Consider the following 72,089-nt stretch of genomic DNA (forward strand, 5'->3'; position numbering starts at 1 on the left):
TGCATAAGAAGGATGGATCATGGCGAATGTGTCCAGATTATAGGGAGCTCAACAAGCTCACTATTAAAGATACGTTCCCCATTCCTGTCATTGATGAATTACTGGATGAATTGCATTGATCAATTTACTTCACCAAGTTGGATCTTCATTCAGGATATCATCAAATCAGAATGAAGATTGAAGACATTCCGAAAACAACATTTAGAACTCATGAGGGTCATTATGAATTTTTGGTCATGCCTTTTGGCCTTACCAATGCACCTTCAACATTTCAAGGTTTGATGAATTCAATTTTCAAACCATTCCTTAGAAAATTTGTGTTAGTATTTTTTGATGATATACTAATCTATAGCAAGTCTTGGAAGGATCATGTTAAACATGTTGACAGGGTGCTACAACTATTGGAGGAGAAACAATTATATGCAAAAAGATCCAAATTTTTCTTTGGAGTCCAGGAGGTGGAACATTTGGGTCATATTGTATCTCATGAAGGAGTTAAGGTAGACCCTAGCAAAATTAAAGCCATTAAGGAATGGAAAATCCCCACATCCATAAAGCATCTGCGAGGATTTTTTGGGTTGACAAGGTATTATCGCAAGTTTGTTAAGAATTATGGGAGAATAACAGCACCTCTAACAACATTATTGAAGAAAGATGCATTTTCATGGACTCCGGAAGCAACAAAGGCCTTTGAACATCTTAAAGAGGCAATGTGCCAAGCACTGGTCTTAGCTACACCGGACTCCACAAAAACCTTTATTGTGGAATGTGATGCTTCAGGAAATGGGATTGGTGCTGTTCTAATGCAAGATGAAAGACCCATTGCTTTTGAAATTCGTCCAATCAAGGGAAAGTTTTTAAGCAAAGCTATTTATTAGAAGGAAATGTTGGCAATACTCCATGCACTTAAGAAAGGCGACCCTACCTAATGGGAAGACAGTTCAAGGTAAAAACAGATCATGATAGCCTTAAATACTTTTTAGAACAAAGATTATCCTCTGAAGAGCAACAAAAGTGGGTCACAAAGATGTTGGGTTATGACTTTGAAATCATATACAAAAAAGGGAAGCAAAATGTGGTGGCAGATGCACTCTCAAGAAAGGATGAGGATGTGGAAGCATTGTTGTGCGCCATTTCTATTATCCAACCAGATTGGATAAACGAAGCAAGGGAGGAATGGAAGAATGATGAAGAAGTGTGGGCACTTATTCGAAAGCTACAACAAGATTCCAGTACGTCTGATACATTTAGCTGGAAAAATGATTCATTATGGTACAAAGATCGCTTATACCTCTGTAAGAATTGTTGGCATTATGGCTAAAGTGTTGTCCTTGATGGCAACCCATTCAGGTGATAGATCACAGCAGCAGAGATTGATGATCAGCTATCAAATATTGAAGAAAATAAGGGGTACGCAGGTACACCTTACATAAGGTGCGTACACGCAGGTCGGTGTTACATAAAGTGCGTACATACCCGCAGTTATCCCGTTCAGGAGGTGCGTACCCCCAGTGCACACATTTCAAGGCAAAGAAATTCACACGTGGGGTTTCTTATGTTTAACCTTTGGTATTTAGCCGACGGTTTTGTGTTATTATGGTGTCGGCCCGTGGTATTAATCCATGATTTAAGGAAGAGCTTTCCTATATAAAGCAAAGGAGATCATTTGGCTTGTGTATGTTTTGGGTTGAATATCTTATGAGGGCTAGATCTAAAATATTATGATCTCTTGGGAGTATGTCTAGATCTAAATAAGGCGAATCCACTGATGGATTGAGATCTTTTCGGCGCATGTTCAGATCTGTAGATCTGACTGTCTGGGTTATTTCTGAAATCTTGAAATCATCTATGCCCGAAGGTACGCAGGTACAGTGAAAGAAAAGTGCTTACATACGCAGGAACGAAGCGTTTCAGGTGCGCCGGTGTGGAGCACTTGGAAGGTATGCTTTTGACAAGCAATCTAGTGGTTTTTCAATAATAATTCTAACCTTTTATGCATTATGAGTTCAAAGAAGATAAAGGGTTTTGATAAAATGTGCAACAATAGATAAAGGAAGCTCAAGTGCTAATAATTGACGTTTTCTATGCAGGAAGACGTGGGAACAAAGGATCGGCGATTGAAAGCAAGAAGCAAAGTGAAAATAACTACTGTCCCTCCAACGGGGAACCGGATGCGGACAAGATCAAGTAAAATTAGAGCCGAATAGCCCAGAGAAAGAATGCAGGATACTGAGTCGGAGAACGCAAGAAGGGAAAGAGAAGAATCGAACGATTAGCGAATCCCTCAGGATCTTTGATCCTGAGGGATCGCTGCTTTAACTTATCTTTTGATTATCTAGATACCTCCGTCATTTCTGTTATATAAAGGCACCACGCCATTGAGCGGGGGGACGACTGTTTTTGTAATTCTAAGTTTCAGAACCAACTGTGATCATTGAGTCTCGCTGAGACCTGACTTTGTTATACTTTTGTTGATGCGATTAATATAGAAGACTTGGTGTTCATTTCGTCTCTGCATCTGGAGTAACTTAAGGCAGTGTTCCATTGGCAGCCAAGGGCCCAGCTCCGAAGGACACTTGCTTTTGTATTATTATACTGTGATTTGTTTGTGGTTTGTTTATTTCCATTATTTAAGTAATCTGATACATCTTTTACGTGATATACTATGCTTCATTATAATTGATATCTGAATGAGCTCTTTATCTCATGTCTCTGCATTGTATAAGTGGATCTATTCGAATTGCATCTCTCAGCTATTTCTGTAACGGAATGTTGGTATGAATGTTATTGTTATTAGATCCATGTGAAATAGTATTTGTAAGACTTGAAAGCAATATTACTTCGTTCAGAAACATAGTCATATCATCCATTACTCTCAGATTGCTATAGTAGTATAGAACGTGTACATACGGTTGAGGATTGCTGTTCCATTTTATTATTGCTGTTCCATTTCCAGACTGCTGTTCCATTTTACTTTCCGCTGTTTGATTTACCTGCCTTTGTTGTTCTTAGTGTGAGAGCAGGCCTAAGGCTGTAGTGAGCCTCAGCAAGACGCTGCTTAGCCCCAGACCTATAAGTCCATGCTCTGATTTCCTTTCTTTATCAGTTTCTAAAGGGATGGGTTATTGCTTCCGTACCCTTGACTGATCAACCGCCTTGTGTGATTCTATCTTTTGGGTTAGTTTAGTTACAGCTTAGCATCTATTTCCTTTCAAATCATTAGAACACTATACTACCGAGCATTACTCGGACAAATAGCCTCGGATTGAGCTACTCCTTGCAATAACAAAACGTTCCCGGATTGACTTATTAATGTGGGATAATTAGTGGTGTGAGAGACCCTAGTTACAACTCTACAGCCGGTACGCAGGCACAGAAGGGTTGCAGGTGCGCCGGTACGCAGGCACAGAAGGGTTGCAGGTGCGGAGGTCTGCAGGCAGTTCAATGGATACAGTGCGTATGTAAGCAGGCGAGCAGTTGAGCAGGGTGCGTACGTAAGCAGGTGAGCAGTTGAGCAGGGTGCGTACGTAAGCAGGCGAGCAGTTGAGCAGGGTGCTTACTGTAAGCAGGCAGTACATGGGTGAAGCTGCTTACTTCTCTTAAAATCTTTGTTTATCATTGCTGTGTTCTGGGTTTGGTCCTATTATTGTTGATCTGGTTACTACAGTTGACTGGGTGATTCTCTTATACTTGATGATCATTTGATGCTTATGGATCCAGTTTGAAAATTTATGAAAAGTGGTCCTTGTAAGAAAAGAAGTAGGGGGTTGTAGCTCCCTTCCAGGAGAGACTGGAAAACGAGAGAGAGAGTTGTAGCTCTCTGCAGGTTGCAGCCTGCGTACTGGTAAATGACTGCACCAGTACATAACCATTGTAAAAGGAGTTTCTAATTTGAAAGAAGATAGAGACATATTGCAGCAGGTGGTTTTCACCCACATTAGGTTTCCACCTTACATCTTGTGTTCTTTGGTGTGACTATCTGTTTTCTTTGTTCATGTTCATTATTTTATGGTACTGACATGCAAAAATAATTCAAGGAACAAATAAGGAAGATTTATTAAAAGAGTTAGATAATACTGATTCACCCCCCCTCTCAGTATTATTTCCAACAATTGGTATCAGAGCAGGTCCTTGAGAGAAGCTTGATCGCTTGAAGGTAGATCGTTCATCATGAGCAACTACGAGAGAGAAGCATCAATCAGGCCACCAGTTTTTGATGGGACAAACTTCAATTATTGGAAGGTAAGAGTTACTGCCTATCTTCAATCTCTTGGTACAGAAGTTTGGGACATCGTAGAGACAGGCTACGCTTTTCCTTCAGCCACTCCTACAGATGCAGCCGAGAAAAAGAAGTATGAAACAAATGCGAAAGCAGTCAGTACTCTATTAGGATGTATATCCCAATCAGAATTCATGAAGGTAATGCACTATAAATCCGCAAAAGAGATATGGGACAAAATTGTCACGAGCTATGAAGGAGATGAACAGGTAAAACGTGCTAAACTTCAAACTCTCAGAATTCAGTATGAGACTCTCAAGATGTATAATGATGAAAGTGTGGCTAACTATTTTCTTCGGGTAGATGAGGTTGTTAATTGTATGAAAAATTTGGGTGAAGAAATAAAAGAGGCTATTGTGGTTGAAAAGGTTCTAAGATCATTGTCTCCCAAGTTTGAATCTAAAGTATCTGCAATAGAAGAAAAGGAAAATCTACGAATCCTTACTATGTCTCAGCTACATGGAATTCTAACTGCTTATGAAATGAGAAAGGGAGGTCCATCAGACAGAAGAGAAGCTGCTTTCAAGGCATCAGGTAAAGGAGATTATTATGAAGCAAGCCACGTCCCAGAAGAAGAAGAAGAAGAATCAAATTTTGTCAGAAATCTTCAAAGGGCTTCTGGAAGGTTCAGAGGTAAGTTACCTTTTAAATGCTTTTCTTGTGGAAGAGTAGGTCATTATGCTGCAAAATGTCCTTATAAGGATAAAGGAAAGGAACCTGCTAGATGGAACAAGAAACAAAATGCAAATAAGAAAAGCTACTACACTCATGAAGATAGTGATGGTCTATCAAACAGTGATGAAGATGAACGAGGTAATGAATATAAGTTGTTAATGGCATTTGAAGATGATGATTATATGGATGCTATAGATGTGGATAACCTTTATGATGAAATTACTAGACTCAAGAGATGTATAGAAGAAAAGAATATGATCATTGATACTCTACAATTTCAAATTGATGAAAAAGAAAAACATCTTGAAAAATTAGAAGGTGAAATTGTTGGTCTTAGAAAAGAGATTGAGAAAACAAAAGCTATTAATCTTAAGTTTGTCAAAGGGTCTGAAACTTTGGATGAGATTATCAATGTGCAGCGGTCTCCACTAAACAAGACAGGTCTGGGCTATAATGGAGAAACTTCTCAAGCATCCACCTCAAAAAGTTATCTTGATGCAGCAAGAAGAAATGAGCAAAAGCACAATGAAGATCATCAGGTAAAGCAGGGACGAATTACAAACAGAAACTATCAGGGGCAATCCATCTTAAGGGTGAACAAAAGCTACAACCAGCCACAGGTAAAATCTTCTCAATTTGGTTCAAGAATAGATGACAATAGAAATTACAATCAATTGGCTGGTAGATTCGATAACCGCAGAAGTTTCTTCAATGGACAATGCTTTTCTTGCCATAACTTTGGTCACAAAGCAGCTCAATGTGTTGCATATAAAACGATCATGACTAGGGAAGCTCAAAAACAAAGAAGTATGACGGGGATTACAAAAAGGACCTATAACAACTTTTCGGTTCTTGAAAATGAAGTTGAATGTTCTATTTGCAATAACTTTGGTCATGAAGACTCTGAATGCAGGAGCAGGTTTCAGCAGAAAAAGGAACAAGCCTCAAGCACCAAAACATGGAGAATAAAGGAACCTCAAACAGAAAGATGTGGGATAGCATTTTATGCAGAGGGACAGGAAAATCTATGGTACATTGACAGTGGATGTTCGAAGCATATGACAGGTGATAAAGAAAAACTTGAGTCTTATTCTGCTCTAGAAAAGGGAAAGAAAGTCTCTTTTGGAAATGATACTCCTGCAACTATAAAAGGAAAAGGCATTGCTCAGTTAAAAGAAAAGGTCAAGGCTGGAAATGTTTTGTATGTTGATGGATTGAAGCATAATCTTCTAAGTGTCAGCCAAATGTGTGATCAAAGAACCGAGGTTATATTCAGATCAAATGGATGTCTTGTTCGTGATCTTGATACAGGTAAAACAGTGATCAAAGGCAAAAGAACTCCAAATAATCTGTACATATTTGAAGAAGGACAACAACAATGCTATCTGAGCAAGGATGATGAGGACTGGTTATGGCATCGGAGGTTGGGACATCTAAGCTTTTCACAAATAAGGAAAGCATGCAAATATCAAGCAGTTCGTGACCTTCCAGATATCAAAATTCCTGACAACACCATATGCAAATCATGTCAGTTTGGAAAACAAACCAGAACTAACTTTCCAGAGAAAGAAGGATCAGCTAGCATGCCTCTTGAGCTAGTACATACAGATACATGCGGTCCTTTCAGGAAAAGAACACCTCGAGGAGAAGAATACTTGATATTATTCATTGACGATTTCTCCAGGTTTGTCTGGTTAGGACTTATGAAGCACAAAGATGAAGCATTCGAAAAATTCAAATCCTTCAAAGCCTTGGTTGAAAATGAATCAGGTCACAAAATTAAGTGCCTCAGATCCGACAGAGGTGGGGAATTTACTTCAAATGAATTTTTCGATTTCTGTGAAGAACATGGGATAAGAAGAGAATTCTCTACAGCAAGAACTCCTCAGCAAAATGGAGTTGTGGAAAGAATGAACAGAACAGTCCATCAAATGGCTCGTGCTATGCTTGATGAGTCAGGAACTCCCGCAACTTTCTGGGGTGAAGCTGCACATGCTGCGGTTGTTATTCTCAACAAAACAAATGTCCGGGTGAACAGCACTCAAACTCCTCATGAGCTCTGGAGTGGTAGGACTCCTTCGGTAAAGCACTTCAAAATCTTTGGGAGCAAATGCTATATCAAGAATACTGATGAGCAGCTTGGCAAACTTGAACCTAGAGCAGATGAAGGCATTCTTCTTGGTTACTCTCCACATAGCAAAGCATACAAATGCTACAATAAAAGACTTGGCAGAATTGTTGACAGCATTGATGTAGTGGTTGATGAGAAGGGATACATTCCTAGGCAAGTACATCATGAAGACATCGAAGAAGATGAAGGCTACCCCCAACAACAAAATAATGAAGAAGAAGAACCTCAAGAAGAACCAGAGGAGCAAACAAGAATAGAAGAAACGACTCCATCCAGATATGTTCAGAAGAATCATCCAGAATCTCAGATTATGGGGCAGAAAGAAGCAGGTGTACAAACAAGAAGAACAGTTGCAGAAGCTTCAAGCTATTTGGCATTACTCTCCTCTACTGAACCACAAAATGTGAAAGAGGCATGCAAAGATGAATGTTGGGTGAAAGCAATGGATGAAGAACTTGAGCAGATCGAAAAGAACAACACTTGGGAGCTGGTTCCTAGACCAAAAGATAAGAATGTTATCGGAACAAAATGGGTCTTCAAAAATAAAATGAATGAAAATGGAGAAGTAATTAGAAACAAAGCCAGACTTGTTTGTAAAGGGTATGCGCAGCAAGAAGGAATAGACTTTGAAGAAACCTTTGCTCCTGTTGCAAGACTTGAGGCCATCCGAATGTTCCTTGCTCTCTCAAGTTTTCAAAACTTCAAAGTATTTCAAATGGACGTGAAATCAGCCTTTCTGAATGGAGACTTGGAAGAAGAAGTGTACATTGAACAGCCAGATGGGTTCATTCTTGGAAATGATCCAAATCTTGTATGCAGATTGAAAAAGGCTCTCTATGGTCTCAAACAAGCTCCAAGGGCTTGGTACTACCGTTTGGACAAATATCTTCATCAACAAGGCTTTTCAAAAGGATCAACAGATAGCAATCTTTATATAAAAGTTGAAAATGACAAATTGCTAATACTTGTTGTGTATGTAGATGACATTATTTTTGGGAGCAATGAAGAAGCTATGAGTCAAAGCTTTGCCTTGGTCATGCAGAAAGAATTTGAAATGTCCTTGCTAGGAGAACTGACATATTTCCTTGGTTTGCAAATCCAACAAAAAGAAGGAGGAATCTTCTTATCTCAAACCAAGTATCTCAAACAGATTTTGAAGAAATATGGTATGGAAGATGCAAAACCAGTATGTACACCCATGGTCACAGGATGTAGCCTCAGTGCAAATCATGAATCTGCAGCAGTACATCAACCAACCTACAGATCTATGATTGGAAGTTTACTTTATTTGACAGGTACCCGACCAGACATCATGCATGCAGTTGGAATAGTTGGAAGATTTCAGGCAAATCCGAAGGAGACTCATCTTCAGGCAGTGAAGAGAATTTTCAAATATCTTCAAGGGACTCAAAATTATGGCTTATGGTATCCTAGAGATACAGATCTTACACTTCATGCTTATACAGATGCAGATTGGGCCGGAAGCGTGGATGACAGGAAAAGCACAAGTGGTGGTGCGTTCTTTATGGGTTCTAGACTGGTATCTTGGTTCAGCAAGAAATAGAGTTCGATTGCCTTGTCTACAGCTGAAGCGGAATATGTTGTTGCTGCATCTTGTTGCACCCAACTCCTTTGGATGATGCAGACTTTGCAGGATTTTCAAATCACTTGTACACCACCAATCCCCATCTTATGTGATAACACAAGTGCAATCAGCATCTCAAAGAATCCTGTTATGCATTCAAAAACCAAGCACATACCAATCAAGTATCATTTTCTCCGGGAACAAGTGCTTGAACAGAAGGTCAAGTTGGAGTATGTTCCTTCTAAGGAACAAGTTGCTGATATTCTCACCAAACCATTGCCCAGGGACACTTTTGAATACCTCAGGCAAAAGCTGGGGGTTGTTGATGCATCATCTTATTGCTGAACCTCTTCTGATTGATGGTACAGGTTCAGGGGGAGCATATAATGCATTGTTGGCATTATGGAGGATGTGCAGAAGGAGATCTTGGAAGTAGCTGCAATATGTCTCTATCTCTTTCATGGTGGATTATGGTTCTTCGTTGCAGATCTGGTTCATATTCAGGGGGAGCATGTTCTTAGGGGGAGCATAACCCTTTGCCCTTGATGTCAAAGGGGGAGAATGAAGCTGAAGTTTTGAGGTTGCCATCAAGTCCAAAGGGGGAGATTGTTGGCATTATGGCTAAAGTGTTATCCTTGATGGCAACCCATTCAGGTGATAGATCACAGCAGCAGAGATTGATGATCAGCTATCAAATATTGAAGAAAATAAGAGGTACGCAGGTACACCTTACATAAGGTGCGTACACGCAGGTCGGTGTTACATAAAGTGCGTACATACCCGCAGTTATCCCGTTCAGGAGGTGCGTACCCCCAGTGCACACATTTCAAGGCAAAGAAATTCACACGTGGGGTTTCTTATGTTTAACCTTTGGTATTTAGCCGACGGTTTTATGTTATTATGGTGTCGGCCCGTGGTATTAATCCATGATTTAAGGAAGAGCTTTCCTATATAAAGCAAAGGAGATCATTTGGCTTGTGTATGTTTTGGGTTGAATATCTTATGAGGGCTAGATCTGAAATATTATGATCTCTTGGGAGTATGTCTAGATCTAAATAAGGCGAATCTACTGATGGATTGAGATCTTTTCGGCGCATGTTCAGATCTGTAGATCTGACTGTCTGGGTTATTTATGAAATCTTGAAATCATCTATGCCCGAAGGTACGCAGGTACAGTGAAAGAAAAGTGCGTACATACACAGGAACGAAGCGTTTCAGGTGCGCCGGTACGCAGGCACAGAAGGGTTGCAGGTGCGCCGGTACGCAAGCACAGAAGGGTTGCAGGTGCGGAGGTCTGCAGGCAGTTCAATGGATACAGTGCGTATGTAAGCAGGCGAGCAGTTGAGCGGGGTGCGTACGTAAGCAGGCGAGCAGTTGAGCAGGGTGCGTACGTAAGCAGGCGAGCAGTTGAGCAGGGTGCTTACTGTAAGCAGGCAGTACATGGGTGAAGTTGCTTACTTCTCTTAAAATCTTTGTTTATCATGGCTGTGTTCTGGGTTTGGTCCTATTATTGTTGATCTGGTTACTACAGTTGACTGGGTGATTCTCTTATACTTGATGATCATTTGATGCTTATGGATCCAGTTTGAAAATTTATGAAAAGTGGTCCTTGTAAGAAAAGAAGTAGGGGGTTGTAGCTCCCTTCCAGGAGAGACTGGAAAACGAGAGAGAGAGTTGTAGCTCTCTGCAGGTTGTAGCCTGCGTACTGGTAAATGACTGCACCAGTACATAACCATTGTAAAAGGAGTTTCTAATTTGAAAGAAGATAGAGACATATTGCAGCAGGTGGTTTTCACCCACATTGGGTTTCCACCTTACATCTTGTGTTCTTTGGTGTGACTATCTGTTTTCTTTGTTCATGTTCATTATTTTATGGTACTGACATGCAAAAATAATTCAAGGAACAAATAAGGAAGATTTATTAAAAGAGTTAGATAATACTGATTCACCCCCCCTCTTAGTATTATTTCCAACAAGAATTCCCAGCCAAAAAAAATATTCTTATGGAATTGCACACTTCTCCCTTAGGAGGGCACTCAGGATTTCTAAAAACTTACCACAGGGTTAAGAAGGAATTTTTTTGGGATGGCCTTAAATCAGATATTCAAAAGTTTGTGGCGGAATGTTTGGTTTGCCAACAAAATAAAGTTGAAACAATTAAGACACTGGGTCTATTACAACCTTTATCCATTCCAAGCCAACGTTGGGAGGAGGTTTCATTGGATTTTATCACAGGTTTACCCAAGTCTGAGGGAAAGAGTGTCATAGGGTGGTAGTTGACAGACTTACCAAGTATGCACACTTTTGTGTATTATCACATCCATTTAAAGCCAGTACAGTTTCTACTGCATTTATGGAAACAATTCAAAAGCTACATGGAAACCCAAAGATTATTGTAAGTGACAGAGATCCCATTTTCACTGGAAATTTTTGGACAGAATTATTTTCTTGTCTTGGTACTCAGTTAGCTCATAGCTCATCTTATCATCCTCAATCTGATGGGCAAACTGAGATAGTAAAAAAATGTTTGGAAGGATATCTTCGTTGCTTTGTATCTGACAAACAGACACAATGGGTCAAATGGTTGCCTCTGGCTGAATGGTGGTATAACACTTCCTTCCATACAGCAACAAAAATGACCCAATTTATGGCACTTTATGGGTATCAACCACCATCCATCACATCATATTTAAGAGAAAATTCTAAGGTTCAGGCAGTGGAACATCACATCGAACATCAATAACACGTCCTACAACTCTTAAAGGATAACCTCGTGTTGGCACAAAATAGAATGAAACAACATGCAGATCAACATCGTAGTGAAATAAGTTTTGATTTAGGTGATTGGGTATTCCTATGGCTACAGCCATATAAGAAAATGTCCCTCAAGCAAGCTAAGAAGGATAATGAATTATCACCAAAGTATTATGGTCCGTACAATGTGTTGCAAAAGATTGGTACTGTGGCATACAAATTGGAGCTTCCTGCAGCTTCTCGATTGCACCCAGTTTTCCATGTCTCATGTTTAAAGAAGGTTATTGGTGACAAGCTCCCAGTTCAAACAATATTACTAGAACTTGATGAGGAAGGAAAAATTATATTGGAACCAGAAGCAGTCATAGAAACAAGAACTCGACAGCTACAAAATCGATCAATTTCAAAGTATCTTATCAAGTGGAAGAACTTATCCGCTGAAGATTCCACGTGAGAGGATGAGAATTTTATGCAGAAGTATCCAGAACTAATCAATCGTTGAGGACAACACTTTTTTGAAGGCGAGGGGCATGTTGGGTCCCTATAATACCAGTGATTACCCCATTACTATTGTAGTTATACCCCTTATTAATATTGTTGTGCCCCTATTGCCCCCATTTTGTTATTACTGTGCCCCATAGAATCCCTCTATTGTTATTTTTGTGGCTTTATATTATTATTGTTAGGTCAGCTGGACTATATTGTGACTCCTTAGACTCCTATATATAGAAAGGATGTTTTTTCATTTGAATCATCCAAGAATTGTTCATTTATGTAATGTAAAGGAGGTTGCCCCCTCGAAGAGGCTAAATTCTAAGGCGTTGATCTATCTTTTCTATCTTTTCTTGAGCTGGTTTCATCACAAACTTCTTGTTCATTATTTCTACAACTCCATTTTTCTCAGGTGTGTATGGAGTAGTCTTCTATCATGCTATACCACACTTCTTATAGAATTCTTCAAATTCCTCTGCAAAACTCTCCACTGTTATCTGTCCTCAACACCTTTATCTTCTTATCTGTTTGGTTTTCCACGAGAGCCTTAAATTCTTTAAACCTGTCAAAGTCTAGATTTCTTCTCAAGGAAATATATCCATGTATTCCTTGAGAAGTCATCTATAAATGATACATAGTACATAGACTTACCCAGTGATGGAACCTTCACAAGTCCAAACACATCACTGTGCACAATTTCTAATATCTGTTTCACCCACTTACCACCAAAGGGGAAACTCATCCAATTCTTCTTCCTATATACACATTTTCACATAAATCAAAATCCAAAGAGCTATTACTCAAAACTTCTACCACACCTCTACCATGAAGTATTCGAAGGCCCTTCTCTCCAATATGTCCAAGCCTTTGATGCCACAACATGGTCTTCTCTCTAGAGACCATTAGATTTTCTGCTCCTCTTTCAGGAACCATTGAACTGTTGCACCCATCAACAACAGTGCTACCTTGAAGCTTGTACAGAGTTCCCATCCGAACTCCCCACATCAATACCAATGCTTCCCGAAACATCTTGTAGGTATCCTTCTCGAACATTGTTTCTACACCTGCATCATCCAGCTCGCTTACAAAAATAAGATTTTTGGCCAATGCAGGACTACAAAACACCCGGAAGTGTTCTAACCCTTCCACCTTGCAACTTCAACCTTACTTTTCCGCGACCAATGATTCTAGCCTTCCTGTCATCCCCCAAGAAGACATCGCCACCATCATATTTCTCATACTCGCAAAACCACTCTCTATGGGGAGTGAAGTGAAAGGATGCATCTAAGTAAACCAACCATGCCTCATAATCTACATGTGTAATTGAAGAAGCCAAGTACACATCCCCACCTTCATTTGAGGTGGTTTTCGCTTCTACAGAAGGAGCATCATCAGATCCCTTTCCTTTGTCAGGAGCTTTAGATTTATAGTCCCTTTTGTAGTGCCCTTCCTTTCTAGATTTCCAGCACACAACCTTTACAGGTTTTCCTAGAGATTTAGATCTCCCTCTAGCTTTATATCTCCCACTCGATGAATTATTTTTGTTTCTATTCTCGGACCATCCTCGTACAGACAAGGAATCACCATTCTGGCTCTCCATATTTTTCTATATCTTCTCCTCCGTCAGCAAGGATGAGACTATTTCATCTAACTGCAAGGAAGTTGCATTGCTACCTATTGCAATAACTAGACTATCACACGAAAGTGCTAGAGAACAAAAAAAATGACGCACTTATCTTCATTTGAAATTTTAATATCAACAGATAATAACTAACTTACCATACTATTAAATGCATTCAGATGCTCTGTCACCAAGTCTCCATCTTCCATCCTCATGTTATACAAATTTTTCTATAGGAACAATTTATTTACTAGAGACTTAGTGTAATGCCCCACTTAAATCTTATCATGAAAATTTTATTAATGTTTACATTACCTAAAAATATTGAGAAATATTGGTGAATACCTTCATTTTGGAAACTATAAATTTATTTACTAATATAAAATTTATTATTTCTACTTTTATTCAAATTTCCAACCTACCTTGTAAAATGGAATCTTAGGTAGGATATGGTCTCCTTCCATTATATCAAATTATATATATTCATCTCACACTCCCAAATGTACTCTCACATTTAATTAGGAGAAGACATGGTCCTCTCCATTTAATTACATCTCACATTCCCAAATGTACTCTCGCATTTACTAAGGAGAAGACAAGGTCCTCTCCATTTAATTACATCTCACATTCACAAATGTACTCTCACATTTACTAGCGAGAAGACATTGTCCTCTCCATTTAATTACATATCGCATTCCCAAATGTACTCTCACATTTACCAGGGAGATGACATGGTCCTCTCCATTTAATTACATCTCACATTCCCAAATGTACTCTCACATTTACTTGGGAGAACACATGGTCCTCTCCATTTAATTATAAATATATATATATTCATCTCACATTTGCAAATGTACTCTCAGATTTACTAGGGAGAAGACATGGTCCTCCCCCATTAATTTCCCAATTTTATGTTCATATCCCATTTTCAAATGTACTCCGAGATTTACTTGGGAGAAGAGAAGTCAACTGTAAGAATGGAGGAGAAGTTAATGACATTAATGAGAGGTCGTTGAGATGGAGAAGAGAGGGAGGGTATAAAAGGGAAGGAGGAAGGGAGAAAAGGGTAGGTGGGGCGGGTTGGGGGGTATTGCTTTGATTTTGGGGTTGGCTATGATTTTAGGATTGCTATGATTTTGGAGACCTAAGGAACCTGTGGAGGTTTCTTGAGTTAGTTGAGAGGAGAGAAATATTGTTTATCTTGATCTTGGACACACACACTACATCTGGTTGGACTTGGGCTCAGAGGGCTAGGGAACCTGTGGAGGTTTCTTGGGTTAGGACTTATTTCCTATTTGGCTAGGAGGTAAATCTAGTTGGGTTAGTCAAGAGGAGCGTTTCAGCAGGAGCAACAGCTCAAAGGCATCTCCACCATCCACTGGTACAGGTATTCCTCTATGCATAGATTACTCAAGTAAATTATTAAAATGAAATGTTCACTATAAGTTATAGGGCTTAGAATGTAAATGGTAAAATTTTCATTGTGTAAAAGTCTTGTAAGAAAGTAAATTATTGCTCCTTATTGCATTTAAATTCCAGAGAAAATAGATTTGTTAGAAGACCCTAGGATAGGGCCTTACACATGGTATCAGAGCTTTGGTTCAAAATCTGGACCCAAAGCCCACTAAACCCAAATTCCGTTATAAGAGATTGTAGCCCTCATAAGAACTTATAATCCTAATATATATACATATAACGAATTGTTTTTAGATTAGAGAAGATACCCTCCTTATCGCCATAGAAAGCAATACTCACAATGCTGACACAATGTGCACCGGACCGTCAGTACAGAAATGGTGAGGCCGAACAGCAGAGTGCAGAGAAAAAACAATGCAAAATAAAGCTTCAACCCCATCACTAATATTCCTCACTACTATCCACTTCAATCTACTCAATCTGAACGGTCTGTTGTAAGACTTTGGTGGAGGGTGGAGCTTTATTTAAATAAGATCCAGCAGAGTGAGTGGTGTCTGTAGTTGATCTTGTAAGCTTCATCCAAGCTCTTCAACAATGGCCGGCGGGCAGATGGAGCATATCAAATCTTAAAAGTTGTTTGGAAAGTAGACTTTTTTCTTCTCTCTTCCCGTCGTTGATTTCTTTTGTGGGCTCTCAATTCCTTGTCTGCTATGTGTTCTTCAACTGCTAATTTTAAATTTAACACACTTACTTTTTTCCATAGTTTCATGATTTCACGTTGTGCCTCTTTTTCTTTCTTCTAACTGTTAGATCTCTTTATGACTCTCAGTGCCACTCCATCGTCGCAGTTCATCCCTTACTCCCCTGGTTAAGGGCACCCACCCTCTTTCTTTAGTTATGCAGTTGTGTGTTGCGCTTCTCCACAACATCCATTTGGTTCATGTACACTATTTATAATGCTTGTTGGTTGATCTTGGGTTTTTCCATGCCATACCTTTGTGCATCTGTTGAATTTATTATCCCCTCCACACTCTACACCATGTACATCCATGCGAAGGCCAATGCATAGGCTCTGTAATTTACTGCACACAATATTACATGTATACAGACTTTGAAAGCCACATAGAGAGTGGCGAATGCCACCTTCTCAGCCTTATAAAACAAGAAGGCTTCATTCCCAATACCTGGCGGGGTCCCAAAACCTTTCCAGCCCTTGGGGGTACTTGTGATTTACGATTTGCTCTGAGACTACTTGCTCTCCGTTCCCAACGCAAACATCTGAGATCCTTTAATTATACTACCCACCCTATTCATGTTAATGATGGCATCAGTAATCATCAACTACTTCTCCACAACAAGACGGTCAGTAATATCTATCGCTATGAAGATTGTGAAACAGATAAAGATATAGATATAGCGGAAATGGAGCATCAAATCTATGAAGGTGCGAGGCTTATGGATTTCATTGATATCATCAAGCTTCAGCTTTAAACCGTCCTTCATTGATACCTCATTACACACAAGCTCATTTGAAACATTACACATGGGATTTGCATCCTGTGTCCTACTTTTACTCTTACCTTCTCTCTTTGTTTTTGTCTTGTTCATCTTTTTCTCAACTCTAATGACATCATTTTTAATGTGACTATCTCTTGATGAAAAGGGGATATTTTTTGCAGAAGAAGATGAAATGGGTTTCTAGAAATGTAAAAGACCAAATTCTGTCACATTCTCTTCTTCAACATGCACTGTCTCATATGTCCCTTTTGCATGCTTTATCTAATGGCGGACTTGTAGGAGTAATTTCTTGATGCAACTCCTCACAGTGAATCATAATTTTAACATCATATATTTTTTTTTTTCTACCATCCATCACAATAGCTTCATCACATAATATGTCCCTTGAGGCTTCAAAATATGCATTCCTACTATTTATGCTTCTTATTGTATTGGATTTACTTGGTCTCCCCCTTCTCTTTTTGGAAACAGTGACAACAAATTCTGAAATAAGACTTTCAATTTCTTGGGTCCATTCTACTGGAGTAGAATTATTAATCAATTGCTCCAAATGAACCTTGTCTTGGAATGATTACTCAATTTCCTTCTTATCTGCTCTAAGATCAGCATCACCCTCTCAATTAGGGAACCTACTAATGGTTAGGTTTGCATTGCAGTCTCCTATGTTCACAGTTCCTGTAGACTCTATCAATTTGGCTTCATCAAGAGAACCCACATAGTCAATCTTTTCTTTGGATTATTCGGTCCTCTTATATCTTTGTGGAATATTCTCCTCAGTTTTAATAGATCCTTGCCTCTTCTCCTTTTAGGGGTAATTTCCTAACGCAACTCACAGTCAGTCATATCCTTCAATTCTTTATCATCAGAATTATTACTTATCCCATCCATCACTATACCTTTATCACATAATATGTCACCTGGTGCTTGAGAATACACATTCCTGCTATTAGTACCTGACTTACTTGGCATCCTTCTTCTTTTGCAACCAACGTCAACAAATTCTAAAATATGACTTTGCAACCCTTGTTCTACAGGAGTACAATTATCAATTAATTGCTCCAAATGGACACCATTCCAAAAGGATTTTTCAACTTTCTGGTTATCAGTTTTTTATCAATGTCACCCTTGGAATTAGGTAAGTTTTCAATGGTTTGGTTTGCATTGTTTTCTTATATCTTCACAGTTCATGTAAACTCTTTCTCTTTTCCCAGCATCATCAAATACTGTTTATTCTACCAACAAAATTATTCTGTCACTACTGCAAATATGGCTTGGGTTCTTCTTTTCAGGTTCATCACTACCATAATTTTGCAGTGTTCGATAATTTAGACAAATGGAAGAATTAGCTTTTGTATCCAGTACGAAGGAAGTTGCTTTATATCTTGTGCCATTACAATCTTCCTAAAGTTTTCATCAACATCTTTATTCATAGTAGATGCATGTTCTAAAAAAGCCGGAGACACATCCAAAGAGTCCACAGCTATGTGAATTGACCTCTTGTCAAAAGAAGTATTGGATTGATTGAATGGAGAAGACCTAGATATATCGTTTTGTGAGCTCTCTGCAATTTTTATCAGCATCTTCATACGCTTGACCAAGATCATCCTCACCATCAGCATGGGATTCAATACGAAACAACAAGCATTGTCCTTCAGATGTCCTAGTTGCATCACCTAAACCCATTACTCTGTGTGCATCTTTTCTAGCCAAGTCTTCCAGATAAGTATCCTTCACTACAGGTGTAGTATCTTCCTCCATTAGTTCAATCCATTTTGATCCAATTTTAGAAGGTGAATGGTAATTCTTCTTAGCATCTATTGAGGTAACAATATCACCCATTTCATTCTCATCTTTTATTTGAGATGGGGCAGATTGACTTCCTTCATCCTCAGATAAGGTTCTAGAGTTCACTGAACCAAACCCACTGTGGTGGTCAACCTTAGGGAGTGAACTAAGAGCATCTGCAATGTAAGAATTTGTTTTATTGCAGGTATTCCATGTTTCTTGCACAAGTTCTGAAGCTCTCTCTTGGAGAGACTATGATAATCTACAACTTCCATTTGTGCTACCATGATGAACAGTCCTTTGCTAATGGTTGTTTGCACGGTTTAGTTGGTATCAAAGAGGCTTCATTTAGTTGCACCTTGGTTTCCCATTGACTTTGATTGCAAAACTTTTGCTTTATTTGACTCAGTAACTGTTTAATTTTGAAAGCCAATGAAAAGCATTATCAATCACTCCTTTCAGTAATATTTTGAGAAATAACTAAATGAAGGAATCATGAAACCTTTTTATTATTCTTTAGTGTACCTAACTAGTATTGTAAGGTTCACATCTTGCACCTGATCCCCTTGCGAGGAATTTTGCAGATACATATAGAAAATATTGCATCTTAGGCATCCTTTGTCGAATGAATATATAGTACATATTTTCTAGTAAGATTACTTAAACATTTTGATGAGTGATCCAAGTTAGCTTGTGGATTGTTTTTTTTACAACCATGTAGAAAATATCCCTTCTTCAGAAATATTGTCAAATCAAGCCTGAAATTATTTATGAATGTATATTAGTTCCAATTCTAATATCCAAATTCCCTATGCAATATTTGCTTACATGTACCGGTAGATGGTTTATTGCATTAACATCATATGATCTGAATTTTTTTTATGTACTTACCTTGGCAAACTATAAAGGTAGAAATGCATTTGAATGAAGCTTGTAAAGAAGACTAAATGATTTGAATACCATATATCTTATTATTTCTCTTGTTAATTGTTTCTTACAGTCATACACCCCCCCCCGCCCCCCACAAATATGACTAGAAGTAGTGAAGAGTACAGTTCAAGACTGGCATGTGGAAATAGTTTATTGAGGTGTGCTTTGAGCACTATCAACTTAAATTTGTTGATGGTACATATAGTGAAAATTATACAAAGACTAAAGTAAATTGTAATGGGAAGAAGGCTTTTGAAATTTACAATATTGAATATACGATTAGCAGTTCTGTAGATATGCATAATATCTAAGATAGAATAGTTTCCTATAATAGCTGTAGGAAATTGTTGTCGGATAAGAAAAAAAAACCAAAAGCCTTCTTCCTAAGATTAGTGTGAGGAAAGGCAAGTCAATGTGGTTGCATGCAAATAGGAAGAAGAGTTTCATGTGTTTTGCAAGTAGCAATAAAAGTATAATTGGGAACAAAATAGATTGGCACATTGATTGAGGTGTACCACAACATTCTATTATTAAGGAAGGTTCTTGGTTCTTGGGTGGTATAAATTCATTGCTATAGGTCATGCTCAATCTTTAATGTATGATGACTATGTCTTGAATGGATCTCTTATATTCTTAAATATTTCTTCTTATTTTAAAGCAAAGAATGTGGCAATTCCCCTTATATTATAAGTGTACAATATAATGTGTTAACACTATGTTTGTTGAGAAAATGTGGTGGAATTATCTTTTCATGTATGAATATTCTTTTATGGGGTAGAATGTTCTAGCACATTCTTCTCTATCTGGTGACTTGCATTACAAGTTCAATGTATGAGAGTGCCAACTTTTTTTCTATTATGTTCAAAACTTCATTAGTAGCAGTAACTTTTTTTTCTTTATATCTTACATAATGTAGGATGACTGCAAGCTTTTTGGGGTTACACTGGCTTTGGAAACTATTTGATTATAAGTGACAAACCTATTTTAATTTCACTAGCTTCACTAAGCTTAAACTTGAGGTTTGCTATCACCGACATTAATTGGCCTACCATTTTGGCAATGTCTAACGATCTATCAATTATGTAAATATTGTTAGTTCCTAGTCTTTAAATTCAGTACATAATTGGGGATATGTTTCTCCGCACCAAGTTATATATTTTACCTTAATGATTATCTTGAATGTATTAATAGATATCCTCAAGGTTTTCATTGGTATTTGCAATGTGTTTGATTTAGGGCCTAGCTCCTTAGGTTCACTCTTATTTTCTTATTATCGATTCTTTCTCTAAACTAGGTTTTAGTAGTTTCTTTGTTGTTTTTGAAGGTGTTTTATGCACTCCTTATTTTTGTTCTTCGGAGTGCCACCAACCTATATTGGTCATTTGGGTATATTAATCTAATTTCATTCCATTTCATTTCTGGTGCATGTTATTGTTTCTCTTCTTACTACAAAGGATCAATACCTGCTTCTTTGTCTAGCGTTTACCTCTTGGATTCTCCCATTCGTACTCTTTTAATTTTATTATTACTTATTTTTTTTCTAGGAGATGCCTTTTAGGACTCCTGTATTGCCAACATGGCATGCTACACTTTCTAATTTCATTTGCTTATTTTGATCATTTGTAGACATTATTACAATTAATTCTTTGCTTCTCTTAAATGATGCAATGAAGCTTGCTTTCTTTTATACATACTTCAGATATCTGTCAAATTTCAGGACAAATTTTACAGGGATGGACTGTCCTTGATGACAAAGAGTGCTCTTAAGAAGTAATGTCTTCCAGTTCATATTCAACTTTAAATTTAGATGTATGAAAATGAACCTAATATAATCTTTGATTCTAATTTTGTTGAATTGAAGTATTTGTAGAGTTTCCAAGCAATAATGTGGTTAAAGATTCTAGTTGTAATAACATAGGCAACATTTGATTTATTAAGTGAAGACATTGACTAGAAATTTCATCATGGTATTTAGGCGTGCAAGTTGCAGTGGTAAGGGAGAAATGATGATGTACAATGTGTGGACTAATGAATCAATTAAAGTCAAAAGAAAATAATTCATGAACTAGTTTTGGATCTCAAGAGGTATATTTAGTTGAATGGACAACAAACAATACGAAGAAGATTTAGACGAAGTTGTCTCTAAATCTATATAAAGGGTGATAAATCTCTATGTTGTTTTAAGGATTAAGTTCAGAATTAAGCAATGATGGCTAAATAGTTGAATCCGTAATGTCCTGACTTTCCAAAGACAATGTCATGCAGTTGATGAATTGCAAATTCACGTGTGGAATGACACTCCCGATAATGGGTGCATGTGGAGGCCATCAGCTTAACTAACAATGCCAGCCTAGGTCTTGCAAATCCTTTTTCATACCTTCCACTACTCAAGATAGAAGATTCACTCCTTGGAGCACTGAGAATTTGATAATTTTGCAAATTTGGCATCAATATTGAGGAGTTGATACCTTTACTGTGGACCAAAGGTAGATCAAGATGAGAAAAAAGAAACTGAATAGATTTTCTAGCTGAGCTAAAGAAACCCAAAACTTGATCTTGGAACATGAAGATTATTAACTTCTCAATCAATTTTAGTTAATTGTGCAATGGAAGAAAAGTTACCTTGAGTAGAAAAGGTAGCTTCTGAATTCAACTGCATCTTAGAAATTTAAATGAATATAGGTTCTCCTTATATAGAATAATATTTTTACACACTCAGTTAAACATTAGAATTCATCATCGACTCTATTCATTCCCTAATTATAGGCATGATGTGTATATGCATACGCATTTGACATGATACAAACACATATAAAGAAGATGTAAATTTTTATAGTTAATTGTATTTAGTAATATGTATTACCTACTTATCATAAGGTCCAATTTCAGCCATTGTTTCCATTCTTGCATTGTAAAGGCATTTCCCTTGAACCATGGATCATTTGGAATAACCTACCTATTTTGTTTAATGACCTTCACTATCTTTACTGAAGCCAATTGAAGACTCTGTTAACATTTTTAGGCTTTTGGGATGAATCTTAAAAGCTTACGTTGTCAGTTTGGAGAACATGCATTTTCTTCTTGTTGAACTTTGTTTAGGTCTATGGCAATGCCATGCAATAATTTTAACTACCCTATATGGAAAGCTTTGCTTTTTAACGTGGTTGGCAACAAAATGTGAAGTCAGGTAAGAGTTCCATTAGGAAATCTCAAGCCTTATCCAGAGGATACAACATCATGAAAATACAATGAAGAACATACTTGTTTACCAGAGAGAGTCTTCGTGTAGGTTTCATACCTACCCTAGTGGTGTGATTCCTATATGATGGATTATACAATCCTACCTTACGTTCCACATGTCAAGTGAAATATGTGACCACATTCTTCGTAGGATTATTTTTTGAAATTGTTTCAAGAAGCATGCCCCAAGGTCAGTGCTGCAATGCATAACATAGACTTCCTTTAGCTTAGGTGATAGGTTGCTGAGATATCTATCAGAATTTTCCAAAACTTTCACCTAATCTTACCCCTTTTTCCTCAACATGCATAGCAAGAACCATTAGCATCCATATATAGCTTTACAATGGAGCCAGTAATTTATACCCAAAATGTGTTCCAATCTAAAGAATGTAGTCAGTTCTATTTTACATACGAGGGTGGCTTTTAATTCTATTGATAGTAGATTATCATTATTCTTCTTTAAGATATAGCAGATTTTCCATTTCGGATAGTAGGATTATCTTTCAGATAGTATATTGTCATTCTTCATGGAGGAAGTCATAATAACAAATCTCGAGTTTGAGAAGTAAATGACTATGAAGCATGGGAATTCAGATTAGGATGTGTTGAAATATCCCATATGTCACGTTAATGATTATTTTATGGGTGGTGGAATTTTCTAGTGACAACATATATTGAATACCATGGACTTGTGTAAGGCTTACTATGATAGTTTTTTTAATGATCTTAAATTAAATGAGAAGATCAAATTGTAGAGAATTTGGGATTTTAGAATGGAAGCTTATTTAGTCAATAAAAGACCAGTGAAAATATTAGAATACACTCTTACCCTTATTCTAGTGTTGAATAAAAACGCCATGAAAAATAATTTGTCTCTAGTTTTGGATAAAAGGACGCTCAACTTTCTTCGCAACTTATGTGGTCACTAGCCACTTGTGAAAGGAGTAGGCATCCTTAGAAATGTGGTGCCATTTAGAAGGGAAATACTAATAGCAACATGGCAAAGGCAATTATTCTGTTCGTTTAATTATTTCTCATTTGTCTAGTGATATTGTGAGCTGCAATATATATCATGATATTGTTTTAGTACTAGTAAACAATGATTAAAAATATAATAAATTTGAACCCTTAACATTTAGAGGAAATTTCTCTCAATTTACAAAAAAAAAATAAAGTATGAAAATCATGCTGGAAACAGTTTCTGAAGTTTTGAGTCTTTTATTTTCAAGATAACTAATTGGTTTGGAAGATGAAAAACCAACAAATTTGAAGAGTGGGACTTTTATATTCACTAAGGTATTAAAGAAATTATATACACGAAACTTATACTAGCACCTTCCAGTGGAATTGATAGCGCACTAATTCGTTGCTTACCACCTTATAGCATATCCGGGTTCAAATGCTATTTTACATGACAGATAGTTGAATCTATTTCAACTCTAATTTTTATCGAGGGGTTCGACAAGGATGTCACATGAGTGTTTATGATGCCCATTTTGACGTAGATAGCTACCTATGTTAAGGTTCTATTTTGCAGTTCCATGTTGTTATTTATGAACATTATATACATTTCGTTGGACACGTGAAAATCAATTGATGGATTTGGTATTGATGATGGAAATGTTGGATGTATGACCAAATGTATGACTTACTTGGTTACAATTTATCTAGTGCATGATTTGTCAGAATTATTGTTGCATTGTATAGGGCTTAAGTAGATATGATTTATCTAATCAATGACTTAGTGAAATTATGATTTATCTAATGTAAGATTTATTTCCAGTATGAACAACAAAAATTGACACGTGGATACTGGACTTAATAAACATTATGTTTAAGATGATGTATATATATATATCTATTTTGTGGTTATATATATGCATGGATGAGAACTAAACTACAAATTGGAAAGAACCGTATTATAACAAAGATCTATTATTCCATTGGGGAAGTTCGAGAAGACCAATGAGGAAAGGTACGATGTACATTGTTCTATTACATTTGGTATCTACTTGATATGCACTCTTGTGACATGTGTAAAATGAAAATGTTAGGTGGCATGACTACCTAACTAGATTATTCGATGACAAGTCCAAACAGCTCTATAGTGTGGTCTATGTTAGGGCATTGACCCTAGTTGTGAAGGAAGGGTGGAGGTATTTCCCACCGTGTATCCTCCAAAACCTAGAATTGTGGCAGGGCAATGGTGGACACGCTCCCCTACACGTGTGATGACAATTGCTAGTTTCTTGCTGGGGAAGTTAGGTCGATGTAGTCGACGCTTCCACCATGTCGGTCTTATCAGTGGCTAGTATGGTCGTTGCAACTAATAAAGCAGCAGAGGACGGATAGGGTGCGAATGGAAGTAGGTCAGGATGGATAGGAGGATATAGATCATTTGGAGACTCTTGATGTGTTGTAGGGAAAAGTATCCGATTCGGATGACCCTATCCCACTCTAAGGGTGATAGTACCTCAACAACAACTGTAAACAAAACTACTTAAGGTTTACTTCTTTATGAAAGCAAGAGAGAATGAAGAAATGCACTAACCGTTGCCTTGCGCTTAATATTTGCTCCAATCTCTTCTCTTTGCTGCTTGCTCCTAGCTCTTTGCTCTTTTGCTGGCCCAGCTACAATGAGATCCTGCAAAATAACAAAGAAGGAAACTACAAGAGGCATGCATTCATAACTGATTCAAGGATTATCATAAATCAAATATACAATCATCACAATACATCATTGAAACAAATGCATATAGAAGAACCTCAATAGCTTTTATTAATGGAAGAAGTAAAGTTCTGAGAAGGTTACAACCATTGAAGGCTCCAATCCAGCAACACCTCCCAGCAGAAATAATTTCTCCTCTTCACCTCCTTCAAGCAATCACCCAATAGTTCTATAGTGAAACCAACAGCATGTCATTACTTTGCACAAAATTCCAGCCTCCTGAGCTCATAGGAGAGAGCTCAATATATAGATGAATTGAGAAAGGATGAGTCAGCTTGCAACTGATGTGTAGCTGCCTTGTGTCCTCTCTCTCTTCAGTTGATCTTCAGTTCTTGAGTCCACTTGGAGAACCTTGCTTCCACTTGGAGAAATAGAGCCTCTGACTCATCACAAGGCGAAATCCCTGATCCAAGTGTCATTTTTGGAAGATTCCAGAGCAATGACTCAGTGTGCCACTTGTCCCATCTCGCTCAGCACAGGTGGCCTTTGTTCTACCTGCTTTGCAACGCAGGTACACCATGGAGGAGTTGAGTTTCAGCGCAGAAGCCTAGTGGAGCACCTGCTTTGATTTCAGGATTGCTTGTTTTTGAGTGTTTTCAGGTGGAGAACTGATCTGAGAGCTGTTTGTTTGCTGACCTTGTTCCTCTAGGGGTAGGAACATCATGTTTAGGGACTTTGGATCCCTTGGATTATTGACAATTCATGCCTGATGCTGCAAGGCACAAAATTGTCTATAACAGATGCCCCCTAAAGTATGAGGTCGTTTATCGGGTGAAATGCTTTATTAGGAGGATCCGAAGTTCATTCAATCTGCTGAGAAGTGTCCTGTAATAAGATACAATACAATACAATATTTTTCATACTTTTTCATGATCTAGCTGAGGCGGGCATTCCCATGCTTAGCTTTATAAATTCATTTTGGTACATAGAACAGACGATCGTCTGATGGTAGACTGATAATTCTCTGCTGAAATTATCATCCTTTGAGAAGGATGATCATCTGCTGCAATGATGTACACATCAAATGTCTTTATATCCTGAATATATATCGCAGCCCGGATGGATGAAACTAGATCCGGGGTCTTCAATCTCTTCCGATCTTCACTCGATGTACAAGTCGATCCATGTGAGAATTTCTTGAAGTCGAACATGGAAAGACATCGCTTGATTACCGGCCAATGATGTAAACCGTTAACAAGCGCGAGAGGAATCACCGATAAGGATGATGACCCTCAAGTTACAGCAGTACAATTCACATGGTGGGAATAAGGGACTTGGCGTCGACCACCATGTAAAATCTTCTGGTCGAAGGTCATTGATGTATACCTGTTGCCGGAAGTGAGAAACTTGCCATTAAGGCATGCAAGCTTCAAAGTACTGAAGGGGTTGTTCCTAGATCAACTCCTTGGATAATGAGCTGATGTCGACAAGGAGCGATCCGTCAAAGGAGGGCCTTAATGAATCCCACATCATTGACACGGAACGGAGCTAGTGATTGTGATGAGGTGAAAACAAACTGTGATGTATGATTCGGGGTGGCGGTCATGAAATGGATGAAGGACAATGTATGGCAGTGGATGGGACACGGTTGACTCTTTGCAGAACAACATCTCTTGAACATATAACGACACTGATGTGATGGATCGGTAGCATTACCCCAAATGTGGATGGTGTGGCGAGGACCATGGTGATGAGACCGGTGAATGAAACAACCCAACCCGATGTGATACGGAGGACAAAGTGTCATGTTCAAGAGCGACTTGCTACCATTAAAGCTGTGAGGTTCTTCCAATTTTTCCCCAGTCATTGCTGACCAGTACCTCTTTATTTTTGTCAAGCTTGAGGAGGATAACATATGCTTGTTCTATAACCTGCCCTTCGAGCAAGCCCATCGCTATGTTTTAACGAGCCTAGCGATAGGGAAACTCGTTCTCGTCTAAAGACAAGTTTGTCGCTATTTAATGAATTTAACGAGTCTAACGACAAGGATAACTCGGTCCTTTTCATTTTTAGAGAGTCTGAAAAGGTACGTAAAGTCAACTCCAGAATTCCTTTTTCGTCATCTAATCCCTTCAGTCCGAAAAAATATAAAACAATACAGAAGGGATGAATTTTTGATTGCTTTAACGAGCCGAACAAAACAAGCGCTCGATCTTTTTGTGCAATAATCCCTCAGGTCCAAAAAGATTAAAATCTAGAGGAGGGATAGCTTTCCGGTCGCTTTAACGAGCTGGAAGGCCAAAACTCGGCAATCTTTTCATATTTTACGAGTTAGTGAAAAGAGCTTAAAGACGACTCGTCTTTCGAGGAACGAGTGATGAACAGGGCAGCAGCAGATTCCAGGTACAGGTTGGAATATTCCAATCACGGTAGTGTCACAAGGATGGCTTAGTGAAATCACTCTTCGCAACTGTTCCTCAAAATGGGTAAACAAACATATGGAGATGAACGATTGGCCAAATGAACGGATGGAGGTGAGACTGCAAGAACACGACCAAGGGCTTTAATATGGCTGTCAAAGGTTACATTTACCAATGTTATTTACCGGTTCATTTTTTCTGGGTGAGCTTGAACTCTAGGGGAAGATTGCTCACAACTTATGTTTATTTTTTAACGAGCATGAACTATGTGCTAAAACTGCTCGGATCTTGCGTTTATTTTTTAACGAGCATGAACTGTGTGCTAAAACTGCTCGATTATATGGTTTACTTTTGATTTTTTACCATAACTAGCTTCTCTTTTTCACTGATAGCACTGTATTTTCAAATTGCTGCAACAAACTAGTTAGAAATGAGTAATATTTACTTGAAAATGAGATTAACACATTAATATTTACCTTGAACTACGTAAAAAAGCAAATAAAAAGGGTTTTTACCTCTCATTTTACCATTTCATTTGCATTTTGCTTGTTGGAGCTTTGGAGGAGCCTCTTTCCCCTTGATTTTCACCAGCTGATTCCGGGAGATTCTGCAGACGATTTTCGGCGCCGTTTGGACCAGGTAGGAGCTAAACCTTAGCTCTTCATTTTCATGGTTTCATTTTCCTGTTTTATGCCCGTTTTGCTGTTCTATTGAGCCTCTGGGGTTTTGCCAGGGCGCCCTCTGATCAGCGTAGGTTCCCCATTTGAAAACTGCGTTGGGATTCAAGCTGTTTGAAGGCAGCTTGTCCCCCAACGCAGGTAGTACACTAGGCACCTGCGTTGGGGCATAAAAACAACAATTTTTCACAGATTTTGATGAAATTTTCGCCAGTTTTTCATCAATTTCAGGAGCTGACTCATTCTCTTGTTTGTTTTGCAGGGATTCTTGATCAAGATGGCCCTCACATGGCGAGAATGAGAACATGAAGAAGAAGATATGATTGCCCTTCATGATCCTGTTACGGTGGGCGCGCTACGAGACTGTGGTATGCTGATTTTTTCCGTATCTCAAGCATGAGAGCACAGATTTCACTACTGCAGTATATGCTTGATGCTTGGGATCCTGTTAACCAAGTATTCCAGATCAAGAACAAACCTATTCCATTGACCGTGACAGATATTTACTTCTTGACTGGCTTGTCAAGGCGGGGTGCCCCCATTTCTTTATCTGGTACAGTTCGGGGGAATGATTCCGTGAGAGACTATGTCCGCCAGTATTGCAGGGAGGGGTCCCAGCCGAGCAGAGACGGCAAGGTAGTCATCCGTGATGTTACTAGCAGGCCTCTCAGGTCTATTCTGTATACCCTTGGTAGGATGGCCGGCAGCGCATCTTTACATGTTGCCAACAGGTCTCATATGCAGCACGCCTTGGAGTGTCTCCAACCGAAGATCTTCAACTGGAGTGATGCAGTGCTTACTCAGATGAAAAGTCAACTGAACAAGGTGAAGGACGGGAAGCTGAAGAACTTTGGTTTTGGTTCGATTCTGACTGCCTTCGGCTTGGAGAAGATCCCTCTGATGCAACCTCAGTACATTGATCTCGGAGTGCCTTCTCCTACTAAGCCACGTATGCAGCGATGGGTCGATCACATGTCCAGACATGCAGGTCAATCCCAGATTTCTTTCAATGCCGCTTTCTTCAGGTGGTTCGATCGCCAGGAGATGGCTTTTTCCGAGTACCCATATCCGGATATGGTACTGCCAGACGGTGCTCAGTGGGATGCTACTGGTAAGAACTTCAACCATATTACTGTTCATTGTTTTCATTTATAATGTTCTTGTGCTTTATTCTATCAAGACTTTAATTGAACTCATGTGTGCTTGCAGATGTCGGTCCTGTTCATCCGGCAGTTCGTCTGAGACCACCTGTTGCTGCTCCGGCAGAGGAACCTGCTCGGAGAGTTATTATCCGTGATCTTAGCGATACTGAGACCCTTACAGCTGTGCAGGGGCAGGTTGAGAACCTTACCCGTGGTCTTCCGGATGTACAGATTGACGAGTTACCTTTACCGATGCAGCAGCATACTATCGGTGTACCTAGACGATGGACCCGTCTTCTGCGCATGATAGCACAGACTGTGGCTTACTATCAGGAGCATCACTAGGCTAGGGTGCCCCCTAGCACTTTTGGAGTTTTTAGGTCACATGACCACTTTTGTCTCGGTTACAGAACATTATGTATGAACTTTATGAACAGCTTATATATATTTTGATTTTCGATTTTCATTTTGGTTGATTTGGATGATTCATATGTACACTTTTTATGATGTGTCCTTTTTATAAATGTTGCAAACGTCTATTTAACACATAGTTTGCCAATGAGTCGGTTAATGTGTTTAGATTTCTTGAAATATGTTGATATTGAATTGAATCAAATCGTCTTTCCAAGATCTTTACTCTTAGGAACATGCGATAAATAGCTGGATTGCGAACAGAATATATACCATTGAGTTGTCGTATTACGAGCTGTGAGTCTAGCCTGACAATTAGTCGGCATATGCCACGTCTGATGGCATCAGAGAGTAGTTCTATCAATGCGCTATACTCAGCGATGTTATTCGTTGATTGCCCAATACATACACCTCTGAAACTTACTAACTCGCCGCTTGGATAAAAAATGGCCCAGGCTGCGGAGGATAGGTTCCGCGAACTACGACTCGCTCCGTCGGCATATCCAACACATGTCTCCATAAGGTTTGACATCTGCAACGAATGAAAAAGGGGAATCACTCAACCAGAACAAGAACTTTGGCGAAAACAAAATACAACAAAAGCATGCAGGTTACTATTTAAGCATAGTAACGCTTGAGGTACAGCCCGTTCCGGGGCTGCGCCAGTGGAATTCCGTCGTAATCTATTAACTCGTAGGCTCCTTTTGCTAACACTCTTTTAACAATATAGGGGCCCATCCATAAGGAATTGAATTTACCTGCTCCTAATTTATCGGATTCTTGGTCATAAAGCAAGACCAAATCACCTTCTGAGAAGACACGGGGTTTGACATTTTTGTCGAACTGAGCCTTGACTCGTTTCTTATGGGCTTCGTTAGCCAAAGCGGCATCACGACGGGTTTCATCCAAGTGGATTAATTCCAAGAAACGAGCCTCTTCTTCCGAAGTTCCGGGGAGGAGATCAATTGCGAGTTTAAGCGACGAAATTTCGCACTGGATTGGTAAGACTGCTTCCAGGCCATACACCAATTGAAAAGGTGTGAACCCGGTTGCGTTCTTTACCGATGTTCGGTAAGCCCACAAGGCTGAGTACAGGATTAGGTGCCACCTTCTTTTATGAACCCCGATCATCCTTTGCAACATACGCTTCAGGACCTTGTTGATTGCCTCAACTTGTCCGTTCGCTTGTGGATAATATGGGGTAGAGCTGTCGTGAGATAGCCCTAGCTTGGCAGCTAATTCGACCATCATGTGATTGCGAAAATGCGATCCATGATCCGTAACTATAGCCTGTGGTACGCCGAACCTGGTGACTACATGATTGAAAAAGAAAAGGGCAGCTGTTTCGCCAGTGTTATCCAATGTAGGCATCGCCTCAGCCCATTTGGTAAAATAGTCAACAGCGACTATAATATACCCATGCCCCCCGGTCAAGGTGGGGTTACATTGCATGAAGTCGATGCCCCACTTGGCGAAGGGCCCAACAGCAACTATCGGCTGTAAAGGAGCGGGTGGTCGTCTAGTTTTGCTATCAAAGATTTGACAGGCATGGCAACTTTTGACGGCGATTATGCAATCTTTGAACATGGTTGGCCAGAAGTATCCTGCTCGTAAGATTCTTTGTGCTGTTGCATATCCAGACTGATGTCCCCCACATGCACCTGAATGACAATCATTCAGGGCTTTTTCGGCCTCCTCATGGGTAAGGCACCTCCTCAGAACTGTATCGACACCACGACGGTAAAGCGTATCACCGACGATCATGTAGTCTTTTGCTTGGTATCGTATACGTTTCTGTTCGGAGCGAGAGGTGTTAGGCCTGAACCTTTGGGTCTGGAGATAAACTATGATATCTCCGTACCACTCATCGGTTGCAGATATCAGAAACAAACTTTCGTCCACGATTGACTCATTCGATGTTTCATCGTTGGACAATGATGGGAGATCACACAATAATTCTGCGAAAACTAGAGCTTTCTTCGATTTGGATTTTACAAATTCCAGATCAAACTCTTGAAGGATTGCTATCCATTTTGAATATTTGCCCCCCAGCAACTGTCGCGACAGTATATAAGTCATGGGGTTGCAATCTGACAAAATGGTAGTTTTCCGAAAGAGGACATAATGTCGAAATCTTTGAATCGCTTGAACAGCTGCAAGCGCTAGTTTTTCAACATAAGAATATTTACTTTCTGTATCGTTTAAGTTTTTACTTAAATAATAGATGGGATGTTCTATTCCATCGACTTCTTGAACTAAAACCATTGCAATGGTCGTATCTGCTGCAGCTAGATACAGGTTAAAATCTCTTTGATAGTCTGGGGCGTACATTAATGATGCTCTTACTAGACAATTTTTCAGAGCATCAAAGGAAGCTTGCGCCACCTGGTCCCAGACGAAAGGTACATCCTTTTTCAAAAGACGAGTATAACCCTTAGCAAGTTCTGCGTAATTTGGAATGAACCTCCTCAGAAAGTTTGCTTTCCCTTGGAGTTTCTGAATCTGAAGCAAATTTGAAGGTGGAGGCAAATTAATGATTGCCTGAACCTTGCATGGGTCGAGGCGAATCCCATCCTTAGAGACTACAAAGCCAAGTAAACGACCAGAACCGACGCAAAACACACATTTGTGTGGATTGAGTCTTATCTTGTAGTGTCGGCAACGTAGAAATATTGCTCTCAAATGCTGCGGATGATCAGTCCGCTTTCGCGAATGAGCCGGAAGGTCGTCGAGATATGGTTGAACGATGTTCTTGATGTCATGGAAGGCATAATTCATTGCCCTCTGAAACGTCGCCCCTGCGTTCTTTAAACCAAAGGGTAATTTCCGATAAGCGAATGTGCCCCACGGACAAATAAATGCAGTCTTTGACTGGTCCTGTGGGCGGATATTTATTTGATTATACCCGGAAAATCCATCCATAAAGGAAAAGATTTCACATCCGGCGCATTCATCAATTATCTGGTCGATGAAGGGTGTAGGGTAGTTGTCCTTCGGACAAGCTTGGTTTACATCCCTATAATCGATGCACACTCTTATCGTCCCTTGTTTTTTCATAACAGGGACAATATTCGATACCCAATCGGTTAGAGGAACCGGGTAGATGAATCCAGCATGGAGAAGTTTCTCAACCTCTGCCTTAATGGCAGCGGCTTTCTTAGGATGTACCTGTCGAAGCCGTTGTCTTACTGGTTTGACATCAGGATACATTTTAATTTCATGTTCAACGATACTCGAGTCAATGCCTGGCATTTCATCATATGACCACGCAAAGACATCTCTAAACTCGCGAAAGAGAGCACCATATATTTCCAGTTCTGAAGGGGAACAACTTTTGCCGACATGAATATTCTCTACAGCATCAGGTTTTGTCGAGATATTTATGGCTATAGTCTCTTCAATATTGGATAGGTTTCGCTCGGAATCCACCGTATTTACAGTATTTGTTAGGAATTCAAAAACTGAAGGGTGGTATAGGTCGTGTCGAGTATCTTCTTCATATTCCGGAAGAAGGGAACGATGGTGGTGATCATTCCATGGTGCTCCCTCAATCAACATTGATTGTAAGATTCCTTCGTCAGTCCCATGTACTTTCGACCAAGGATCTAATGGGGTACCATATTCTCTAGATCTATCTACCCAAACGCTCGAAGAGCGCTGATTGGGATTTGCCTCCCAGGCATGAAACATTGATTGCTACAATATTTCAATGGGGCTTGGTGGCAAAACCATTGCATGATCCATAGCGACTCTGTCTTCTGTGACATTCAAGGTGGATACCATATTGCATGTTGCTACAAACGGTACATTTCCTATGCAAATAGGAGGTGGTAGCGCGAAAGTTCCCATCATGGTGGGATCTTTCAACAGACCTACTCCAATATCCTGAATCGACCGGTCACTGCCATGGATCATAGGAACGCTTCCTGTAACTTGTGAACCATTAGGGAGGAAGTTCTGTTGATCGACGACCGTAATCCCTCCTTCAAAGGGGAATGCGATCTTCCTAAAATAAGTCGACACAACAGCTTGCATGGCATAAATCCATGGCCTTCCCAGTAGGATGTTATAGTCAAGATTGCCATCGATGACTTCAACATCTATTTCTACTGTTTTGCCCCCTAGTTCAACTTTCAGGTAACTAAGGATACCGTAAGGGGTATATATCCTTCCGTCGAATGCTTTTAATGTTGTCGATGATCGCGACAAGGTTGGAGATCCTAAAGTTTTCCAGCAACTCATCGACATAATACATGTCGATGCTCCCTCATCAATAATCGTTCGATGAACTGTTTTGTTGAGGGCTTTCACTTGGACGAGGAAAGCTAGTTGAGCTGGTAACTGAGGATCATACCTTTTGTGATCAAAGGATACCAGATTGGAATCTTTAGGATCCACCCCACCAATTGCTGATAACAATGCCTGCCTTTGGGATGTGCAATGTTGTAGTACCTCAAGAGTCGACATAGCAGATGGCGATTGCGCCAAATCTTCCACTATGTTATAATGCTGTGCCGCTCTGGCACGAGGATTAAATGTCGACTTGTGTACGACTCCCCTTGGCGGTTTTATCGTTAATTCATGCGTGATGGGGGGTACAACTTCTGCCGAAGTTGTTGTCGAACTGCTAGGTTGATCTTTACCTTTATCGTTCGACACCTGTGGATTCACGTAATCTTTGTTCCTTGTCGAAATCAAAGCATCATTTTGCTGTTTTGAAACCGACAACATAAGCACTTGAGATGGGGAAGCGTTTCTGCTATCAACCAGATTTTGACCTGGGTTAGGAAATGGATCATTTGACACAGTTGAGGTATGAGGACTCTTAAAGAACCTCTTTAGCTCAGCTTTGAATGGGCAATTCTTAGTGGTATGATCCTTCTCATCGCATATTTGACATGGATTAGGTTTCCTATTCCCAGGAGGGTTCGAAGAATTTTTCTTAGGGGATGACTCACCTTGTTTATTCTTCTTCCCTTTGTTTTGCTTCTTCTTGCTCCCTGGTTGATTGGTTTCTTTGCTCTTATCTGTTGATACGGCATTTACTTCCGAAGCAAGAATTTATTCATGCGCATTTTGATTCGAATCCTTACGGGCCTTCTTTTGATTGGCCTTTTTCGGATTCGAGTTTGCCGTGCCAATCACGCCATTGCCGACATGAGAGTCACTATTCGATTTAGGAGGAGGAGGGATTGAAAACTCTGGTCTAGGGGCGTCTGGTATCTTGTCATAGAGCGTGCCGGACTGAGTATATACTAAGTCCAAATATTGCGCACGAGCAATAACCTGCTCTTCTGTTATGACTCCTCCCTTCGCCACATCTTCCGTTATGGCCGGAAGTAACGACTTTATAAACCACTCAGCTAAAAGCTGATCAGGAACATACGTTTTAACCATTCTTCGTCGACGTCGCCACTCATGTATATGATCTGATATATGAGTTGCAGTTGTCTGCTTGAAGTTGGTCAATATCTCTGTTCCCGTTTCATACCTTATTGGTAATTGAAAGTGGGTTAAGAATGTCGTGGCAAGGGAGCTAAAATTGTCGAACGAAGCTCTTGGCAATTCTATATACCATTTCGTCGCTGGACCTGTCAATGTCCTCTGAAAGAGGCGAAGCCTTATCGAATCATCATTTAAAATGTTCGACGAACACCATAGATGAAATGTCATCACATGATTCGACGGGTCTTCACCTGGATTTCCATTGAATTTAGGAATGTCGGATGGAAGTTTGTGAGGGATCACTGGCCACCATGTGGCGTAAGCGATTGGATCATTGGTTAACCGATGTAAATCAGGCAACTCTAAAGTCACCACGAATGGTAACTATTGATTCAAGTTAGGGGAAGCGTAACCAGGGTACGATGGAATTGCCTGAACAGTTGGTCTTTGCATACCAGCATAATGGAGTTGATGTTGGTATGATTGATACGGTTGATGGACTTGACCACTATAAAGTGGTTGATTTTGACCATTTTGGATATATGGTTGTCCAGTATTCGCAAAGATTTGCTGTTCAGAACCTTGGTACACTTGTTGGAATTGTGGCTGTTGGTATTGTACTATCCACGGTTGCGATACCATGGGTTGTTGTGCTACACTAACCATTGGACCAAGATGTGGGGTAATTGTACCCGATTGTACTTGTGTCGCCCCACCAGTAGGCGATTGTGGTTGGGTCGCAGGGTCAAGGGGTTGTTGCATGAGAACCTGAGAAATCTGATGTTGACATACAACAGGCATCGTTTGAACTTGCGACATGGTTACAATAGCCGGTGTAGTTGGGATGTTTGTCACAGGTACACACTGTTGCATAGAATATACAACTCTTGGTGGTTGGGATAGCATAGGTACCCAACTACTCGTTGCAATTCCACCATAACTTGAATAAGGTTGAGAACTCCCGTATGGGTACCCTCCCGGAGGGGGTAATGAAAGGGCATACTGCCCCCCATACGGTGGTAATCCAGAACTCAAGGCAATTGATTGTCCTGGAGGACTGGATGGTCTAAATTGATTCCCGAAAGGGTCAATTTGATGAGTCTCACCATAAGAGTTACCAGACATTACTCCGGAACAAACAGGAACAGACCATACTGCCGAGATAGTCCCTTGGTGGACTCCTTCTAGCGATTGAGAGCTAGTTGGGACAGATGGTATGCCAGCGAACATTGTTGGATTTGCAGCAGGTAATTCTGTCATCGCCGTGTCATTCGACACAGTCCTAGATGTCGACGGTTGTTCAGACATTTTGAGTCTATCCAATTGATTGCCTAGTGATTCTACAGGAACTTCCACTGGTGATGGACAAACTTCTGTTGTAGCAGGAAATAGAGTGACCCCTACTCCAAAATGAGTTGGAGTGGATACTTGCGGTTCCTCTATAATTTCCTCTATCGCAATCAGACCAGGTGGAAGAGGAAGACCGTCAGGTCCGTAAAAGATTTCCGGTGCCGAAGAAGGGGTTGTATCGACAGCGACAAATGTTTGAGGAACAAAACTCTCTGGACCGGTTACAGATGGAACTGGTTCAGTTATACAAGTATTTGCCCCCAGACTAGGATCAGTATTACTGTCCTTCTGTGGCGGTTGAACTTCTTCTATAGAGGCAAGGTTTACGGAAATGTTTGGAGTAACCAGAATCTCAGATGTTGTTGGAACACTTGTTCTAACTTTTAAAGGAGATTTTGAACTGGTTCGACGAGCTCGTTTTGCCCGGACTGTTTTCGACTCCGGAGACAAAGACGGTTGACTCGCAAGCCTCCGCGAACGACGGATATTCAATTGACTTTCTTCCACGATTGCGGATTACTCGATCAACTAAAATATAAAGGGGAAAATTTGTGTTTTCGATCTGAATGAATTTTATTAGACGCTTTTAGACATAACTTTGCTTTTTCATGTTTTAAGGGTCCAGAAAAAGCTAAAGATGACTCTAGTCTCCTTCGATGTATTAATGAGCCCGAAGTGACAAATGCTCGGTTGGAATTTTTCAGTTATAGAGTTTGAAAAAGGCCAAAAGAAACTGCTCTGGAGATCTAGGCAGAGGGTGTGCCAGACCTTTCGCAAAACCACAGAATACGTTTTACGGTACGTGTGGTCAATCTTCGTGAATGCTGTGTTCACTGCATTGCGATCAGTAGGGCGGCCGACACGGCTTCCTAAGGATAAAGGCTTTGTTCCTATAGGGGTCTCCCAATATATACGCGATGGTACGTGGGAGCACAAGTCCGTATTAGTGCCACCGACTCTCAGGAGGAATCACCCACCTTCGTAGAGATCGACAGTCACTACGTTTAACGACGCCGGAACACGTCTCTAGCTTAGACCTCTATGTGTTTGCGTTATGTTTCAATGCGTTGTTAGGTTCATTCAATATATTTTAAGTTGATCTTTTTAAAGTTTGCCTTTCAAGGTTCACCACGAGATGTATATGACAAATTCCTAAATGCAGCCTAAGATGAGAAGCAAGCTTTTTCAAATCTTTTTGATTGATGAAAATCTTAACTACTGAGGGAGAAGAAAGGCATATCTTTTCACACAATTCATACATCACAAACTAATGCACTTTCTCCTAAATCATCATGCAAACTTTTTTTCAAATGCAAAATGCACAATGCAAGTATTTATTTTCCCTTTCTTAATGTTGATGTATTACAAAAAGAAAGTTGTTATATAACTTTGATTTCGATTTAAAGCGAAAACAAACAAGCTTGTCCAAAATCAAAAGGCACCTTAAGATTTACTTGTTTAATCACTGGAAATACATGAAATCAAACCATAATGACGAAAGTAAAAAGACTAATCAGCTATGGACAGAAAACAGGCTAACTCCTTAGACCAGCAAAAATGCCTAACACAGGTTCAGATCTAAGAGGCCAGAGCAAGACTAGTTCACTTTCGTTATGGGAAATTGTAAATGATGTAAGAAATACAAAAGAACAAGTACAATTTCGTTATATAACAGAGGCGGAATGATGGCAAGTAAGGTTGGTTTCAGAATAGGTACAAGACTAGTAACTGGCTGCAAAATCTATAGTGAAAACAGGCAAGAAAAAGGGAGGAAACCCCAAATGCACAAGGCAAAATTGGGCCAACGCAGGTGCTGCACAGCCAGTTTGGCTCTCAGCGCAGGTAGCCCCTTCGGGACCTGCGTTGCAAAGCAGGTAGCCTGTGTACTACCTACTTTGGAAAACGAAAGTTGCGTTTTCACAGTTTCCGGGTCACAATTTTCTCAAAAATTCACAGTTTTTGCTCAAATCAGAAGCTATCAGTCAAGTACACACTAAGGGATGACAAGGAGGATGAAAAGCTATCACTAAGAGCTTACAAGGATCCTTGTAGATCAGCTCTTCAAATCATGAACATGCTCAGAAATGAGCTAGAGTAGCTGCCCTCTACTTCGCTTTTGATATAGTCAAAAGCTTTTCGATTTGGTACTCTTTTGTTCAGGAAATGAATAGCAAAATACTACAAACAATCAAACAGATACGATCCCCAGTGGAGTCGCCAGTTTGTTGTAGGGAAAAGTATCCGATTCGGATGACCCTATCCCACTCTAAGGGTGATAGTACCTCAGCAACAACTGTAAACAAAACTACTTAAGGTTTACTTCTTTATGAAAGCAAGAGAGAATGAAGAAATGCACTAACCGTTGCCTTGCGCTTAATATTTGCTCCAATCTCTTCTCTTTGCTGCTTGCTCCTAGCTCTTTGCTCTTTTGCTGGCCCAGCTACAATGAGATCCTACAAAATAACAAAGAAGGAAACTACAAGAAGCATGCATTCATAACTGATTCAAGGATTAGCATAAATCAAATATACAATCATCACAATACATCATTGAAACAAATGCATATAGAAGAACCTCAATAGCTTTTATTAATGGAAGAAGTAAAGTTCTGAGAAGGTTACAACCATTGAAGGCTCCAATCCAGCAACACCTCCCAGCAGAAAGAATTTCTCCTCTTCACCTCCTTCAAGCAATCACCCAATAGTTCTATAGTGAAACCAACAGCATGTCATTACTTTGCACAAAATTCCAGCCTCCTGAGCTCATAGGAGAGAGCTCAATATATAGATGAATTGAGAAAGGATGAGTCAGCTTGCAACTGATGTGTAGCTGCCTTGTGTCCTCTCTCTCTTCAGTTGATCTTCAGTTCTTGAGTCCACTTGGAGAACCTTGCTTCCACTTGGAGAAACAGAGCCTCTGACTCATCACAAGGCGAAATCCCTGATCCAAGTGTCATTTTTGGAAGATTCCAGAGCAATGACTCAGTGTGCCACTTGTCCCATCTCGCTCAGCGCAGGTGGCCTTTGTTCTACCTGCTTTGCAACGTAGGTACACCATGGAGGAGTTGAGTTTCAGCGCAGAAGCCTAGTGGAGCACCTGCTTTGATTTCAGGATTGCTTGTTTTTGAGTGTTTTCAGGTGGAGAACTAATCTGAGAGCTGTTGGTTTGCTGACCTTGTTCCTCTAGGGGTAGGAACATCATGTTTAGGGACTTTGGATCCCTTGGATTATTGACAATTCATGCCTGATGCTGCAAGGCACAAAATTGTCTATAACATGATGGGAAGTAATGTCATTGTCTGACTTATCAAATTTTACTGCTATAACTCTCTGGTTTGCTATGCTTTCAAACTCCTTGTATCTTTTCATTCTAACTTCAGGACAAAGTTTTCTGAAGGAGGGGTGTATGTAATGCCCCACTTAAATCTTATCATGCAAATATTATTAATGTTTACATTACCTAAAAATATTGAGAAATATTGGTGAATACCTTAATTTTCGAAACTATAAATTTATTTACTAATATAAAATTCATTATTTCTATTTTATTCAAATTCCCAACTTGCCTTCTAAAATTGAATCTTAGGTAAGATATGGTCTCCTTCCATTATATAAAATTATATATATTCATCTCACATTCCCAAATGTACTCTCACATTTACTTAGGAGAATACATGGTCCTCTCCATTTAATTACATCTCACATTCCCAAATGTACTCTCACATTTACGAGGGAGAAGACATGGTCCTCTCCATTTAATTACATCTCACATTCCCAAATGTACTCTCACATTTACTAGGGAGAATACATGGTCCTCTCCATTTAATTGCATCTCACATTCCCAAATGTACTCTCACATTTACTAGGGAGAAGACATGGACCTCTCCATTTAATTACATCTCACATTCCCAAATGTACTCTCACATTTACTTGGGAGAAGACATGTTCCTCTCCATTTAATTATCAATATATATATTCATCTCACATTCACAAATGTACTCTCAGAGTTACTTGGGAGAAGACATGGCCTTCCCCCATTAATTTCCCAATTTTATATTCATATCACATTTCCAAATGTACTCCCAAATTTACTTGGGAGAAGAGAAGTAAACTGTAAGGATGGAGGAGAAGTTAATGACATTAATGAGAGGTGGTTGAGATGGAGAAGAGAAGGAGCATATAAAAGGGAAGGAGGAAGGGAGAAAAGGCGGGTGGGGGGGGTCTTTCTTTGATTTTGGGTTGGCTGTGATTTTAGGATTGCTGTGATTTTTGAGACCTAAAGAACCTATGGAGGTTTCTTGGGTTAGTTGAGAGGAGGGAAATGTTGTTTATATTGGTCTTGGACACACACACTACATCTGGTTGGACTTGGGCTCGGAGGGATAGGGAACCTGTGGAGGTTTCCTCGGCTAAGAATTATTTCCTATTTGGCTGGGAGGTAAATCCAGTTGGGTTAGTCAAGAGGAGCATTTCAGCAGGAGCAGTAGCTCAAAAGTATCTCCACTAGCCACCGGTACAGGTATTCCTCTACGCATAGGTACTCACGTAAATTATTGAAATGAAATGTTCACTATAAGTTCTAGCGACTAGAATGTAAATGGTAAAATTTTCATTGTGTAAAAGTCTTGTAAGAAAGTAAATTATTGCTCCTTATTGCATTTAAATTTTAGAGAAAATAGATCTGTTAGAAGATCCTAGGATAGGGCCTTCCACTTAGATTGGTATAAAGTCCCTAAATTTTCCCACAAAGCCTTTGCCATAGCTTCCCTTGATACATTCAGCAATACTGAATCTGAGACTCACAATCGAATTGTGCTCTTTGCCTTCTGATCCAACTTCTTCCATTCTTCATCGGACACTGCTGTTGGTTTAGTACTTGGATCTACCACGATCCACTGATCTTTATCCACCAACATATCCTCCATATTGAGTTTCCATAACTGAAAACTCTGACCATTAAATTTCTGGATCTCTATCTTTTCACTGCTCGCCATCTTCTTTCACCACCATAATCAATCCCGCGAATTTTCCACTGAAGAGGGTTTACCACAGGCCCAAGCGGAACCCCTCAGCAACAAAGGCATCCCCTTGAAGCTAAAAAATCTCTGATACCAAACGTAGATTTTAACCCCGTACAGAAATTACCTACAAACGAATTCTAAAACACAAAAAAAACAATGTCATAGCATAACACATAAAACACATATACACAAAAATTTTCCCCTGGATCCCAAAACCGGGACTACTAGCTTCATTTTTCATTATGTTCCTTTCAATGTTACAATACATATTTATACATGCCGAAGCATCCAATACCATTGACCGAAAACCATCGCGTCCAAAACCATGTGCGAAAAATGATGCAGAAAACCATAGGGAGGTCCCCCCAACCTAATATAGGGTCCAAAAGCAAAATTTTCCATACCTGCACCCCACAAACCCCTTGTGACCCACCCCCCCAACCCCCCCGCTACGAAATTGGTGCAACGAAGGGGGGGCTCCACCCCCCTTCTAAACCCCCGACTAACTACATCGGCTAGTTGTGGAAAGAATATAACACAACCCAACATTATGGGGCAAACCCTTTCAAATTATTATTTTTATTATATTGTCATCAAATGACTCAACAAAATAGAGTACAATGATCTATATCTTCATCTATGCAACACATACGACATCCATGGAATCAACCCAACAATGCATATACTCAAAACCCTGATTGAGAAACCTGTAATGGACTGTCACTATTTGCGGTCAATTGCCAGACATTGCGGTCATAGATAAAAATATTTGGAAGATTGATATTTCATCTTTTAGATATTGGTCTCATGGACGGGGAGATATGCAAGCAACTATAGCTGACCAATCACTCCCTTAATCATGGCATGCGATCGACTGGGGTTAGATCTAGACTACAAAAAACTTAACTCCTAGTCACATGGATGGAGAGGTGTCCGTGCTACTGGAAGGTTATAGTCACATGAATGAGATTCTATGCAAGAGACTATGGTTGAATCCTTCTTGTTTTGTTCCTATCACTGAGGCCTAAAACCCTAAATCAAATATGTGAGCTTTTGACCCTTCAATTTCACCTCAGAGAAAACTTGTTCCTCCACAAATGAGCTTATGACCTGTGCAAGACAAAAAACAAGATAGAAGAGTGTCTTATCATTGTGTCTAAACGAGGTGGACACCACTTTTATTTATAGCCTTCCAAGGTGGTCTATTTTGCTTTAGGGTCAACCTGATCAAATATGGACACGTGGGATTTTCTTCATAAATACACTTTCCCTTATTTGATATGAGTGATCTTTAGGTCGATTTTGATACTCTCAAAAATATGGATTCAATGAAATTATTATCTCCATAAAGTGAGATATCCAAAGTGGAATTTGACCAGAGTTGATTACTCTTAACACTCCCTCTCAACTAGGGATGATTCCACTTGCATCTCAAGTGTCTCATCATCACGTATCGTCACTAATAATCTCAATTCATCTCTTGCTTATTACTTATTATCTCTTGATTGTCCTTGCTCATATATTGAATATTATTGAATCTAAAAGAAGAAGAATATTTTCATCCGATGGGAGCCTATGCTACTATCGTCTATTCATCGGGATACTACCTGGAATCTCTCTCAGCAACCTACTACTCACAATCTCTGTGAGTGGGCTACTACCCAAGAATATAGACGAGGAGTCATATTTATGACCCACATCATCATCAAAGAGCATATAATCAGGGAGAATATCTCAACCTGGAACCATGTTGAGGAGTATATTTTAACCTGGAATATCAAGGGGGAGATACTACTCTGACCCCATATCGAGCAATAGGTGATATAGGGAAGCTACTACTCAACCCATCCTATTTCATACTGATATTCCCAACAATGACCCTCAATAGTCATGTGGTAGAACACCTGCATCATAATCTGAGCTTAGACAAGATAGCTGACATACCAAGAGGTAAGGATCAGATGCCTCCAAGCCTCCTCAACCTGTCGTCCAAACGGGGAGGGATAATCCCAACAAGCCCAACTTGTGGGTATGATGCCAACTGGGGTATACTTTGTATAGACCAAGATAGGGTGAGTTACTACTCCAACATTATGAGTAATAGATAGTGGTGATACTCTATTTTCCAGAGTTCCCTCAACCCCAGGAACCCTCTATTGGTGTTCAAGTATGAATCATGCAATTCACCCAATCCACATTTCATTGTCAACCTGGGATTCTACAAGTTATTTCAAGGCTATCATCCATTATATGTGCAGGCCACAGTTTCCCTACCAACCATTGAACATTAATTATAAATTCATCAATGTGTAATAGCAAGCAATAACTGTAACAACAAATAAGAGTATCAACAAGTACAACTCACAACAACCAACTAATGAACATTCACAACAACAATAAACTCAAGGGAATAAAACTAACATACATCTATTCCAGCAGCACTTGGTCAAGATAGTGGGCCCAACTCCCAGAAGATCAAATGATCATTAATTAAAAAAACATTACAAGTTTGTTGTTACAGACTCAGAGTTAGAGTATTTCTCCTATAAACTTAACGACCCTTAACAGTGATAGTTTTCACAAGCCCACATCTCTACTTTATAAATTTTTTATGTTATGCTCCTGACCTGCGAGAAGATACTAGAATACAAAATATGCGAAGAAATATACCCAGAACATAGAACAATAACAAATAACAACAAGTATTTTATTATTCCGAAAGCAACATTAACTTGCCTCTTCGAGGGGGCAACCTCCAATAGAGTTGGGCTCAATTACAAAATAAGACATGATGCTCCTCGAGGGGAGTCTCTATCCTTTATATAGGATTCATACATGCAATACCATGGGTCAATGCCATGGTTCTTATTAATACCATTTATCTAATACCATGGCCCATTTACAACTAAATGTGGTCCCTTCTTTAAATGTGGGTCAACCACTTAAAATTATTAATATGGGATTTATTGACTCTTTACTGAACTATAACTATGACTAAATCCTATTACATAAATAAGGGAGTTAGGGTTGGACCCTAACATGCCCTCCCCCATAAGAATAGCCTTGTCCTCAAGGCTGAAGCTACAACAACTGCTGAAGGACAGTGGTTGGTTCCCAGGTCACATATTCCGGAGAGGTGTCTTTCCACTTGACGAGGACTTCCTTGATCGTGCAGCTGCGCAGGTTCCATTCTCATGTGTCAAGAACCTATTCAGGTTGCAGCCAGATTGACCGCTCTTCATCTAATTCGGGTAGACTGGTTTAAATTCGACAATGGTTCCCAATCACTTTCTCAAGGCATGAGACATGGAAGACTGGATGGATTTTTGCAGTGCATGGCAAAGCTAGCTTGTAGGTGACTTCTCCAATGCACTGAAGTACTTGATACAGTCCGTAGAATTTGGAGATAATTTCTGACAACCCTTGTCTTTGAGTGATGTTTGCTTATATGGTTGCAGTCTCAAAAATACCTGATCCCCTTCTTGAAATTGGCGTTCTGAACGATGTTGATCTGCCTGTTGCTTCATGCGGTTTTGGGCTTGATGAAGATTCTCTCTAAAGTGGGCCAGCATGGTTGTGTAGCTCTGTAGGAGTTGATACACTACTTGTACCTTTGAGCATCCCTTGATATAAGAAGTAGGTGAAGGAGGGAGTCGACCATAAACTGCTTCATATGGAGTCATTTTGGTGGTGGCGTGATAGTTGGTGTTATACCACCATTCGAATAGAGGTAACCACTATACCCATAGATGTTTCTTTTCTGAAGTGAAACACCTAAGGTAGGTCTCCAGACATTTGTTGACTGCTTTAGTTTGACCATCAATTGGTGGATGATAGGAAGTACTAAGTTGTAGTTGGGTACCTTGTAGCCTGAAGAGTTCCTGCCAAAAGTTACTGGTGAAGAACGGGTCACGATCAGACATAATGGAAGTGGGCATGCCATGCAATTTGAGGATCTGGTCCATGAAATATTGAGCAACCAAATTTAGTGTAAAAGGGTGGGATAGGGTGTAAAAATGAGCATACTTAGAAAGTCTATCCACAACCACCATGATGACTGACTTGTTTCCTGACTTCGGAAGACCCGTAATGAAATCCATAGAAATCTCTGTATAGATTGAGGCTGGAATGGGCAATGGCTGTAATGTGCCTGGGGCTTTGACTGTCTCCTTTGTGGCACTGACATACGTCGCACTCAACTACAAAATTAAGAATGTCCTTTTTCATGCCTGTCCAAAAGAATGATCGTCGAGTGCGAGCATAAGTCTTCGGAAAGCCTAAATGTCCTATAGTGGGAGATGAGTGCAACTCGACCAAAATGCGGCTTTTGAGGGTGGATGTTGGTGATATCACGACTCTGTCCTTGTAGCAAAGAATCTCATCCTGCCAAGAGTAGCCTGCTATGGAATTTGGATCATCTCCTTCTCATAGGTAGATTGTCCCAGATTTTTCCCACCTAGTTGTTGGCTACTGAAGGCCAAGGGTTGACCTTCCTGCATTAAGACTGCCCCAATAGCCGTACCTAAAGCATCACATTCAATCACAAAATATTTGGTGAAGTCGGGTAGTGCTAATATAGGAGTGGAACACATGGCATGTTTGAGAGCTATAAAGGCCTATTGTGCTTCATCATTCCATAGAAATGAATTTTTCTTGAGGAGGTGAGTGAGGGGTCTAGCAATGCGACCATAATTGTGGACAAATTTGCGATAGTAGCCCGTGAGATCCAAAAATCCTCTCAAGCTCTTCAAGGTCTTTGGTTGAGGCCAATATTGCATTGCCTGGATCTTTTTGGGGTCCACCCTGACACTTCACGCCCCACAATGTGGCCCAAATACTCAACTTCTTCCATGCCAAAAGAGCACTTGGACATCTTTAAAAATAATTTATGCTTCCGGAGAAGTTGCAAGAGCAAATCTACATGATGAAGATGTGTGGCATAGGTGTGGCTATAGATGAGGATGTCATCAAAGAAAACCATGACACATTTTCTAAGATATGGTTTGAGTAGGTCATTCATAAGGCTCTTAAAAGTGGATGGGAAATTACAAAGACCAAATGGCATGACCAGGAACTCATAATGGCCTTCATGAGTTTGGAAAGCAGTCTTTGGAATGTCTACTTCTTTCATGCGAATTTGGTGATAGCCTAAGTGAAGGTCGAGCTTAGTAAAGAATTGAGCCCCATTTAGTTCATCCAGCAAATCATCGACAACCGAGATGGGAAATTTATCTTTGACTGTGAACATGTTGAGGGCCTTGATGTCTGGACACATACGCCATTCCACATCTTTCTTGAGCACCATGACCACAGGCGATGAATAAGCACTAATGCTGGGAGGAATGATGCCTGCTTCCAAGAGTTCCTTGATGATTTTTCCAATTTCATTCTTTTGGGCGAACGGATATCTATATGGGTGCACATTTGGTGGTTGGGCCCCTAGGACCAAAGTAATGTTATGATCATGTTCCCCTCTCGAGGGTGGAAGCTCATGAGGCTTGTCAAAGACTAGCAAATGGTTGTTTAATATCTGTTGCATCTCAGGATGAATATGAAGAGAAGTGGGTTCGAAGGCCTGGATGGCATTAAATTGGGCTATAACTCCATGTGGCCCTTTTTTAACAATTTTTCCATCCTATTTGAGCTAATGATAGAGGGATCACCCACCTGGACTCCGTGGAGCGTATGTGTGTGGTTGTTCTACTTAAAGCTCATATATAACTCCTGCAAATCCATTGTGATTGGGCCAAGTGTGTGAAGCCATTCAACACCCAAAACAATGTTGCATCCTCCCATGTGTATGGAAAACATGTGGGCCTTTAACTAATAATCCCCCATTTGAAGTTTGACATTTTCACAGTGGCCTTCACATTTCATTGTCCCCCCATCAGCAATTTGGACCTAGAAGTTAGAAACTTCTCTAACAAACCAATGCACTGCTTCTACAACTCTTTAATGGATAAAGTTATGTGTATTGCCACTATCAATCAAGACTACTACCAGGTGATGCTTAATAAAACCTCTGATTTTGAGAGTTTGGGGAGAATAAATCCTTGCCAAAGCATGCAACGAGATAACTGGTTCTTCAGGTACATTGTCCAGCTAGTGGCCCTCGTCTTCCTCTTCTAGTTCCTCAAGTGGTGGGGCTTCCTCCGATGAACTGTGATCAGTAGCATCAATTTGAAAGAATTTGGGCTCCTTGCATTTATGCCCGGGGGAGTATTTCTCATCACAGTAGTAACACAATCCTTGCTTTCTTCTTTTCGCGATTTCCACCAGTGACACCTTTTGAACCTTGAGTGTTTGGATAGTACTTTGAGCCTGGGTGGGGCGACCCTTGGCTATGAAATTTGGGTGGTTAGACTGGGCCGCTAATGCACGCTCTACTTCACAAGCTATCCTGCAAGCATCCAACCATGAGATAGGGTGTTGTAGTCGGACGTGGGCTTGTATAGCTTCTTTGAGACCACTAACAAAACATTCCAAGTAGAACTGATCTTGTAGACCTCCTGTGCAGAAAGATAAGGCTTCAAAGGTTGTAATATATTCGTTCATTGTTCCTGTCTGTTGAAGCTTAGTGAGATGACCCAAAAAGTTAGATTCATGGTCAAAGCGATTCGTAAGAGATTTTGTGAATGTCTGCCAAGTCACGGGCCTTCCATAGCAACGTTGATGCCACTGCCACCATTGTCATGTTTCATTGTCCAAGTACATGCTACCCACACTAAGCTGAGTTGCATCATCTCTGATGTGATTCAATGTGAAATATTGCTCCATTTGTGCTATCCATGTGGCTCGATGAGAGCCATCAAATTTATACATGTCCAGCTTGGGTGGTTGCATTTGGGATTTTTGGTGGTTGCCAAAGAGGTGAAGAGAATGGCTAGACTCGCCCTCAATGTTTTCATTGAAAATATATGCCTCCGCGCATTCCTCCATCTTGCCCTTTGCGAGTGTGTCAGCTAAGGTCTTCAACGATGACAGTACTTCGTTCAACTTTGATTCAAGGCTGTTGATCTTCTCATTGGCCATAGCTTGAGCTCCAGTTTGTACCATGCACCGATCTGAAGCACTTAAAATTTGGGACCGTCTGATTTTTTTTTTTTTACGCTAACAATTGAATGGTACCACCTTGCTCAGCTCATCGACTTGATTCTTACGGGCTAAGTCTCCTATAAGCGTCCCGGGGGGTCTCAGATTTTTTTTATTTTTTATTTTTTTACTCCGAAAGGAGTTTTACTCCTCGCTTAGGAATACTGCAGTAGCCGAATCCCAGAAAAGTCAATGCTGTCGAAAGTCCTATGAGAATCACGCCTAGGTATAGGAGCGCACACAAATAGTCAGATCTGTCAGCGAACCCTCAACTGCAGAGTTTGAGTAGGAATGTGGCAGTGATTAAGCCCTTGTTGCTAGATTTGAATTGCAGATCTAATTGTTGCGTCTACTACAGAACTCAAACTGCTAGATCTGGATGGCGGATATGATAGACGTGATTGGTGAATCTGATGGATCTGAATGGCAGATCTGATAGATATGAATGGTGGAACTAATTGTTACTGCTGCAATAAAACCCCACCTGCTAGATCTGATCTAGCAAAGATGATGTGTGATCCAGAGAGAGACATGAGAACTATGGTCTCAAGGAGTGTCAAGTGCTACAGATCGCAATATACATAAGGGTCTGACAGTAGTACTCGGCCCAATCTTTCAAGGCACTAACCAAGGAGAAACCATATCCTTAACCGTACAACCCGACTACCCTATCGTACGCATGAGAAATCTCCCCGAGTGTTGTTCTCAGTGTACTGTAGTAGCAAGATGGCCGATGATTTATCTATGGCGAGGTTTCAAGAGAGCCTAGGGGGCTTCCAATATACCCAGAGAGTACTTGGAAGACAGTCCGTGCACGGTTCTGTCTAATGCACTACTACTCGAAGGGGTACCCACAGGGGCTACAAGGGAGTCCAACAAGCGTGACCACCTCTTGTATTTCCTACGTGCATGCCTCCCCAAATCCACAACTTTATGCACTCAACAAAAGATCCCATGGTTTAAAGACGCCAGAACATGTCTCTAGCCAATTTTTTTTTCTTCTAAAAATTGGAGATCCCACTGGCCCTGGAAAGTGCTCCGATACCACTGGTTATGCTCTTGACCTGCGAGAAGATACCAGAATACAAAATATGTGAAGAAATATACCCAAAACATAGAACAATAACAAATAACAACAAGTGTTTTATTATTCAGAAAGCAATGTTCACTTGCCTCTTCGAGGGGGCAACCTCCAATAGAGCTGGGCTCAATTAAAAAATAAGACACGATGCTCCTCGAGGGGAGTCTCTATCCTTTATATAAGATTCATACATGCAATACCATGGATCAATACCATGGTTCTTATTAATACCATCTATCTAATACCATGGCCCATTTATAACTAACTGTGGTCCCTTCTTTAAATGCGGGTCAACCACTTACAATTATTAATATGGGCTTTATTGAATTGTTACTTAACTATAACTATGACTCAATCCTATTACATAAATAATGGGGTTAGGGTTGGACCCTAACATTTTCAATGATACAGTTCCTAGAATTACGACGCTATCTGCCTTTAATTACATGGTGGTTTTCAGAATGAAACAGAATCTAAAATATAACATCATGTCAATCGAGAGATTGATTCATCGTTGAAGCTAATGTTCAAGGGTAGCACTGCCATCTTTGATGATGTCATTCAATGAATCATGGTCCTGGTCATTCTTCCTTCAAATCTGCAGAAATAACTGAATTAGCAAGATGCTTAGGTAATAATCCCCTATAACTATTCTTCATTAACCAATAATCCATAAAGAAATGACATGAGGTATACTTGTGCATTTTAAGATATCAATTAACCATTAATGGCATGAAATGGGTAAAAAGAACAGGGTAAAAGGGTGAGCTAAAGTATGAAAATCTAGCCAGCAACACTCTCTATCTCAATTCCTCACCCTAGGAGCTCAGAAAGGGGGGAAGAGTTGGCTCAGTGTCCTCGATCAAAAATTCTCTCATGATACTCATATATGGTACCAACTTGGTCACCATGTTGCAATAGTAGCAGTCTCATGTTCATAAATCAAATATCATATTACAACATAAACAATCATATATATATATATATATATATATATATATATATATATATATATATATATATATATATATATATATATATATATAGATATATATATATATATATATATATATATATATATATATATCATAAAAGAATACCACATTCATCCTCCCTCTCAAGGAGGTTCCAACCACAAGCCTAAGCTTGTCTTGTACAACAAAATTGTCTCAATATATGAAGGTAACTCAGTCTTAGCTATATATATGGGATTTTGTTTCAATCAGATCACACTCATTGTCATCGCAATGTATCTATGTCATGCTCAGATCCTGCTCAGACAACTCTCTAAGGATATTTTTAGTCTTGCCACATAGCTAGCCATGATAGCAACATTGCATTCATCCTTGGTCGTGCATAAAACTATAGATCTATCATCCAAAAATATCATGGAAAATATCAAAGTTTAGATGCTAGATCAAATCATAAATATCACTGTATCAACTCTTTAGATGAGGTGACAGGTAGAGCTCTCATACGACTTCATCTATTATCATGCCAACAAGTTGTCATAAGCAATATCAAACCAAACTTCATCAAGTCATCATCATGGTCATAATTTAAGTCACTAGATGTAAATGCATACACTAAGAATAATTCATGCGGGTTCCATCATCGTACTAAATCACAACTGTCAATACTTCATCCATTGTGCTAGGAACAAGGAGGCCAGTACCAAACCATTATCGAATACCAATATTAGTCACTAAAAGTCACTATGCCCATATAGCATTATCATCAAGGCAAATCATTAGTCATAAGGTCAAATCCCAAATTTTCTATCATAGTGACATATATAGTCAGGAATATATCTCAACATCAAGTCAAAGTTCGAAGTCATTATCAAGCATCATGTCAAAACTCAAAACACTTCTTATTTATATTAAACAATCAAATCATATCAAACTGTTGTAGATAAAACTTCAAACATATCTATATGCATGTTCTGGTCACCTACAAACACGAGTTTAGTCTATATATTCATATTATAGTAGACATTCAAACTTTCCTACTCAGAGATCTTTCTGTTGTCTTATCAACATCTGCAAGACTAACATCCTTCAAGTGACCATTTGATTTAATGCACAAAACTTCATTTTTGTGTCCAACAGGCATAGTCGCACCCATATAAGGCCTTCCCTGCAAGCAGCTGGGAGACTATAGTCACACCCTTGACCTTACTTTCATCTGGCTAAGAGACTACAGTCACACTTGTAAGCCTGCTTCCATGCAAGTGGCGCTTAGAGTAAGGGAAATTTCTCTCTCCTCATATCAAAACTTTGCTGCAAACTAACAATATTAGATATTTGTTTATTCATGTACATAAATCATACTTCAATAGTACACAATATACATATAATGCAAATGATAATATGAGAAGGGATCTTATGGAGAGATTCTTCCTCTGAATGGGAAGCCACTTCAATCATTTTCATTCATGCCATCAACCAGTCTATAATGATATCATGCATAAGCAATTATGTTAGATCATAAATTCAGACCATATCACATATTTATCATGGTTATGTTATGTTATCATCACCTACTTCATCATGACATGAATTTGTCATCAAGGGTTAGTGTCAAAGAGAAAATAGGAGAAAACTTCAAGGATTATGATAACAAGCATTACTTTTTTGTCAAATAACTCAATCCATAAAGTTAGGGCATTCTATTTTACCATATGCCACAATCACTAATCACATCAAAACATAATCATGGCCAACAAAAGATCTTGAATATCAATCTCATTGTTAGACTTCTATCATTGTGACTACCCTGCATTTCACTAACAAATAGTGTCAAGTTACCATCTACTAGAATCAAGGTGATAACCTTATTTATGGGATCAAGATATCCAAAATGGTATATGTTAGCCAAGCATCAAGTATACTACTATATCAAGGATCAATATTAAGTAGCATGATGGAATCAAGAAGTTCATCATGTTTAAGAAGTAAGATACATGTTCAATACCAAGTGCAACATTTCATCATAAGAGCCATGAATCCAAATTAATTTCATATACATGTATGAACCAATTGAGAAGAAAGCATTTTCATCATACCTGAGGGCTTACCTTGCCATCCAATTTTGCAACTGAAGCATACCACTATACATACCTTTTAGTGTTTATATACTTGCAAACCTTCTTATTTTACATAGGAAACTTGTAGCACATTTTCGCCTTTTCATCAAATGCCTCTTCCTACACTAGCCATCATCCTCAAGAAGGATCTACATATCACAACCCATAAAGAGGTTAGAAGCATTTAAATACTCAAATATACATGTAGGAAGTATATGTAATGATCAACACAATAATTAGATCAATAAGTATAAACAAAAATAAGGATATAGAGGAGCATCATAAATCAGAAAAACTTATCTTCAATGACAGGTGATATTCTCCCTCTTGAACCAACCTTCAAGAGCTATCACTATCTATTGTCTATATGAAAATGTTCCCTTCACTATTTCAACCAACTTTATCAACAACGAGGACTACTAGAGGATATCCCATCTAGGGCTTCATCAAATTTGTCACAAGTGCTTAAGCATCTTCACATTGACCATGCCAGGGTTTCTAGATTTCATATCTCAAACCTTTGCCAAAAACCAGGGTTTCTCTCAAGCCCTAACATCATAATATCCATTAAAACCTAATACACAAATTGTTTAAGGTTTTATTCAAACCCTTGAATTATTTTAGGTCTCCAAAATCCTCGTCTTGCTTCCATCAATGGTGTCATCATAGGGGCGATCTCTATGACTTTACCTTAGCCCAAATCTGATACCATGTTAATTTTTCATAGGGATATATTGTCCTTTCCTTTGATAATTGGATTTCTTCATTAACACATTAAGTTTGCCCCATAACATCATAAACTAATTCATATTTACATCATTATTCAACAGCATATGCAACTATTTAGAAAGAACAATATCATCATCAACAATGCAGTGGAACATAAAGGAACAATAGAAGAAAAACATTCACACATAAAGAAATCAGGTTTGGTTGGAGACCAGGGAAAAACCCACTATGGGGAAAACCCTTTCAAATTATTATTCTTCTTAGATGGTCATCAAGTGATTCAACGAAAGAGAGTACAATGATCTATATCTTCATCTGTGAAACTATTTAGCAAAACAACTACATCATCCATGGAATGAACCCAACAATGCTTATACTTAAAACCCTAATTCAAAAATGTGTAATGAACTGTCACTGTCTCTAATAAAATGTTGAACATTGCGCCCATAGATAAAAATATTTGGAAGAATAAGATTTCATATTTTAGGTCTTGGTTGCACAGAGGGGGAGATATGCGAGTGACTATGGTTGCCCAGTTTCTCCGTTAAGCCTGACATGTGAGTGACTGGGGTCAGATCTGGACTGTGGAATCCCTAACTCTAAGCCACATGGATGGAGAGTTGTCCGTGCAACTTGAAGGTTACAGTATCACAGATGAGCTTCTGTGCAAGTGACTACGGTTGAATCCTTTTTGTGTTGTGCCTACCATTGAGGCCCAAAACCCTAAATCAGAGATGTGAACTTTAGACCATGCAATTTCACCTCAGAAGCGAACTTGATCCTCCGCTGATGAGCCTTAGACTTGTGGACAAGATAGAAGAGTTTTTTATCATTGTGTCTAAATGAGGTAGAGGTCACTTGTATTTATAGCCTTACAAGTTGGTGCACTTTGCTTTAGGGCAGACCTTATCAAATATATACATGTGGGCTTTCTTCATAGGTACACTTTCGCTTATCCAATTTGAGTGATCTTTATGTGGATTTTGGTCCTCTGGAAAAGAGGAATTCATTGCAATTATTATCTCCATAAAGTGAGCAATCCAAAGCGGAATTTGACCACAATTGCATATTTTTAACAATATTTTCCTTGAATGTAATCTATTTAAAAACATGAGAATTCCATTTTAAAACGATTTTGAATCAAAAAATAATAATTTTTTTATTAGGAGATAATGAAAGGAAAACACCCATGTAACATATCTCCCATTTTTATAGAAAATGGATGCATGTAAATGTTCTACAATCTCATCATAATTTTTATTTAAATAGGCTAAGTATCCATTGTAATTATTTCAAGTATAATCACATAAGTTTACACTATGGCTTACTCGGTTTCTGCATTGTTATCATAATCAAACAACATCCCATGCTCATTTAGTTCCCAAAGAATTAATTTCAAAAGCTTTTAGACATTTATTTTCCTTAGGTATTTTTCATTCATCACTTTAAGATGAGTTGTCATCATAATATACCAAGTTGTAGAAATCTCTCTCTCTCTTTTTACTAATAATCCCATGATATCCCCTATTTATTTTCTTAGTGCCCACGTTCCTTTTCCCCTTATCTTCATATATCACATAGAAACATTTATAGGCAAGTGTATATATATTATTATCCAATTTTAAGGTCACAACCAAGCCAGACACCAAATTTTTTCATGAGAACCCCTTGTTTATGGGACAAGGGATGCACCTTTGTGCAATGATTTGACTACTAAGTCTACGAAGGCATACATACTCTACGCCCCTTTGGTTTTGAACCTGTGACCTCTTACGAGGAAACACATGCTCTTAACCATTAGTCCCACTCAAACTGTATAAACGTATCCATATATAAACCTATCCATAGACTACACATAAAAATCTAGATAATTAACAACTCTATTAATTTGATGTAGGGAATCGACAATACATTATACCTTTCCTAAGTAATCTTTCCATTTATAACATTAACCCTGCTCATAATGTGTTCCTTTTAATGATTTTTCATTCACCATATGTTACATGGCTCAACTTAGGTACCATGCAATATAATATTCATGTCACACACAACACATATATATATATATATATATATATATATATATATATATATATATATATATATATATATATATATATATATATATATATATATATATATATATATATATATATATATATATATATATATTGTGGCATTATTATGGGTTCCTTCTAATGGCTTTGTGCTTACCATATGTTACGTGGCTCAACTTAGGTATACAATATAAATGCAATATATGTATTTATTTATGCACTCCATTTGTGATGACGGCCACATGGTTGGTTTGATTGAGAGGCTTGGGGTCCACGCTACCTGCATGGACCCTAGCCAATTGGATTTTTTCGATGGTGTAGATCTGTTCTAGAGAGTCAATGGTGGAAAGGAATTAGGTTATGGTTAGGGTAAACAACCTATCCCATTTTGTTGTTGTTGTTCATTTTTCTATTGTGCCGCTTGCAAATTAGAGCTTTGCAACTTTTTCAAAACCCTAGTGTGTCTCAAGGAGTCATTACTCTTCCCTAGAAGGGATTCTTGCCAAATTTTCAATTGATTTTGCTCTAAGGAACCTCTCAAGTTTCACTGCGACTATTCAAAAGTTAGTGGTGTGGCTTCAATTCACAAATTAGTCATGTGGCTCCAATTCGCTCACTTTGTAATTCTTTAAAAAAAAATTCGTTTCTCCTTTGATTTATTTTGGGTTTCCTAGGTAATTAGTCGTTGTCTTCATAATGCACTCCAAAGTTTCTCCAATTGCTTTCGCAGGAGGCATAGCTCTAAGATAAGGGGTTATACTTAATTGTATCGTTAATTATTCATGGAAATTTCAACTTAACTGTGGCCATTCTAAGTGGATTACTACAAAAAATTTCTCAAGGTAATTTTCAACAAAGCCTAATTTTAACAGAGCCATTTCTCAAGAATTTTCATTCGATTAGTCATATGGCTTATGATGACAGCTAATTACCCTATTCCTTCGTAGGATATGCGGTGTCTCTACTCTTCATTCACAGGTATCTTTTGAACCCAAGGAAACTGATTACTCTTCTCTTTGATGGAATTTCTGAGGAATTAAATAAAAATATTAACCCTATTATGTTTTTCTTGCATGTATACCTCACAAGTAATGAGTTCTTTACTAGAAGAGTTTTCATGGTTTTATTCTTTCCTTTTCCTTCTCTGCATTCATTATAGGTTCTCATTTACCTTTAAATTCGTTATCGGGGTTTTAGATGTTGCGAAACCTTGGGGCTTACATTTGGGGTGTCGTAATGTGTGTGTGTTTGGGGATTTTGATTTGTAGACAGGCTTTCGATACGAAAGTATGTAAAAGAAATATTAAGGGCACAAACCCTATTTTAATAGACCCTTTACTAAACCTTGTAATTTCTACATGAGGGTTTCCCTTTCAAACATATATCGTTCATTATGTATTGTATTTTAATTTTGGATGCTCTGAGGGGAACATGAGGGTTATGGATAATATTGCCAAGGCTATGGTCACTTTTTTTTAATATAATGTGCTCCATGAATATCATCTTAGTAGGTTTATTATGTCTATTATGGATAATTTTTCATTTTTCTTTTAGAGTTAAGTCTTTATCTCGAAAATTATTTTCTATGATACATGGTGGAATAATAATGTTTCTTTATTTGCTAATTTCTTCCTAATGTTTTTAGGAGACCAACTATGTGGCTTATATGATCTTTCTTGTTTTTCTTGATACAGTAATGTTTTAGTGTAATTTTCCTTCATAACATTATTCTTTTATTATATATATATGTATATGTACTTCTCTATATTTTTAACATATGGAAATACTATGTTTCACTTTGAAGAATTCATACATGTATTTAGTTATTTCATTTCCAACAAACAATTAATGTTGTTTAGTATCTATCGTATATATGTATATGTTTATATATGTCTATTCCAGAGACCTAGTGGACCCCAAACTCTTTTTGGTTTAATGAATCCTAGCCCCATTTGGTTAGGACTACCCTAACCAAATATATACTTACCTCTTGGTAAGCATATATAGATATATATATATATATATATATATATATATATATATATATATATATATATATATACTTACCTCTTGTGCCAGAACATCCACATTCAAATCCACTTCTTATAACCAGATGGACCTTTGTCCTAACACCTATTCATTTACCTACAACAGACATAGTTAGCTAACAACTAATACAAAATTATGATACCTTACATTTTTGTTCAACAACAACAACATTTTACTACTAACATCTACATTACGGTAACATCTAATCTACTTTTTACTACACAATTTCAATATTCACATTTCTTTAGTAAACATCTACTCTACTTCGACTAATCTTATACTTCTCTAAGTCTTCTCCATGATGCTCCCAACATTGAACCAACTCTTTGTAGTTCCGCGGAGCTCCACTCCTAGTTATTACGAAAGTTGTGCAAATATTTTGGTTAGGATTCACTTTATGAACCCTTTAAGAGCGTCCTCCTAATCTCCTAGGTTAAACCAACCTTTCTCTCCCACTTGTATTCTCTTTTAAAGGTAATTGTCTTTATCTCCCACAATTCCTTGTATAGAAACTACCACGTGACATTTTTCTCCACTCATGCCAAGTCATACCAATTTTTAATAGTGATCTTTTCTCTATCAAAATTTCTTTTTCCTTTTTCTCAATAATAATGACAAAAATAATTTTTTTTTGGTTTCTATGTGACAAATGACATCACCCTTTTTAATTCTCTCAAAATAGCTTTAACATATTTCTATAAAAATAAACCTGACAAAAAGATAATATCTTGTTTCATTCTTGAACATGTATTTTAATTGCTCCAAGCAGCAAATAAATATGAAAATTAATATGGAAAATCACTATAGTAAAATTTCCTAGAGTATTACAACCCGTTACGTTGCCTTCATCCACGACATTGCATTGCCTTTCTTTTAAGAATGGATGGTACCGCGGTATGTTTGAAGATCCAAGCATTCAATCTCATTTATTTGGAATCAAAAGTTATTAACATCGGATCAATTTGTAGGGTGGTGTTAATTGAAATTCCCTAGTTCTTACTTTGTTATGCAAGTTTGTTAATCTTACTCTACATTAATGTGCCATCGGCACTGCCCATATTTTTTCCAAATATTAATGGCTTGCTATAATTCTCATGGCGGGGCAGTTCATGAAAATGAACTTGATTTCTTCCACTTGTTATAATTTTCATGGCGGGGAATTCATGAAAATTTCAAATTTGATAATTGACTTGACAGGCGTATACTTATTTGAGATGCCGAGACCAAAATGTTTATATGAATGGAAAAGGAAACATTTAAGCACGTATGCTTGATTATCTGTACTTGTCTATTTGTTATTAATGTTCTATGTTGTGTTTCAGTCCAAAACAATAACAATGAGATTATGACAATCAATGTCATCTCAACGGAAGCACTCTATTTTCTTGGAAATCGGGATATTTTGTTATAAAAGTAGCTGAATGGTGTTGTTCATAAACTAGATTACAAGATAAACTTCTGCCAAATATGGCTCTGTACTCTAAGTAGCTCATCAACGTCTGCAGCTAAATGAGTAATATATCCATCTTTTCCATTATGTATCCTTAATAATCTCTCCCTATATGCCTAATAACCTGCAAGCAAACATACACATAATAAGTTCGAGATGATCCAAAAGACTGCAGTGAAGTTGATCTACACACATCAGAAAATCTATAGTTATAATGCCAACAACAATCAACAATAGCAGGAGTAAAACTATACAAATTCTCCATTGATGCAGAGAAAACTATACAAATTTTCCATTAATGAGGAGGATTTAGGTTTGTAATAGACAATTCTTACTGGCATACAACTTTCTCCAGATTGTCATGAAGCCAATACATTGTATAAGAAATATTAAAGATAGCGTACCCGATAATTACAAAGAATAAAGGCGTACCTTATCAGTCGACAATGGTGCTCCGCATTTGCTTTGCAGAATCTAATATGGCAGCGACGAAGGAGACTTGTAAGAGTAGTGGTGTGTAGGTGCTGAGGGGTGGACGGGTGGTTTGGGATGGGGAGGGGCTTAGGCACTGGTTTGGGGGGAGCAGGACTTACGACATGGGTTGGTGGAGGAGGAGATTTGTATCCGTATGGCTTTTTTGGAGTAGCTTTTGCACATTCTTCTGTTCATTCAAACTTCTTACATTTTTCCTGCAATGACGTGATAGGATATGAAATGCGAGAGAAGTTCTTGATGAAACTCCTGTAGTAACCTACTAACCCCATAAATGATCTTACCTCATCCACATTCCTAGGAGTTTCCCAGTCCATGATAGCCTTTATCTTCTCTAGATCTACTACTATGCCTTCCTTGGAAACATGTCCCAAGTAATGTACTTTTCTCTAAAAGAAACTGCATTTGCTAAGATTAACATACGGTTGATAATCTCTTAATAATGTCAACACTGTGGCTAAATGTTCAACATGTTATTCCTCATTCTTCAAATATACCAGTATATCATCAATGAACAAAATAGTGAACATTTCCAGAAAATGAAACAACACACTATTCATCAAGCACATAAAGGTAGATGGAGCATTAGTCAAACCAAATGGAGCTACAACAAACTTATAATGTCTGTACCTAGTCCGTAAAGTGTTCTTGTGAATGTCATCTTCTTTAATGTGTACCTGATGATATCCTGATCTCAGATCAATCTTCGAGAACACTGCTTCTCCCTCCAACTGATCTAACAAATCATCCTTAGCAACAGATACATGTTCTTAATGGTCACCTTATTCAACTGCCTGTAATCAATGCACAACATGAGAATACCATCCTTATTTTTCACAAACAATACTGATACTCTCCACTGTGATACACTTGGCCTAATGTATCCCTTGTCAAGAATTTTTTTCAACTACAAATTCAACTCTATCAACTCTGGAGTGCTCATCCTGTATGGTGCTTTTGATGATGGTGCTTCTCTTGGTACCAACTCAATAGAAAAATCCACTTCACTATGAGGTGGGATCTTTGAAATATCTGCAGGAAACACATCTTGAAATTGTTGTAAAATTGGGTACCTACTCAAAACATCTTCATATGCACTGCAAATAACATACACACTTTCCTATGACTACGCTTCACCTGTATAGATATAACCATTCTAATTGATGTTGCCTTCTTCTTACCCTACAAGACTCTCTGTTCTCCATTTTCATCCAAGCACTCAATAGTTTTATCATAACATTCCACCATGGTTCTATGGAGATACAACCATTCCATACCCAAAAGTATGTTATACGAACCCAACAACATACATTGAAATTTGTTGACATAGACATACCACTCAACTCAAATGCGCAAGCTCTTACCCAATGATGAAATCGTTTCTCGGTACCTGTAGCCAACTGTACTAACTAAGATTCTACATGCACTTCTTTATTCAAACCACACTTATCCACTAGGTAAGGTTTAACATAACTATAATTAGATCCCAGGTCAATCAAAATAGAAACAACTTGATCACAAATCTTACCGTCCACCTCGATAATAGATGCCTGGTGATCTGCGTGATTGTTATCCAACATTGCATACATTTGAGGAACACATTGTCCAACATCCCCCACTATCCATGCTTGTTGAGCACTGTATATCTTTGGTCTACCACCCTGATGTTGTGGACAATCTCTCCTACGATAAACTTTGCCACAATTCCAACACTATATAGGCTTCCATCTTGCATCCTTGTTCTACTCCTCAAACAATAATCACTTCCCTTTGTCAAATGCATTAAGCTTCTTGTGCGGTGTCTCATTCTCTTTGTTAGCTATGTCCTGAGGCCTTGCTCACTTCTTATCCCATTTCCCTTCATTCCTTACATTACCTTTCCAGTTTAGCTTAGTCTTAGATCTGTGCTTTGATTTCTCATAACAATGCTTTAACTTCTGGATGGCCTCCTCCAATGATCTAGGCTCATCAAACTCAATCCTATCTTTGAATGATATCGGCAACTCACTCATGAATCTCTGAATCTTGGCCTTCTCGTCCTTGAGGTAAGGCACATATCTCAACAACTCTAGAAATCTACTAGTGTACTCCTCATTGGTCATAGAGCCTATCTTAAGCTCATAAAAACATTTTTCCCTCTCGTGATAGTACCTCTCCGATAGATACTTCTTCCTAAATAAACTCTCAAATTCACTCCAAGTCAACTCCTCCTCATAAATATCTCTCATCTTCTTTACATATTCCCAGAAGAGATGTGCTTTACCTTTAAGACTAAATGTAATTATTATAGTCTTCATGTTCTCTGAATAATCATGCAATCTAAATAACTTATTCATTCCAAGAAACCATGCTTCTACATCCTGTGTTTTCTTCACTTCCCCATCGAATGTAGGTGGCTTTTATTTATTCAACAAATCCAACAAATATACCCTATGACTCCTCCTGTAAGGATGATAACGATGATGACTATGAAATCTGTCAGAATCAGAACTAGAATAGTACCTGTGTCCATCACCTCTCTTATCTAGATTACCCAAGAACCTACCATCTTTGATCGTGTCATCTCTATCTGACATATCCCCACCAGGAGACCTACTACCATATGCCCCATTAGTTATGTCCTCTTGTCCATGGCTGATCCGTAGGGTCCCTATTTCTGCAGTTCTGGCATACTCTAAAGGATTACTACATTAACCTCTACTTGTTTCTCTTGTGCATGCATGATTTTGTCATTATCTTCTTTACAACTTCTTATCTCTGCCTTCAAACTTCTCAATGTGTCTGCTAATTTAGAAGAATTCCCAGCACCACGTTTCTCATCTGATCCATAGGGAGAGTCTTAGGAACTGTAGTCTACCATCTTGCTATTCATTTTTATTGTTTCTCTTCCTGCAAGTTATATTGTGTCAGCTAAACCAAACTATAAATAAACCAACCTACCTCAATGTAGTTCAAGGAAGGATATCTCATTTGCAAGACCAACTAGATAAACGTAATCTATATATATATAGATACACATCAACATTTATTCATCATTTTAATCATTATCCAATCATCAATGCATAACCATACCAACCACATGTTATAACCTCATGCATGACGACTACTACCACATCAATGTATTCATAACGATATATAAGCATAGCCATGCATAACCAATGCATAAACGACATACACTCATGACGACCACATACAACAACCACACCATCAACTTCCACATGTAGAAATCACTACAACCATAACCAACACCATGCATGTGTAACAAGCACATAGACCACAAGCATAAGGAATACATATATGAAACCGACTTGAATGCATGACCAACACACCACCCATCTAGTCCAAGGGTGAACCATGTTCTCATACCACTCTATGGTGTCAGATATCACCCAAAGAGAACATAAAGCAAACACCACCCAAACATAATGGAACCTGCTCTAATACCACTTTGTAACACCCTCCTCCCACATCTACCCAAGTAACCGACCAACCAGGGTAAACATGTGATGAATATTTACTATGATATCATTCAACTCCCTATGAAGAATTTAAGTAAATGGAACCGATTTAACATAGACAACGTGACCTTCTACACATGCAACAAAATCCCTAGGAGCCATCCAGCCCATCTAGGTGACCAGCCCTTGTGAAAAACTTACTTTTTGTTACATTAAAGCCTCAGTCACTCCCTTAACATGGAAATGCATGTGGTTGAGACCCTCCTGTAGCTCCCACAACAAGGCATGCATGCAACAGGAAATTTTCTAGGTAGTTTTGTGTTAGCGACTCTAGGTTCTGTGCCACTTTTTCAAGGCTAGGACTTAGACCACTGCCCAAAACTTCATGAATCTTCCATAAATGAAAAATAACATCAAAACAATGATAAATTTGCAAATACTTTAAAAATGACTTGACTCGACCCTTACTAGCCATGACAGGAATTTCGTCAAGCATGTTACAATTATGGATTATATAGGTTTAAACAAAAAATATGAGCTTAGGGGTCTCACACTTATATGAGAATCACTAAGAAGCATTGTTTCCTCATCACAATAACTACATTACCATATATTAAGCCATATATTCACTGTACATTCAGTGATTAACAAAAACGTGATGAGAGCCATACATTTTCACTGTCATAAAACTCACCCATTACCAAAATATAACCAACAAACATTTCAAGGATATAACATGTTTATTTGGGGTAGAATCGGATGTGGTCTAGCCACGAACATTGGTGGAGAGGCTAAGGCACATGAGATCTCCAATACCCAGAAAGAGTTTGGGCAAATTCTAAATAGTTTGGGAGATATTAAAATAATTAATACTTTAATGGAGTCACTAAGTCTAAACTTAGGGAAAATAAAATGTTAATGTGAATTAATATAAAAATGTGTTAGAATGGTCCAAAAGTCATGGATCAAGCTAGATCTAATCTTAGCTGTTTATTAGGGACTTAATCTCAGTTGTTGATTTTTCAACGAGAAAAGTATCAGAGGAGGCTTGAGGGTCACTTGGAGAACACACCGAGTTGATCAAGATTTCGACTTTCTGGGGCAGGGTTTGCTGAGGAAGTCGAGAGAGTGATCAGAGTTGTAGTTGAGGGGTAGTGAATACAAAAGAAGAGAGGCAGAGATAGTGATAGGAGGATCATCGCAACAACTGGGAAAGCTGACGCAAAGGGCAGAAGCCAGAACTGCCAGGAATAACCGGAACTGTCAGGAATAACCGGAACTGCTGGGAACTGCCGGAACAGCCGGGAAAGCTGACACAGAGTGTTGGGAACGGGATCCCCAAAGGAAATTTTTGGGGCTAAAAAACCATTTTTTGGGTCGAATTTTGTAATAAACTTGTAAAGTCTCCACATTTTGTGGTCATGGAGTGTGAAGGTGTCATGAGTCATAAAGGGTTGTTCGCGATTATTTTTGTAAAGTAAAGTCAGCTGTAAAAGATCTACCCATGGTTTGCGGACCATGGGATTGTATAAAAAGAGCTAAGTAAGTAAGCTCTAAGTAGTAAAGAATCATGAGTTAGAGTGGAACTCCACAACTAAGTGCACGGACCCCTGCATCTATGTGCACAGGGTGGATAGAGTCTGTAATCATCTAAATATATCAATAAAGAGAATCATTCTACAAATTCAGTGTCTTTATTTCCTATTAATACATCTTGAAATGTTATTTATGAATTTCATTTATAATGCTTATATGATGCGCGAATGTATGTAATTATGTTGGTTAAGTGAACGCAAGTAAGAACTTTTGTTTACGCGGTGCTAACTATGATTGTTTAATAAGATAAGTAAGACACTTTAACTAATTTGGGAATCTACACAGTATGCTGCCCTAGCAACGCGAAAGTACCTGAGCCGCAGTTTAGCCCTGCGCGAAGATCAATTGTACCTTTTTGCAGAGGTACTGAAGGCCAGAATAAAGGGCTAGTCTCACAAGCCCTAGGACTAAGTGACCTACACAGAAGCAGTAATAGAAGGAATAAACAGACATCATGACCATCTCAGTGTGTAGAAACTTGGTTCCAGCATCCCCCCATACTGCTTCGGGTGAGACTTCGGTCTGCACTTTGCGGGCTGATGCTGAAAGGTCTAGTAGTGTAGAGATTTGTTTGGCTAACTAATGCTGAACCTGGGTCAGGCCCCCACAAGCCAACAAATGGTTCCGCTGCCGGGACCAGAATCTGCATAAGAGATGTGTGATGTTGTATCACTGGAATCCAACTAAGAAAGAAATCATAGACTAGTTGGATAGGAAGATCCATGAATTCGCGGCGCAGGAGAATAGAAACCCACGACTAACAAAAGAATAGTGGCTGGAAAGGTACCTATAGACAGATATCCACAATATCTTCTTCTGCTCCTTTTCAGTTGAGTGATACGAGTGGATCGCGAAGCTAGCAGATAGCCAAGGAAGGTGGAAACTTGACAGCATCTAAGGATGAGATCACTTGTGCTGTCAATCATTGGCTCAATCACATTATAGGAGGATTTGTAACTGAATTCGCGGTCGAAACCTCAGTCAGCTATAGCGAGGTGGAGCAACACTTTTTCGAAGTTCTGCGAGGTAAGTACCTGAAATCCTTGAATACTTGGATTAAAATGTTATTGTGTGAAAAACAGGTTATGCAGCTATCTTGATGTTTTGAGCTACGCGATGTGGAAAAACTTATAGGAATGAAGGAAGAAAGGGTCCTAAATATAGTCCATTGATTTCACCTCCATGAGGTGACAAAGAGGGAATAGTGCAAGATTCTCCATGAAGTGCTATTCAGTTAATAAGATAAGTATTCCCGTGACTACCACCTCCACCCACACCACCTCCAACTTCACCACAATCACCTGTGACTTCACCTGTACCACCTCCACCTCCACCATAGTTTAGTATGGAAAATTTAGTGAAGCTTCCTCTGTTCAAATTCTTGGGAAATGAGGACCCGACCAATTTTGGTTCGTTGTGGAAGCCATATGAGAAGCTCAGGGTGTTACAGACGATCACATGAAGAAGGCAACACTGGTTAGTGCTATGCAGGATCACGCACTAACCTAGTACATGAAGTAATCTAATGATAACCCAAATTCTGGAGTGGTAGACATCCAGACCGTGCCGAACAAGGAATTCATTAGGCCTAAATCTGAGGCACAGTCGATTGTGGGGTTCAAGGAAATCACAATGCAACCAAGACAGACCCCTTCAAAACTAGATCAGAGGCGGAAGTGTAAAATCTGTGAAGCTAATATGAACTTAACAGACAGACAGCATTGTGAATGGTTCGTGGCTTCGCTCCTACCACACTTAAGGGTTGTGCTGTCACAATAGAAGATAATGACTCAAGTAGAGGCCTTAGAGATTGCAATGACACTCCATGCAACACCGATGCAAGATACAAATCTGGGAGTTCAGCAGATTCATGTGCAGTTGAAAAATATTTTCTTCAAGATGCAAAGTTTGCAGCAGGACATAATAGTTCGACCAGAGGTGCACGAAGGGATATGGTGCCTGAAATGCAAGGGTCAGGGGCATGACAAATACCATTGCCTAGTCTTTGCGAATTATATTGTAGGAGGAGGATTGATGCCTTTGAGGCCGGAAGCTCAAGCAGGACCAACCGCGAGGTCTGCATTGTGGTGTGCTATATGTCACGTAGCAGGAAAACATGCCACAGATAACTGTCATTTGTTGCAGAAATGTGTACAGACACCGCAACAAATATTCTACAACTTCTGTAGGTTGGTATGGCATGATGAGCGTAATTGCAGAAGCTATGAATTGATTATGGATAAAGCTCCCACATATAGGGTTCAGGCAGAAACGTGACGCCTTGAACAGAGCACAAGGATGGCGTGAACAGGCTTTCAAGGGTGTGGATGAGGCCGAGGCAGAGGCTGGGGACAGCTGATTTGCTACAATTGCGGAGGACAAGGACACTATGCCTGCAATTGCCATAACCCAACATGTCCGTCGTGCAAATATTGCACTTTGTTTGATCATGAAACAAAAGACTGCCCTACATTTATAGCAAGGATACATGAAATTGGGTGCTACCACCTCAGGCGACTTAGACCCTGCAGATGATGAGGTCTGAGCCATGTGAAGAGGATCCGAACGTGAATATAGTGCTCCGAAGTGGAATCACAACAAGAGATGAGAAGGGGAAACAACTCGAAGATAGTACATGGGTTCACAAAGCTATGGCAAAGGAGGCTAAATTCGATTTGGAGCGCATAGGTGAAAACTTCATGGAAGCGAAGAAGAGCTTCGCTGAGGCCTCCACCTCAGGGAGCAAAGATAACCATGATCAGGAGATGGACCCTTCTATCCTTACAACCTTCCTAGAGACCTGCATGAAGTTATTGTGTGATAGAAAGGCTGTGAAGGGGTTACAAGAGCTTATAAACAGATGCGCCAGAAACACTCTAGGTGAGCCACGTGTGGTACAAAAGATTGGTAAGCATAAAACAAGGACAAGACGAGAGATGAGACTAACCGCGCAGATAAGAGAGTATGAAATGTATCAGGTTATTTTGGACCTGGGGTCAAATGTGAATGTCCTAGTGAAGAAGACTTGGGAGCGGATGGGGAGACCAATGCTGCAGTGGTCTCCGATTCAACTAAGGATGGCGAATCAGCAGAAGATCATCCATATGTAGGAATTTACAAGGTAAGTTCCTCAGACAGAACACTAAAGGACACCTCTCACAAATAGATCACAGATCAATACACCAGTATTGTTGACGTGGTTAAAACCCTCAAAGAGGTAAACAGTCCACGACCTGAGCCAACGCAACCACTTCAGGAAATTTATTAATAAAAGAATGAAATTTACATTATAAGCTTCTCTCATGAACAATTACCCTACAAATGACCGTCCATGCTCTTTAAATAAAGATCATGGACCAATTCGGTGTTAAGCCATGGATTGAGTGTTGGTAATAATGAGGAGCGAATGAACAGTCAGATCACTACATATCGTGACCGTCAGATTGTAAGTTACAAAAGTAAATAGTAAAGAAACACACTTTACCTAACTCTACACTAGACCAAGTTATACTTAACTACTTCCAATGTGTCGGAATATCCTAAAATTCCCCCTTAAGAACAACTTGGGATAGGATTGAAGGATGTAAAAATATGACACAATAGGAGAAGGAAAGAGGCATTAGAGCCTATCCCCCTTAGTGACAACTTCCTGAACTCCAACCATAAATCAAAGTTTAGTAAACTTCGCCTCTATGAGAGCCTTTGTAAAGATGTCTGCAACTTGATCATATATTGAAAAATATTGCACTTCAAGAACATGGTAATGAATGAGCTTTCTGATGAATTGCATGTATAGTTCAATGTGTTTTCTGCACTGATGTTGGACTTGATCTTTTCATAGTTGAATGGCACTTTGATTATCACACCAAAATGTAGTCGGATGCTGCTACTGAAAGCGAAACTTTGATAGGACCTAACGAAGCCACAAGGCTTCCTTACTAGCTTCCACGGCACCACGATACTCTGCTTCTGCTGAAGAAAGAGTAATGGAACTTTTTTTCTTGCAAGCCCATGTAATAGGTCTTCAACCAAGAGTGAACACATAACTTGCAGTAGACTTTCGATCATCAGGGTCACCAGCCCAATCATAATCAGTGAACCAACAAATAGAGGAGATGCTTTTGCACTGTAATGAATCCCAAAATGAACTGTGCCTCGAACATAATGAAGTATTCTTTTAGATTCTTTCAATGACTTTCATGTGGGTTTTGCATAAACCGAGCAATAAGGCCAACAACAAAGGAAAGGTCAAGACGATATGGGTTAGATACAAACGTTTTCCTACAAGTTGACGATATAAGGTTGCATCAACTTCAAGGGAAGTACAAGTGACTGAAAGTTTGGCTCCAAACTGAAAGTAGAAGGGGCTGGCTTACAGTCTTCCATGTGAAAATGGCATAGAAGATCACAGGCATACCTGGACTGGGAAAGGGAAATACCTTCCTTGGATTGCAAGACTTGAAGACCAAGAAAATAATGCAAATGTCCTAAGTCTATCATTTCAAACTTCTTTTTAAGGTTGGACTTCACATGGTTTATAAGGTTGGGATCACTGCCAGTAAGGATAAGATTATCAACATAAAGAACAAGAATGATAAGAGACTTTCCCACTTTCTTGGTGTAGACAGTATTGTCAGAATGGCACCTAGAAACACCAGTTTCTAAAAGAAAGTTATCCATTCTGGCATACCAAGCCCAAGGAGCTTGCTTGAGACCATAGAGGGATTTCTTAAGTTGACATACAAGGATCCAGTTTGTTTGTATAAAGCGAGTAGGTTGTTCCATATAGATTTCTTCATGCAAATCCCCATACAAGAACGCAGATTTAACATCCATCTGATGGACTTCCCATTTGAAAGAGGCAGCAAGGGAAAGGACAAGGCGGATAGAATTCATTTTGGCAGTAGGGGAGAAGGTTTTAATATAGTCAATGCCTTCAACTTGTGAAAAACCCTTAGCAACAAGACGAGCTTTATGTTTATCAACTTTTCCATCTGGTCCATACTTGGTTATGTAAACCCATTTACATCTAACAAGTTTTCGTCCCTTTGGTAGCAGAACAAGATCCCATGTATCATTTGCCAATAATGAACGATATTCTTCATTCATAGCTGCATCCAAATTTGGATGGCCTGAAGCTTCTACAAAGGTGTCAGGATCATAATTCGCTAAAGCTTGAGCTAGTAAAGAAGAGGCTCTATCAAACTGAGAACTTGTATGTCGTTGATCTGTAGGATCACCGGAAAGATCACCTGCTGCATCCTGAGTAGCATGGACCCACTTTGGAAGCTGAGGAGCTGAAGGAGGATCCTGAGAAGGTGGGGGAGGATTGTCATCCTTGCTTTCATCATCTGAAGAAGAAATATTTTCAAAAGTAGAAGAGATAGAGAGAGGTGGCACATTCGTCGAACTAGGGTCGTAGGCCGATATATTTTCAAAAAACTTTACATCTCTTCTAATGATAACATTTTTGGACTTAAGTGGAATAAGTCTATATCCTTTGACATCTTCAAAATATCCAACAAAAATACATTTTTCACTCTTAGGTTCTAAAGCTTTATGTTTCTCATCTGGAATATGGGCCCATGCTTCACTTCCAAAAACACAAAAGTGACTTACATCTGGTTTAATTGAGCTCCATGCTTCTTTTGGAGTGATATTCTTTAAAACCTTAGTAGGAGTACGATTTATTATGTAATTTGCACAGTTAATTAATTCTGCCCAAAAATTAAGACTAAGTCCTTTAGATTGAAGCATAAAATTAGCCATTTCCTTTAAGGTATGATTCTTCCTTTCATCTACACCATTTTGTTGTGGAGTATATGGAACAGTATGTTGCATTTGAATTCCATTCTCAGTGCAAAAATTGATGAATTTGTTGTTAACATACTCTCTGCCATTATTAGATCTTAGCTTAAGAATTTGTTGTCCAGATTGTTTTTCAACAAAGGCCTTAAAGGCTAAGAACATGTTAAATACTTCACTCTTGAGTTTTAAGAAGTATACCCAAGTGCATTTGGATCAATCATAAATGAAAGTTAAGAAATACTTGTAGCCAGAGAATGAAACAACTAGAAGTGGACCACATAAATCACTATGCACAACTTGTAAAGGGGCTGAGGCGTGCCAAGAGGCACGTTTTTCAAAACTATCCCGATGATGTCTTCTGAGTACACATCCAGAAAAAACACCATCTCTGCAAGATACCATTGGAAGACCTGTCACCATATTTTCTTTACATAGATTCTGAAGGGAGCGATAGTTTAAGTGACCAAATCGCTCATGCCAAAGTTTGCTCACTTCATCGTTATGAGCAACAAATACCAAGGGAAGATTTGATGACCCAAAGTTGTTAAAGTTATACAACCTTGTAGAATCATCAGTAATGCCAGTAGCTAAAATCTATTTAGGATCTCTTAGGTCCTTAATTACAACATCGTGAGGTGAAAATTCAATGATTTTACCTTCACCTGAATGAGTTATTTGATATACAGATAGAAGGTTGCAGGATAAGGTTGGAACACATAATACATCATTAAATTGACCATTGTCTATATGAACAGTTCCAGTCCCTACAACACTAATAGATCTATCATCACGAACATATATATTTCTGGTGTTACAATCATTTAAAGAATAAAACATGGCTTTGTTTTTTACCATGTGATAAGAAGCTCCAGAATCAATGAGCCACTCATGAGAATGAGAAGAGAAGATACATTTAGTGCATAGCCAGACCGAGATGCTTGAAAACCACATGCAGAAAGTGTTATTCCTGAAGATGAAGTTGAAGTTCAAGAGTGCTCCAAATGGATGTTATGCTTCTTCATTGCTGCTTCCAAGGCTTCCATCTTTTTAAAGCATTTGGATTCAAAATGGCCATCTCGATTACAAAAGTGGCAATGTCTATCAGTCTTCTTCCCTTTGTTTTTATTTGCCTTATCATTTTGTTGAAATGATTTTTCATTTTAAGACTGGAATTGCTTAAGACCCTTGTTTGGTTTAGGACCATTCTTTTTAGGATATGACTTATTAGGATTCTTTGAATTTGGTTGCTATTGAGTGGCTAAGGCTTTCTTCAAAGAGTTTCCAAGATTAAGAAGACCAAGATGTAAGATTTTTTCTTGTTCTCTTATTAAAGAATCACAAAAGGCATCAAAGGATGTGGACTTGTAGTCTTGTCCTTGAGAAATTAAGGCTTCTCTTGTAGAATGGAAGGTGGAAACAAGCATAGAGTAGGATGGTCCCAACCTAGTAAGAATGGAATAGATAAGGTTACTATATTCTTTCTTAACCTTAACACCTTCCAAGAGAAGTCTAAGGGTCTTGAACTTGGACAAAAAATCTTCAAAGGAAGAAAAGTTATTGGGGTCCAATGTAAGCAACTCATTTTCGAGTTGATGGCCTCTAAGTTCATTTTTAATTCCAAAAAATTTAG

Source organism: Pinus tabuliformis, chromosome 9 (assembly GCF_031772625.1).
Source record: "Pinus tabuliformis cultivar Carrire ecotype Pingquan chromosome 9, CPIR1, whole genome shotgun sequence".
NCBI classification, from domain to species: Eukaryota; Viridiplantae; Streptophyta; class Pinopsida; order Pinales; family Pinaceae; genus Pinus; species Pinus tabuliformis.